The 65,394-nt window shown below is 41.3% G+C and overlaps 1 protein-coding gene across 2 annotated transcripts; it reads right to left on the bottom strand.

Annotated features, from left to right (window-relative positions):
- Positions 1–4,675: 4,675 nt before the first annotated feature.
- On the bottom strand, positions 4,676–42,443 carry pax2a (paired box 2a). 2 transcript variants are annotated; one of them, XM_089012245.1, is made up of 11 exons: positions 41,844–42,443; positions 40,674–40,839; positions 39,974–40,171; positions 35,264–35,349; positions 33,836–33,955; positions 33,320–33,364; positions 20,721–20,896; positions 18,539–18,659; positions 9,641–9,742; positions 7,860–7,946; positions 4,676–7,725 (listed from the first exon to the last, which is right to left on the bottom strand). In XM_089012245.1, exons 1-11 carry the CDS (start codon positions 41,884–41,886, stop codon positions 7,604–7,606), a joined length of 1,266 nt encoding a protein of 421 aa, XP_088868371.1. In that variant the 5' UTR covers positions 41,887–42,443; the 3' UTR covers positions 4,676–7,603. The 2 variants fall into 2 exon arrangements, with proteins under 2 accessions (XP_088868371.1, XP_088868372.1); XM_089012246.1 differs by having other exon boundaries at positions 4,676–7,744; positions 41,844–42,441.
- Between the last annotated feature and the right edge of the window lie 22,951 nt (positions 42,444–65,394).

The following is a 65,394-nucleotide window of genomic DNA, read 5'->3' as shown; positions in this document are numbered from 1 at the left end:
ATGCTTCAATACGAAAACGCACATCTGGAAGCAGCACAACCAGGGAAAAGCAATGAAAGGAAGCTGAAAGACAATTTGGAATTATTTAAGAAGAATTCATTAACAAAATATAATTAACACTTGTCTGTGATTTATGATGTAATGTAGGGAAAGAGATGCCCTTTTCACGGTAAGATCAGAACATTGTCCTCAAATGGTGAGTATAGTTTTGCTTTTTTGAATGTTGCTGTGCCTATGACCTGGTCATAGTATGACCATTTAGTGTTTGGGAGCCTTTTCCTGAGCATCTTATTTCTATTAAGTTCATAGAGTTGCTTGTTCAGTAGCCACAAGGAGACATAAGCCAGTGTCTTCTTGTGCCGGTCCCAAGCCCGGAAAAATACAGTGGGTTGTGTCAGGAAGGGCGTCTGAACTAAAAGCTTGGCCAAAACAAACATGCGAATCAAACCACTGAAGATGAAGGACATTGATTCGGTGTGGCGGCCCCTTGAAGGGGAAAGCCGAAATGAAAAGAAGACTTGTCTTTGATTTAGATATTTTTTGGCCAGCAGAGAAGGCCTTTCAAGCCCTGACGGCCCATCACTGCAAAATACACAATAATGTAACCCAAAATGTAATCGTAGAATATTTATACAGATGCTCCCCTACTTACAAACATTCGAGTTACGAACACTGGTACATACAAATATTTTTGTCGTAACATATGTCATATTCTCTCCAGGTGGACATGTACATACCTTAGTAGAGCAAACATTTTATTAAATGTTTTGCAGTAAAAAACAATTCAGGTTACTTATACAAGCCTTAAACATACCTATATAAGCCTTAAACATACATTCCATACAAAATATAGCACTGAAGCAACTTACGAACGAATTCCCCTTATGAACGATCGTTCCGAACGTATCTCGTTCGTAAATTAGGCAGCGTTTGTATTACCGCCATTTTTAACAATGACCGGAGGTTTGAAATCTTTTGAATCTATGTATATATTACGGAAATGTACTATGAACGTATACGTATCATGACCTCTCCACCATTTTAACTTTTTCTGTTCCCAAATAAAATGTAATCCATCCATATTCATCCAATAGAACCTCTCAAAACTTTGGAAATCTTGTCTTTATAAAAGCTGATTATTTTTGTCTTCTTCGACGCAGTCCTTTTATTAGCTCTCATTAAAAAGTAGTCGCTTGACGAAAACAAGCAAATCTGCTTTTCTTTCATCAAGCGACACACACTGACTCATACACTTGATTGTACTGCAACACTCCTCTGTCGCCTCTTCCCCGACCAACCCATTTGGGGATTAACAGAGCTAACGAAGGCATCTTTTGCAACAATACCGCCGCCACTAATTAAAGGCGCTTCTAATGAGGGCTCATTGATTGACACAGCGGAGTTAGCCTCTCCCCCTCGCCGGCGTCAACTATGACAGCCACATGATGGGGCCAACGACAGGCTCCCATGCAGACGGGTGATGGGACGTCATCCCTTGCCTGCTGCGGCTACTGCTGCTAGTCTGTAAAACAATTTGACAATCTCAGTGGTTGCTTGGGATATTTACTCACATATTGCTGATTCCACAGAAATGCTTATTCACCAGTCGTGATGTTTGGTTTAATTATTGGAATTTGCATTCCTGCGTTTTATAGTCATTGAGGCTGCCGGGAAGCACAAGAAAACAATGACTTGCAATGAATGGAAAATGCTGTTAAACAATGCTTTCGGTCCCGCAAACACATCAGCGAAAGTTCTTGTAAATATTGTTGAATTGAAAAATCAATCCCTAAAAACAATTTGTAAAATGAAATCGAAAGAAGGAAACAGTTTATATAGCATGACAACATGCAAAAATTGTTGACATGGCGTGTGTCTCTTCTGTGGGAACCTTGGCCTCCAGGGGACACTATGACTCAGACATTCATCATAAATGAAGAAAGTTTTGCACATATATAAGTCGAGAAGTCATATTAAGAATCAGAATAAGAGTCAGAATCATCCCTATTGCCAAGTATGTAGAACACACAAGGGATTTTTCTCTGTCTACATAGTAAGTTACAAATCGCACAATACATTGAAAAAAATAATCGTAAAAAAAATGTGAATGACCTTTATTGTGCATTACACAATACCAACCAGCACTAAATTCATTTTTCATTAAAATGAATTGCCCCTCCCCCCCATATATATTCAGTGATACCTCAGCTCACAATATTAATTGGTTCCCAGAAAGCGTGTGTAAAGTGAAAAGTTCGTCTGCCGAACATATATTTTCCCATAAGAATCCATTAAAATGAGAATAATCAGTTCCCAGGTCCCTATAAAACATAATTTCCTACTAAATAAGCATTAAAACTACACAAAATAGACCTCATTTTATGCATAATAAATGTGCTATTGTTTTGTAATGTAAGAAATAAACTGCACTTTATAATAAAGTTGTTTTATTTACATTTGTGATGGTCGTTGATGTAGTTGCCTCTACTAGATGATATCCGAGTGAAGTTGCCGTGCTTTCTTGTCGAGAATACCCTCACTCTCACACTGTCGTCTGCTAGCTCCTTTTCGTTCATCCAAATCAACAGAAGTTTTTCAACCTTTTCTATTGCCTGAGACCGGTTCTTAGACAACACAGAAACACCCTTAGCCACACATGCACCCTTAATAGCTTCCTTGTTCTTAAGGATGGTAGCAATGGTCAACTTAGCGTACTGTTACTGGGACGCTAAGTTATACAAACGCACACCTCGTTCGTGTTTTTCGATGATCTCCTTCTGCTCCACCGTAATTTTCTTTTGTGTCTTCTTCGGCTTAACACTAGCCTGTGGTGGGGTCTTTTTCAGTCCCATAATAGCAAAAGTACTACACTCGATAACAAACCACGTCCACACTCAAAGAAATGGGGTGACAAAAACTAGTCCGCCAGCCACCGTGACGCCGTGTGGTTTGGTTCATCCGCCTAAAACCAGTTTGTCAGCCAAGAGTATATGCTCGCGAATTTAATGTTTGTGAGGTGAAAGGTTCGTGAACAAAGCATTTTCGTACTGTCCATCTAAGATCCTTTTCGGTCGGTCTCGTTCCGGCGTCTGTATGACCAGTGAGGACAGAAATGCATCACGGCAGAGAGAGGCCTCCCTGTCGGCTCTCCGGGAGCCAAGTTGACAATGAGGGTGAAGCATTTGAGTAAATCTTATGCGAGTCCCGCCGGCCCCTCTGGCAGGGCCTCAGTGATGGTGTTTGAGAAGCCCCAAGGATGACAGGTGCTTTCCGTAATGCCTAACTGATGAGAGCCAATCAGTGCGCCCCGATTTCTGCCGGCTGCGCCGTTGTTGTCATCTGGCCCGCCAAAGTAAAGATGAGCTTGACTGACAGATGCATCCGTGGTTCACAGTTTATTGGTTTCTACGAGAGAGCCAGATCTGCCAATTTAGACAGGGGAGTGACAAAAAGTTCCCATCTAAATGGAATAATTTTACCACTGGGAATTCTCAGCTGGGAGGAGAGGGAGCGCGAGTGCGCGTTTGTGGGCGTAGCGGTCTTTTAACAAGGCCTGAATGACAAACACGGTACGAGGCTGACAGAAACGGTAACTTTTGATGCTTCACGGGGGGTCCATGAAATAAACAATAGGCCGAGGAAGTGGAGGAATTGAAATAAAAATTGAGTGGGGCTTGACTCCCCCAACATAATAAAATGTGAGTGTTTATCCTCACTGTCCATTGCAAAAAAATGCCAGTTGATTTGGATGTACTTAAAGACAAGATCTTATTTGTTTTTGTATTATTTTTTTAATATGCCACCTTGAGTGGAGAGAGAGGTTCTGATGTCACACACTAGGCCTCACCCCTTAAATGCACACATCAACACAGAAATACTCCTCTATTTGTGTGTTACGCTTTATAAAGCCCCGGTTCTATTTCTGTTGAATCTCCTTTGATGTCGTTCCTACAAATGATTCTGCAATTGATGATTATTTGAATATTTCTAGTTCAAAAAATCAAATACGATGCTGTAAAATTATCATTATTTTTTACAATATTGCTTCTGAAGAAAGTGACGATTATTTATTCATTAATTTAATTGATTATTTATTAATCCATTTTTATTCTTAATTTTGTTGATTATGTCTTTATTTGGATTATTATTATTGACTTTTTCTAATATTTCCTTTGAAGAAAGTAACAATTATTTATATATTTATTTTACCACTGGGGTTTTTATCATGGCAATTATTTGTTGTAGTTTTCTGATGACTTTGTAGGTTTAGTCCATACATTCATCCATACCAGTATCACTTCTACTACTGACTCTGTCTGAATAGGCAAGCTACTTTTTTCCCAATGCTAAAAAACGAGCTAAAAAGTTTTTGTTAGAGAGCGTGAAAATAAACCAAATTTGAGAATTACGCGGCCTTGAAAAAAAAGAAAAGAAACCAATAACAGTTATGACATTTTCATTTTCATTAAAAGAATGCGAAACAACAGGTCGACCAGTCAGTAAATATTCTGCCCCTCTTCAAACAAGCTCCGATGAACCACTGTTTTCTAACACCACATGAGTGCCATTTCATCTAATCTGCACCGATACAGCTGCAGCATAGGCCAATTGGTCCTCTTGAGGCTTATCGCAAGGAGACGCAGGAGTCAGCGAATGACATATAAAAGAATTTATTTCTCATGTGCACAAAAGGAATTGGAACAGAAGTGAAACAGAGCAATGATTGAGGCCACAGGGCTTTCCATATAGATTTTCTCCTCAGAAATCATTTTTTTTAAATGTCCATGACACATCTCGTGTATCATCTTTACAACAGAGCCAGTCCTTCAGAGGTACTCCACTTAGCAGCGCTAAGATTCCTTTTTTTCAGACATGTCCGGCTGTACGTAGACAGAAATATGCCGATGCGCTTCCCTGTCGGAGCACTCGGTTTCTCTGACATATTCGTGGTACCAGAGGATGTACAGTCAATGGATTGACTATAGTAGGAGGGAATGAGATGAGTTGGGTCTATACATTGAGAGCTGACTGTAAATTGGATTAACCCAGTAATCACAACATCTATAAATGGCCAATGGGACAGCAGTAGGGTAGATATTTTTTGAAAGTTTTATTTTAATTTTATTTTTTCTCCACTGACTAATCCCAGATGAAAGAAACGGACTTGGATGTCACTCTCCGTTTCGGCGTTAGTCCGAAGCCCGACAACAGAAGGTGAAACGGAAAGCCATTAAACTTGTTGCATAGTGACATCGTCATGGCGTTATCAGGAACAGCAAATGACAAAAGACAGCCTACGTTTTTGCGATGTTAGCCTGCTACAAACGGCACGTAGCCCGGGGTTTTACACAGCAGTTGCGCCTTCCGCTACAGCACAACGTGACAATTAGGACATACATATAAAATGCATCAGTCTGCTTATCTACAGGGGGGAAGCCGGTTCAGTCGTGTGATACCGCGATGCGTGACTGTATATACAAAGAGGAATTGTCTTCACAATATTCACAAGTCATTCTACAAAGCAGCGGGGACAGAAGAGTCGCCGGATTTCGCCTCGTGTGTCGCGTCGTTAGCGGCATTACGTTTTTTTTGAAGATAATACTGCTTCGTTTGTGCACACATACACTGTAAATAAAATATTAAATATCAAACCAAGTCTTTGGCAAATGTAATGAAAAGTACATTCACAAAATAGATAAAAAAAGGAAAAGGAAAAAAAGGAACAGGTATTTTCTTTCAGATTACAGCGAGAGTACAACGTGAGGCAAAATGATAGGGGTATGAATATTTTGAATGTAATCCAGTAATCCATCCTTGCTTTGAACAAATAAGGTTATAAGGCATATGTTGAAGCTAATTTAAAGTTTGTATGCTCAACTGGAGGCATCTAGTTTACTGGCTAAATAGCCGAATACATTTTTTTTGTAATTTTATGTAGCTAAGTAGCAATGGATTAAAACATCCGCTAACTGACTCCTACTGATGTCTATGCAAACCTTGTTTAGGGGGGAACAAATTGGCGTTTTCATGTTTATTATGTTTGTTAAAGTCATAAGTGCCTTGCATGCTGGGTCCGAGAGGACAGTAATTTCATCTGGGCTGTATGTCATGCATATTAGCATATTTGACAATAAAGCTGAGTTTGACTTTGACTTTGAATAAATTGGTTCCTTCTGAATCAGCGAATTCTAAAAAATAACCAATGACATTAGAGTGCAAAAAAGGAACAAGTAATGTTCATGGGCATTACGAGAATACATATTTTACAAAATAAAACTGATCTCAAAATCTAGGAGTTTTTGTTTGTTTGTTGACATTACGATTTGTGACAGGGAAAAAAAAAATTAACATTTAAAATTCCGAGTTGATATGTCTATTTTTTTATGAAAAACATTTTACATTTGCTTGCTTGCCACATCTGAAGAAGATGAATGTCAATCGCGGGCCTCTTGTCACAATTCTGTTTGCCATCAAACTATGAAACCATCGCCCTTATTTGTCTGCTGTTGAAGTCTCTGTAAAATAAAGATACAGTAAATGTCTTCAAAATTTGACATATCACAAAGACGTGTTGTACTCTACCCTGCTAAATTTGAATGTTTTTTTCTACATTGCCAAGTATAAAAAAACAATAAATAAATAAAATCATAATCAAATGTATCGCAACATGATTTTTCGCATTGTGGTTGGTCATAGGTGTTAGCGACCACTTAGCTTGGGAGCTCGCTAAGGTACGAGCCATAGTCTCATCTGCAGCTTAGTCCTCTTCATTTTGAAATTTAAATAAGAACACCCAGCAGTTCGGTAAATTGTCGCAAATATATTAGCTAGTTGGCAGCTAGCTGCTTAATTACTATCATGGGTTAGCTATTTTATAGCGAACTAAGCTAGCTTCTTAATATGTTCGTGAGCTAGCTGAGTTAGTGACCTAACTACAGAAGCTAACCCATGAGAGTAGTTAAGTAACTCTCAATTGTGACGGGTGAACAGGTAAATACTAATACAATACAAAAACAAAGGTGTTTGTTTTTGTTTTTATAAACAAGTGTGTTTGTATTAGTGTGCATATGTTCTTCTCTAGTGTCAGACGCAGTATTCAATAGAGCGCATCAGTCTGGGAAAGAAAAAAACAACTAAAAACAGATGTAGTGACATTAACCGCTGCATCACCAAATCCAGTCTTGCATGTCTTTTTTTTCAGTTTTCAGATATTCTCTCTGAATGTGTGCCAAACTGCTGAATTCACTTTGCAGGTTCTTTGAGAGCAGAAAAATATAGTAATAAGTAGTAAAAGAAAAATAGTAATAGAGAGGCAAAAAATCGAAACCCACGTCATGTTTGTATCCACGTGGAATCCTCACAGGTCTTCAATTGATATATTTCACATATATATTTATATAATCTCTTTAAAGTCAAGATGTAGATGTTCACGGCTGTGGGACAGTGACGGCGTGATAGTTGTGGTGACTCTTATGGCCCGAAGTGTGTGACGCTGACGCATTGGCATCCACCTTGACGATCCTCCCTTTCGCCCGTGTGACCTGGTGACTTTTCCTTTCGGATCCCCCTTTCTTACAAATTCCCTTTTGACCTCAGTGTTTTCTCAGACGGGGACGATATGGAGGCCAAAGCTGTGGCCCTGCAGTTTGAGCTGGTCTCCATGGTAACTAGTGGCGGTCGTAGGCAGCGGCAGCAGCGGAAGGTGCGGAGCCACGGGATGCGGCACTATAATAATAAGGGGAACCTGAAAGTTAACAGAAGAACGAGTCATTGGAAAACATCATCGTATGCAGATGTAATGAATTGCTCTAAATATTTTTCACAGTTTGGTAAGCACTCCACGTGCAAGAGTCACTTACTTAGTAATGCGGGATTGCTGAACCGCCATGCTTCGTTGTAAGTCGTGTATTGTGGATGAGAGTAAGGGTTGCCAGAAAAGTCCCCTCCTATAGAACGGCGCATCAGCAGAAACAAAGCATCACTCAAATGACAACAAACGTCGCTGACCTTGCAGAGTTTCCTTCAATTCATTTCGGCAGTCATTATTCTTGACAGATTTTAAAACTAGTTATTCATTCATTTGTTGTGCGCGCTATATGTAATAGCTGGAGGAGATGAAACATTCTAATGGCTTCCCCAAATTCATAACGTGCCTCAAGACGAAATCGTAAGTACAATGTGTTCCGAGGCAAAAAATGAGTTTGACACCCTTGATGTATTGGATCAGAAATTAGTTGCAGGAATGGAAAGTTGGATTCACGTGTTCTTTATCAGTTAAGGAGTGTACAGTAACATCTTCCTAAATCGATGTCATGGCTCTGTCATAAAGTGAAGAGATTTTTTTTACTTAAACTGTGATCCAATCTAGAAGTCTTTCACACAACCTGATACCACGGTAAGGCGTCCGCTTTAGTAACCATTGTCTCCGAAAGGGTTAAGACTCTCATTCCATCGGCTCCTCAGAGTTGAAATCATTTCCATTGGGGAAGCACATTTTATTTCGCAAATATGCAATACAGTACTGTTGTTGGCAAGGTCATAGCTGTGCCGTTTGCCTTTCTGACGCACATGAATTTCTTTGCAACTTGAAAGGAAGGCTAATTCCCTCGTCGGCCAATTGTCGGACAGCAGCAGAGTGCAGCGTATCAACTGCAACTGACACCTCAGTGAAGAGCTACGAGCAATTGTGCCAGTATGTGTCAGATACTTTGGTGTCATTTTCAGCGGAAAAACAATCAAATATGTATGAAAACCGACAAGTGCAATTGGCACTCCAATGATAGACTACAAAACAAAAATCGAATCCTGTCTGACAAGGCAAAAGCAATAAAATGTGGATCAAAGCTTCCTGGCACGCCAATGAAGTGATATGAAAAAATGTGACACTTGCTGTCAGATAATTTGCAATGGCAACTGTGCCAAACTGAATTAAACCGCACTGTTTGGCGGAAAATTTGGTTTTTAATCACATGGATCTGCTGCTCTGCCGAAACCTCAATTGTCATTGTCTGTTTTGGTCCCTTTTAGCTCTTGACCCCATAGACCATCACGAGTAAATCAAGCGAGCCGCCTTTTGAGGCGTCCCGTGCCGCATATCTGTTATGTGCCGCATCCCGTCCATGTTTGTCGTGTAACAGGAGCTCATCCCTGAGAGAGATAGTGATTTAAATATTTACAGGCCCTCCACGCCTCTGTGTTTTGACCCTTAACTGTTTGCTATGAACCTGAACTGCAGGTTAAGTAGAGGGGAAAGAGATACGCTCTGCAGCCCCGGGTGTCCGGGGAGGCGAAGAGAGGAGCGAACGCGCTGTTTATCGACAAGGGCTGGCGAGATCGTGCCGTGTGGACACGGCGAGGGTAATGAGCGCTGGGAGCTGGAGTGTAACTGAGAGGAACTGTCCTATCTCATGGCCACTGATTGTGGTGATCGCCTATTGAGTTCGTCTAATGTCCTCGTCCGCGGACGCAAACCGCAATCTAACACGGCTATAACGAGCTCGCTTCTACCCCGGGCTCTGGTTTCACATTAGTGAACGTGTTAGAATCGGTTCATGCATGCCCCTTTTTTCGGGGGGTCGAAGGGGGTCAAGGAAACAAGGATGCACATTCAGTCCCTGACAATGAACGATGTGTCACCCACCTGGAACCATTCCGGCGAGTGTCGAAGTGGGGTAGCTGCCTTGTCCCGTTGGGGGGACGTGAGGCGGGTAGCCCGGTAAGGTGGTGCTTGCCATGTCTCGACCTGTGAAGACATACAGAAGCCATGATTTATCAATTGAAGAGAGAAATGAACAAAGTCGATTTCTGGTTCATGTCATTGTATTCTCCCACTGCATGCTAGGAATAGAATATCCATCCATCTATCCATTTTCAGATCCACTTTACTCTCACAAGGGTCACAAGTTTTTTTTTTTTTTTTTTTTTTTTTTCGGGCAGTAGGTGGGCAGTCCCACTCAGTTGGTTGCATTCAAACCCTACAGATAAAGGCCAGAGCTGGACTGTCTGGACTGCGCCACAATAGAATATATATTTCTGTATTCTCGAATTCCAGCCACTTTAAAAATGGTCAAACTGCACCATGGCCAGTCTTGCACATATTTTGAAAAAAAAAATAGTGGGTTAAAAGAGTACAGGGGCAACACCCCAGCATAGCTGTGTTTGCGGAGGATAAGGACATGGCTCGCGAGTATTATATATGCGTGTCTGACGGCTTATGAATGCTTTGATGACCCTTCCGCCCTCTAAAAAAAGCCCCCACCCCCCAAATTCTTAAAAATAAAACATGGATGAGCATTCTCCACAACGGACCGTTGCTCTTTTCCAACACTGAGTCCCATAATTATAAAGCCCCAGGATTCGCCATATAGTGAGACCGGGCTGGAATTGTCCACGTCAGCGTCACTGTATCCCAGGGCCTCATGCACGTGACTTTGGAGAGTGAGCGAACTTTTCCAGAACGATGACGTTTCTCATCAAGGACGTTAATAAGCCACCGTTGTAAGCAGCTTTAAAACTGACAGCAGGCCACCGAGAGCACTCTCTGATCTCTCCTCCACATTCAGCCCTCTAATTAAATGTGACAGCACCAGGTCTGGCTTGATGAAGGGGGCACACAGGACACGGAGCCACAGGTCCAAAACAGGGCCTAGCATCAGCCCCGATGCCTCTGCGACGGCTTCCCCCTCCCCGACCTGCTCCCCAATTTGGCCTCCTGTCGCCCCCCTCAGACGTTGGGCCTGTCACGAGGCAAGAAGGTCCAGGAGGCCCATTGTTAAGTCCAGAGACAAGCGAGAGGTCATAGCAGGAGAAAAGCAGGGTGAAACTGGGGGAGAGGGTAGTTAGTGTTAATGAGCGGGAAGCTTCTGGATAAACAAAAGTAAAAAAAAAAAACTGCTGCTCCTTGGCAGAGACAGATAAATCTAAAATTAATGGCTTAGTCATTATAATAGAATGCAAATTGGATTGGGTTATATAGGGCCTTAAAGGTGTACTTGCTATGAATTGCTAGCTGGCATTGTAGCTGCAACTAAGGCCATAGGCAGTGGAGCAGCGAGTGGAGGCATCGACATGGAGTTTCGATTGCGAGGACAAGATGTCCTAGTGACGAGTTCCCAACAGGGGCATGAGTGGAAGGGGCAAAGGACGCCTGATGGGGGTCGCTTTGTGAGCACGCGGAAGGTGGATGTGTTGGGTGAGATAAAAGACAAAAGAGGAGTGGGTACCATTTCCCGATGTCACGTGGACATCTCCATAGCTTTGTGAAACCAGTAATGCCTCTTAAGTCCATGTCAAGCATGAAGAAATGACTCGTGAAGCGTTCTTGACAGCTCTGTCAAATCGGAATGAGGAAAAAAAACCACACGGCTTCAAAATCGGGAAAAACAAGCCATTGTCTACACTGAATGCACCAAAATTATGTCCCACTCAACTATTGGCTATCAATCGAATTCATGACATGGAAAACCAGATGCCACATTGTCTATCATCATCAAACAGTTTTTATACCAAACATCAGTTAAAATAAGTAAATAAAGACTGACCGTCTTTTAGATACATTGCGCCCTGCGTTTGTCTGGTGAGCAGTTCAGGGTGTCCCCCGCCAACTGCCTAATGACAACCGGGATAGGCTCCAGCCCGCTCGTGACCAAGCACTTTAGAAAATGGATGGATGAATGGATTAATGGTCGATGGATTGATGGATCAATGGATCAATGGATCAATGGATGAATAATACAATTACAATTCATATAAAGCTTAGCTACAACTCAAATGTACTTGCTCAGTGATCCTTTTAAGTTCCACTGAAATAAGACTGAGTACATTTATGCCTTCACATAACATCAAGTATTGAGGCGCAAAAATATATGGGTGTCACGTCCAAATTTTATTTGTACCCTGAAGCAGATTATGCAACAAGTAAACTCTTCAGGCCAAAATTGAGGATTTTTTTTCTCGTTTTGTACATATGCTGATTTAAGTGTGACATATGGTATGTTAGCCTTTATGGTATCTTCCATTCCAGCACTAATTCCTCCAGTTAAGCAGAAATGTACACCCGGGCGAAACACCGCGACAACACACTGCACATGATCAATCCAACTAAAAGACAAAATGCATTTCCCAGAGTTATTTTTGACTTATTTATTTCTGGGGTGGTCAAACAGCATCATCTCACGGCTCGATTCTCCCAACAAATAAGGCAAACGTTGGCTCACAGGCAGCTCCGAACAGGCCACGCTTTGATCTCATTTAGCTGATGAGCCTCTGCGTCTTTCATTCCCGCCGACGATCCCTCTCCAACCTATGCAATCAATGTACGCTCTGTGTCGACTCTTTACGCGTCTGCCGCAGAGCCTATTCTGTTGGTTGGGGCCTGCAAGGGAGGGATGGCTCTTTCCCCGACACCATGATAGGCTCATTAGCTGCTTCCGCACATCATTGTTGTTTTACAACAAGACTGTGTGTTGCGATTCCTCATTAAGATAAGGGCTGCTCTATGTAATGGGGGAAGTGAGGGCTGGAGGGGCGGGGGGGGGGGGGGGGGTATCGCCTCGTCAGCACTAGCAACCAAATGCCAGAGAATCGGGCAATTTTACTCACTGCTTTACTATAGAACGCCACAGTGGGCTTTCCAAATCTCAGTCATCCATTTTGTGCAGCTGGAACAGTGCTGTGAATTCTGCATGCAAACAACTTTCAAGCTATGAAAAAAATCTGTGATTTCGTGTCCATAAGAAGGACGTGTTTAAATCGAGTGGACTTTGTGTGGAATCTAGTCGAGGAAATAAGTGATATGTTAGCTCAAATGAAGTAGCCAATCCAAGAGATTTCATTGAGCTAATTGAAAGAGCGTTTTAAGACATGATTTCGGTGTAAATAAGAAACAACCTTTTTTGTGTGTGAGTCCCCACGTGGTTCAATCATTTCGCCGTGGTTATGTGACAAAAGCGGATGCGGTATATGCTAGCAAGCGTATAATTGGCTCTCTCACATTTGCTGCCTAAGAAAGCGCAGTCTGCTTTGAGGATTATTGCAATAATGCACTCTCCCGCCTGCGTCTAATTATGTCGCCTCTTTAGCGCTTTCAAATTGGTCACATTTCAAAGATCTGTGCGCTTAACAGATCGTGTTAGCCATTACGGTTCTCTCATCTGAACTGATGGGAACATTCACCTTGAGCTTGATTATCATCACCTCGATTCTTGACGCCGCAGCCTCCCTGAAATATTGAAATTGCGCCTCCATTACAGAACAGACATCTTGCTTGAATCCAAACTTTGATTAAGGTTGCCAAGCTCGGCTTCTCCGCTATCTCAAACATTGCTACGTACAACTGCGGGTCTGTGTTTTTTCAACAACCCAGTAAGCCGTTGTCAAACAACTTAGCAATAACGGCGCTCCGTTCGAGATCAGTGAACTCTGAAACTAATCAGACACGGTGTTGCTTATTGTCCCAGAGACGAGGCCGAGCCCCCGGGTAAAGGAAGCCTGTCAAATCGTATGGTCTGATGATGGAGATGGAAGATAAACTTCGGGGTCCTTTGGGACCCGTCTCCCCAACAAACGCATCGCTGTGAGATCCACAGATCTCCTATTGAGTTCTCTCACATCTGTCTCGACCGCCCAACACATAGCCCTGTCTGCGGACCACTTCAACCGTAGAAATGGACTGTTAAGAACCTCCAACAGCCCTTTGAGTGATGCGTTCGCACATTGCCCAGAAGAGTCTTCTCTCAAGTGAGCATTTCATCCTTAAACGGACTCCAAGGAACTTTTGGAGAACAAACCAACTATCTGGCTTTTCCACCTTTTGACACCGGAGGACATAGTTATGTTCGCATTTGTTGATACTCCAGAATGGTTTGCCTCGCAGTAGGACAAATAAATAAATAAATAAATAAATAAATAAATAAATAAATAAATCTGCTAAATGGAAGGATTAGGTGAAAACTAGGTGGGCAGTTCCTACTTCGGGTGCAAGATTATGTTTGCTAACTGTTGAATCAAGGTCTGATGGCTTTTACCATCAGACCGATTTGGTCAACGATCAATGTATCCTCATCAGAATCATCCGAAAAATTAAGCCAAAACTCGTTCATGTCAAGAGCATGTCGGGTCCAACAACTTCTATGATGAATCCAGTTCTTGTTAGAACATAGTTGTTGTCTGCGCATCGTTGAGCATCACAATTTCAAGGGTGGGGATGGAGATTGACTTCACTCCACCGCCCTCGCTCGTAGCCAACAGAATCGTGGTCTCATAGCCACCGGTTGGAATCTTAAGAGTAGCGAGTGATCGGCCTGGCTGGAGTTAGCGATGCTAGGTTAACTGTGTTGCTGGTTTCAACCTCAGTGTGATCGCTGTCAGGCAAACTTCCAAACTCAAAAATAAAAGTAAATTCCGCAAACACTTTTGCACCACAGCCATAAAACGTCACAAACCAAGAAAACACTACTGTATGTTTTCGTAGTTTCGGTCCATTTTACAACATTATTTGAATGGATTGCTCGGCATAAACACAGCGCAGCATAAAATGCAAACATAGACTTCGCACTTCCCAAACAATCACAGCTTCCAATTCAAGTATTCAGGTAAACAGGTAGGGCACTATTGCGACAGCAACCTTGGAAGACAAATCTCAACTATTCATAAATCCTTCATCTTTAATAGATTATGCAAATTCCAGGACATAAAAATCAACACGATCAATAACAGTGTAGATTTTAATTAGGAGCCGAAAACATTTCAAGAATGAATATAATCTCATGACTGCCACTTCAGTACGGGAGAATAATTTATTGATAATTGGATGCCAGCCTAAGTGAGCGAGGAAATTTAGTATTCCCTACCCCAGCCCCCACAGCCCTCCCAGCCTTGGCATACATTCCTATGTGCTAATATCACACACTAACTACGTGCAGCCAGTCAATCTTTGCACGAAAACAATGAAGTCATAAAAGCGATTTTCAAATGAATGTCGCCGTCTAATGTTTTCAACGACCGTATCAAGGTTTGTTCACTTGGAAACCGAGTTATATCATCAAGCATTTGCATCGGATATCCCCTCCCCCTACACGCGCCCCCCAGGTGGCTTGGAGGCCACCTGCTCTGCGTGTGCTCCCTAGAGCGAGACCGCTTTCATAAGGGGAGGGGTCCGGCAGAAAAGATGAAGGAGGCCGGATAGTGGGGAGGGGGGTCAGAGTAGAGCGCACCTTTCTTCTTTTGAGGCCCAACTTTTCTCGGAAAACCAACCTCCCACATACTTGGGAGGAAAAAAATTGGTCTTTCTTTTTCTCGGTTAAGGTCAAGATAGTGTGGTGGGTGTTGGGGTTCTACAGGGATCATTTGAGAAGGGCCGATGGAGTATTCAATCACGCTGTTCTAATCGTTACTTGTTTTACAGACACACATTCACTGCAAAATTATGGGCCGTTGAAAAATAAAGGAGTGGGCAAATTATTCCAAGAAAAACTAAGCTCTCGTGGGAAGGACTTCAACTCCCACAAGTGAAACAAGGCGCTTATAAATGAAATGTATTATTATTATTATTATTATTATTATTATTAATCAGACAGCAAAACCTCCAGGAAGCTACAATGTGTAATCCAGACTGCACTCCTGTGATACGGCGATGACAAGCTATTTACTGCGCAGCATCTGCCATGACCCACAGACTTGTCATAGATCAGGTTTTGCGGCCCGCTATGCATTTATGTAAGTATGTATATGTATGTATGTATGTATGTATGTATGTATGTATGTATGTATGTATGTATGTATGTATGTATGTATGTGTATGTATGTATGTATGTATTTATTTATTTAGCAGGCCACGCCATGTGCAGTGCTGACAGCCACACTTAAAGGACAACCGACACCAATTTTTTGTTTCCTAACTGACATCAGAAAAACATTTTATCACATCTAAAATACTCCAAACATGCAGGCTGCTATTTTTAGTCAAATGCAAAACACCAATAAAAATGAGTTAAAGTGTCCCAAAAACTACTTCAAAATGACCCTGGAAATTGTGAGTTTCAGAAGGTCCCGCCCGCTTGCTCGTGACGTCACGCCAAGACGTCTTTGCCTTGCTCTCGAATCAAAACAATAGCTTCAGATTCGGAAAAGATGCTTTCTTGTTACTCATCCAGTTATGAATATGATTCAAATAGTTCTGAAGAGGAAAGCATAAATGTTTGCAATCGATTAAAGAAGTACTTGTATATCAATTTGAGCCATCCGGACTCCAATGTAGTGTCCCAGAAAATGCACAACATGGCGCCCGAGCTCCATTGAAAATGGGCTGATTTGTCTGCTGGGAATTTGTGTCAACTACAATCAAATAGTCGTCTCAGTGCAACACACAACGATTCACCATTGCGTTATTTCTGTGTTTTCCTTCTAATTTCGCCATCAACACGATGTTTTCAGACCAAAAAAAGTACCCAAAATGCATTGTGTGTCGCTTTCTCGATCAGGGGCTTTCCAGACGTGACGTCATGTCAGGCATCGTCATCAACTCAAAAACACGACTTTTTGAGTGAGTCTTGAAACATAAAATATAGCTATATGCCGTGGAATATTTGTAAAACACGCTCAGTAGAAGTCATTTGAAGTGATTTTACAAATTATGGACACAACTTGTCCATAGGCGCCGGTTGTCCTTTATCTCATTCACTGTCAGACGTGCAAAAATGTGTCCACTCCAGGGCCACAGTTTTCGTCATTGCCACATGAATTCCGGGACCCATCGAGTATTGAGTTTTAGGACTACATAAACATTCAATGCAGAGTAAGAAACGTGAGACTCTCCTCTTTCATCCGAAAAAATATATAGTTAATTCCTAAATTATATAGGTCTGTCGTAATATGAGCTTGAAATGAGGGCAGCTGTCCAAAATACAATGCAATACATACGTTCAAAATACAATGCAATACATACATATTGGTCTATAGAGGGCTTTAACAACAGTTGAAGCTGGAACAAATTGCTAACATGGAAAAAAGGGAAATTCTGCCCCCATGTGGAAAAGAAAAACATTGCCAGAGGCCATGGCCAGTGCGTTATCAGTAACCATGCATGAAAAAAAAAAAACAAATATAAAACACATTTATACACACAAAACAACTTTGCCTTTAAGTCCAGTCGCTTCATGCTAGCTTGTAATGGAAAAACACTATCAACAAGCTAGCTCATAACATCAATTGACTGGTGATGAAACACTTTAAGGAATGGATGTTTTAACACAGTCAACGCATGAGGACAGATGATTTTATATTTACGTGCATTTATTCTTTAACCTCTGCAGAAATAATGAACATGACTGTGGATGAAAAAAATATTCTTAATTGATGTTGTTTTATTTAAACTGCGGTCTACAGGGTGTCACAATGAATTAATCCTGATGTACTAAAACATTTAAATATATATATAATATATTGAATTTGTTATGATGTTTTCATCATGTACAATCTACTCCTTTATTTATTTTTTTGCTTAGAAAGTGATTGTTACATCACAGTTGTTTTATATTCTGGTTCCAGGAAAAAAGTGCATCTCAAAGCATCAGAATCAGAATCAGTATCAGAAAGCCTTTAACAGTCCCACAATGTGGAAATTTGCAAATTTTATCACTGTAATTACTGTCACTAAAATGATTCAATAATTCATTATTGCAAAATTGATTTGTTTTCATTCTATTTCTTCTCTCCGATGGCCTCGGAAGGGAAAAAGTTTGGACCCCCGTGTCACAGATCTTTTGAAGGAATTCTCGTTTATGCGTTTCCCTGCGTTTAATCTTTATTAGGGTCTCACCCTCCTCCCCCTTTCAATGACACCGGGCAGCCAGCCACTGCCTTATACTGCAGCCGCTGTCAATCAACAAGCTATCATCGCCCTTTGATGACAAGAGGGGTGTCGCAGTGAGAACAGCAGCTGTCTCTGATGTGAAGTGCTCTCCCGCAATCTGTTAGCGGCCCGATCCAGCTCTAACACCAGCAGCATGTTAAACCTTCCCTCACCCCCATTTGAGCAGCTCAGATCATATCGTTGTTGAATGTATTCCGAAAAGAAGAAAAAAAACTCATCTCGTCGTAACAATTTACCATCCCCGGGAAGCGCCGTAAGGAAGACGCAGTCGCTCGGGAGGTTGCTACGCGTCGGAGTGAAAGGTTGGGAATAGTCAATAGTGGCAAGAGTCGCGTTTATCTCCAAAGCGTTAAACTTTAATCTCAGATGTGCGAAGATATAGCTAATTATCGCTGTTATCATGCTGCGTTATTGGAAGCCATAAACACTATTTTTAGTCATCAGATGTTACTACCTTGATAGTGCACACTAAAGGCCCCCTTTAATGGGAAATGGAATGAGTTGGAACGTCAGTGGGAAAACAACAAAAAGCGCTTTCGGAAAATTGTATGGGCTGACAATCAAAGGGGAATCAAAAAACGGGGCTGGGGGTGTTTAGGAGGGGCTGCTTGCTATAAACGGGTGTATCGGATTCATGTTGTTGGTTTACTGTGCACGGTCACATTGTACCTGTCACAACCGAGTAGCTCTGGGAGACGCTGGAAGCGAGGTCAGAGCTGCCGCTGCTGGAGAGGCTGGGCTTCACGTCTTCCAAGCCGGTGTTCAGGGACGGGAGTGAATACTCATTGGCCTTCGTGAGAACACATAAAATCCAATTAACGGGATCAACTTAGATTTGAAACTAAAGGCGTCACTCCCCCAACGAATCGGTGCCAAAGACACAAGAACTGTCAAACAGATATATTTGGTCAGCATATTTATATTGTTAATTCCAAAGCCCTTGAACGCCGGGGCCAGGTATGTGGGGGTGCATTTCTTCTGTGGCCTCACTTCCCGAGATACATAAAATATAGCTTACATTCCTGACAAATACCACAAATGCCGGACAAAAAAAAATAAAAATCAACCATCGTGTCACGTACAAATGAAGGAGAACAGAGTAATGCTAATGGCTAAACTCATCCCAAATGTGGAGAAAAACACAAATCAGATGTTTTTAAACGCAGCCACGAGTCTGGCTGGAACTTGGTAACAATCGGGAGTAATCAACTATGAACAGCAAATTAGCAATGAGCAGCGGTTAATAAGAGTTTGCAGGGGGTAAATAAAACGACAGCTACGAAGCAAGTACACAGGTCCAAAACGTGGAAATAAATCATTACACGACCACATCCGTGATGGAAATAATTGTTTACTGTTTTTTTGCCTCGTCCAAAAGCGAACCTTCTCTGACCTCCCATTTCTACTGATCCCTGAGTGTGATTCCTTCAAAATGGAGACCATGCATGAATTTGGCCTTGTCGGAAGGAGAAGGAAAAGTAAGGAAGGAAGGCAGTGCAAGCAGATCAGGATGAGAGCGGGATTGGGTGAAGAGTGAAAAGATGGGGTGTCAGCTGGCGCTTTGTGCTCCACTGCAGTCATCCCTGTGACCAGTCAAGGGAGGAGACATTCACACCTTTGTTGCAGGAGAGACATGTGGTTGTGTAGTTTTTAAAGGAAAAACAAAAACAAAAAAAATCTCCTATTGTGCAAACACCTAAAAGTGAGTTCACAACATATTTTTTTAAAAAACATCATGGATTCTCATGCCACACAGGTTTGCCTTTGCTATATATATATATATATATAGAAAAAAATCTCATTGATCTTCTTTGATGACACTTCCTGGCCGGCCTCATCTTCAAGGGGAGAAGTGTGTATGCACAGCGCTTGTATCAGAGGGGCATCTGTTTGTCTCAATGGGACGAGGGTCCCCCCCGCCACCACCCGGCACCCAAGGGGCGAGCCGCTGACCCCGGCCTTGTCCGCCTCTATCCCAGATAAACTCTAATTGTCTGCTTACAACTGTTCCCTGGCACTAGGCTGGATGTTCCTCTCTATTCCGCCGGGCCTCCTCAGCACAAGAGCCATTTTGTCATGCAGATGAGGTGTGGGCGGGACCGGGCCGGACCGGGTGGGTGGAGGGCGAGTGGCGAAGCACAGTGGGGGCCTGAATGACCCGACCACATGGCTGCCAGAAGTGTGGGAGGGATGAGGCCTATTGAGCCACGGCCTCTTCAAAATGGCTTTTTAATGCTCTGACGCAGACACCAGACAAGCCCCTTAATCGAAAGTGTACACCACCTTTTCAGCAGTTTTCCAAAAGAAGAGGGTGTTGCCAACAGGGAGGGGGGGCACACAAACGGTGCAAAGCAAGCTGATTAATATTGCCTTAAATTAAAACTGATTTTTTCCAAACCCATTCCCGATGCCATTTTTAGCCCCCCCCCTTCTGTCCCCTGCCCCCTCCTCCGCCATCCTCCTGCCTTTTTAATACCTTCTCTTGTGCTCTTTGTGATTGCAAGTCATTTCCAATTGGTTTTGGTATTGATCTTGCTGTAGAAATCACTTTGGTAATTAGCTGCATTAGGGACTGTATGGCGGTTCTGCGAGGCTGTCCCTCTGATTTATCGCCGCTGTAATTCCCAGCGATCGCGCAAGAGATGAAAATGAACTCAATTAAGGGCAACGCTCAGGCAGGCCTGCGTACCGTCGAGTTTGCACCGCAAAATTAATAGTCTCTTGTTGTTTAACTCCGGGATTAATGTAAATAAAGATTAGCCACTAGAATAGAATGTAGATCCGCTGCAAACGGAAAACCTTATTCAACTTGCCGTGTGGAAAGCTTAGGAAATACGTGCTAAAACCTCACCTGCTCGGGTTTGATGTGTTCGGAAGTGGGGAAGACATCCGGATAGGAGGGGCGTTCGAAAACGCGGTCCAGAGCCTCCAATTGCTGCTGGGTGAAGGCGTCCGCTCGCAGGTGCTTCCTTAAACTCTCCACGCTGCCCTGAGAATCGTTGCCCGGACCCGAACCATCAGAGCCGCCTAAAAATATAAGCGCAGGGATAAAGTTTGGTGTAAAAGTTCTCCAGCATGTCTTGGTATCGGCATGTCAGAATGCTCGAAACCACAAAAGGTTTCAGAGTGTTGACATAGGTTTATAATCAACAGCTGACATATATATTGAATAATAATAATAATAATAATAATAATAATAATAATAATAATAATAATAATTAATAAGAATACATTTCATTTATAAGCGCCTTTCAAAACTCTCAAGGTCATTTTACAGTCACAGGATAAGTCTTTTCTGTGGGTGAGCACCGGCAGTCACACGCACCAGCATTCACTCAACCCGGAATAACTCAAATAGATTGAAAGCTAGCTAATATACAGACAGCTAGATAGCCAGCTAGCTAGATAGATAGCTAATAGACAGAAAATAGGTAGCTATCTAGATAGCCAGCTAGATAGCTAGAACACTAGCATACGCATGATGTAATGAGAACCATCCAACTACAGATAACATCTGACTTATAATATAATATGTGTATAATATATATATATATATATAGTAAATATATATTATATATATATTATATATATATATAAATATACAGTAAATTATGTTGTTTATCGTTATATATGTTTTTGTATGCATTAATATGTTATATCGTTATATCGATATTCAAGGGAGTCCGAAAAAATATCGATATAACCGGGATTATCGATATATCCGATATCGATATATCGAGACTTTACTGTATATATATATATATATATATATATATATATATTTTTTTAATGTATGTATTTTTATCCGATGACAGCTACACCAGTCTAAACTCAGACCCCTTTTGCTTCATTTCTTCTGTGCATTTTCCTCCAAGTCTTGTAGTGTAGTCTGTAAAGTTTCTGGAGGTTACGAGAAGTCAGTCCCCATTTATTGTGGAGGTGTTTGAAAAGGTTAGGTCTGAGTCCTGACCAAGCCATTGCCCAAAAATCCAACTGACCAACATGTCCGGGACCAAGCTAGGCTACTGAGACTTTGGCCTCCACGGTGTATATTCCCACATACACTGAGCCTGTGACGGTCAGTGGCAAGTAGCTGAACCTCCAGCCGGAAGATTTTTTTTCCTCCCGAGAGGATTTCAGCCTACCATATCCCAGGAGGCTTTGTAAGATAAGCACAAGGCAAACGTGGTTTTGAGCAAAACAGTTTGAGAGAGTGATGGCACGAAAGCAGTGGCAGTAAATTGCCATGGGGAGCAACCTGCACGTCTGCCTTTTTTTTTTAATCTATCTCGACTCTGCCTCGCACACTAGGGCAGCTCTTGCGTCCTCCACCTCTCCTCGGTGGCCGCCATCAGCACGGTCATCATGTGATAGGTCTATGGTAATTGATGGATTACCTTCAGCGCAAATATATACTTGCAAAGGAGAGTGCCTGCTTCGCTAGGGCAAGTGGGTGGAGTAGGATTGTGAGGGCCCGTCAGGGTCATCATTCAGGATTACCTCTCACACATTCACACATTCACACACACACTCGCACACACACACACACACATACTCACCCCCCCCCCCCCCCCCCCACACACACACACGAACACCTGAAAAACTCTCAGACAAAAACATCAGATCCTTTTCCCCATCATCTGAGATATCCTCAAAGAATATCCTGAAATGTGTTTGTATAATATTAAATTATGCATTTTAGTAGTGAACGTGACAATCAGTTCAGTAGTACTGGTGGGTTTAAAAAATCAAAACAAAAGAAAAAGCAAGAGGGCTTTCAAATGTGTATGAACATTTTTGTGGTATTTGAGTGTTTCAGGCTGGTGTGTGTGTGTGTGTGTGTGTGTGTGTGTGTGTGTGTGTGTGTGTGTGTGTGTGTGTGTGTGTGTGTGTGTGTGTGTGTGTGTGTGTGTGTGTGTGTGTGTGTGTGTGTGTGTGTGTGTGTGTGTGTGTGTGTGTGTGTGTGTGTGTGTGTGTGTGTGTGTGTGTGTGTGTGTGTGTGCGTGTGTGCGTGTGTGTGTGTGTGTGTGTGTGTGTGTGTGTGTGTGTGTGTGTGTGTGTGTGTGTGTGTGTGTGTGTGTGTGTGTGTGTGTGTGTGTGAGTTTCAACAGTGTTATGTATGATGTATGTAAGTATGTATGTATGTATGTATTAATTAGTGTGTGAGTATTTCGGTCATGTGTGTGAGCATTTGAAATGTACTGTACATCCGACAGCACTTAAGTTTTGGGTGTGAACCTTCAGTTGTCCTTTTAATCATTATATTGTGTGAGAGTGCTTCAATGATCATACGTGAGAAAAATAGTTGGTTGAGATTTTTTTAGTTGGGAGTATGTGAGTTTCAGTAGTGTCCATGAGTTTTTTTAGTAATGCAGTACAATACAATAAAATGCAATCTTCTTTTTTCCTTTCGGCGTTTCCCTTCAAGGGGTCGCCACAGCAAATCAGTCTCCTCCATCTTTAGAGGTTTGATCCGCATGTTTGTTTTGGCCAAGCTTTATATAGGATGCCCTTCCTGACACAACCCTCTGTATTTATCCGGGCTTGGGACCGGCACAAGAAGACTTATGTCCCTTTGTGGCTACAGAACAAGCAACTCGCTCAGTAAAAGGCTCCCAAACACAAAATGGTCATCGGCACAGCAAAAACTATGCTCACCATTTGATGACAATGCTTTGATCTTATCATGAAATGGGCATCTCTTTCCCAATTCAATGCACCATCTTCTGTTTTATGTTTAGTTCGACAGTAAACTTCAACTGGGAGTGACATTAAATAACTTAAAGCCTCTTTTTTACGATTACTGATGGTTGTCAAAGGAGTATGCACTGCCACCATTGTGCTTGTACCTCAAATTGTCGCAAGTCAAAACAACAAACGACGGCTCACATCAATCAATTCGGGTCACTCAATTACGTTACTTTTTCCTCATAGGATTAGTCGTAAAAATGCAAGTTACAAAAGAAACAGACGCAATCTTGATAAAACCCAGTGCGTATGTTATTTTAATGTATTTACATTTCCTCCTCCCAGTATTTGCGAAATATTATGTAAATGCCACCTCTTGCATATTCCTTAAGGCAAATTTATTAACTGATAAGGGGTATTTTTCACATTTGAAAGACAAAGAAGAAGTTAATAAATTGGGTTGTAGTGTTCTTACTGTGCAATGAGGTTTGCACACACTAGATTTAACCCTTTACTGCCTGAATTATGTTCTACTTAGAAAAAAAAATCTGTTCAGTTTTTATGGTCACTGATGGATATAATAACATACTACATATTGATTTATGTAGCGCTTTAACAACAGCCAAAGCTGTAACAAAGCGCCGAACATGGACAACTATCATATACAGGAAATAAAGCAGTCACAAAGATAGTAGAAAAAACTAAGGAGTAAAACTAAGATCAAGCCTGAATCATGCTCAGTCAAATACCAAAGAGTGCACGAGAGTTTTGAGGCGGTTTTTAAAGATGGGCAACGAGGGGGCTTGCCGAATGTTCAGTGGCAGGTAATGTGTTTCAGTAGTATGTTTTTTTTTAATGAGAGGATGTCAGTGTTGTGTTTGTGAGCCTTTCAGTTGTTTGTAAGAGTAATAATCCTGAATTATGTCTTTACTGGTCACTTACAAGAAAATGTGCCTGCCGATTCAGTCGACAGTCTCTCCTTCCACCCGCAGTAAATGGAGAGGCATTATTTAACGCGACCATTTCCCAGTTTTAGCCTTCCCTTGTTGTCTCTCTGCGGCTGCCTTGCCATATTGCCTGTCTTCCCGAAAACCAAAATGGAGTGAGGTCCGAAAGACGATGGGGGCGCCGAGGGCAAACACATGCATTTCCTTCCACAGTCACCCTCTATATAAACAAATGAGCCCTCTCCTTTTCCCAATCTCTGACCCCATCCACAATGGTCCATGGCACACTCATCACATCCGGACAACCAAAAAAAAATCTGTCGGTAAAGCATCCAGCCTGCCTTCCCGCTGCCTTTCCTCCCTCTCTCTCTCTCTACAGCGGATGAGGATTTAGCTCCCGTACAAATCTGTCATTCTAAATTTGCAGCAGATTATGTTCTCTCCTGGGCGAGCCGGCGCTGATATATGATATGCAACTCCACTATTGATTGCCTGCTCTGCCAGCGGAGGAGGGAAGCGAAATGAACTTGGAATGAACAGCGTGCCTCAACTCATTGTGCGTATAATACTCTACTTAATCCCACATTTTTCTGTGCTATGGAATTCAATTGATCAATCATGTTCCACTGATGGTACCATTTCAGGGGCGTTATTGCCATTCTGCTCGGTTGCTTGACCTTTTTTCAATGGCTGAGGCCAGGGGATGAACCTGGCTCGCACCAAGAAATAGATCCATACGGGTGAGGGTGGGGGGTGGTATAGAGAGCGGCAATTGTGTGTGTGTGTGTGTGTGTGTGTGTGTGTGTGTGTGTGTGTGTGTGTGTGTGTGTGTGTGTGTGTGTGTGTGTGTGTGTGTGTGTGTGTGTGTGTGTGTGTGTGTGTGTGCGTCAACAGAATAGAGGGTGTGATGGCTGTGTTTTATGGGTGAAAATACCATGTATTGACTTGCGTTTTGTGGTGCACATGGGAGAGCAAATTTTTATTGTACTTTTTTCTTGCCCCCACCAAATAGTTGTTTTTGTCGCAGTATTATACACATACACACATACACAAAAGACAATTTTACCTAACCTACAAGGAAATTTGGTTTTGCTCATGGAATTCTGATAACCATTCTGAAATGATGCATCAAAATCATTTAAAAAAGCTGTAGGTAGCTATAGCTATATAGCTCCAGTTTCCAATGCTTGAACTCCTCACCGCTGAAAAAAAATGCTTCATCCTCTAGTATCTCATGTTGACACGTCACCACAAATATAAATCCGATACAAGGCTTCTGTGGCTGGAACATATTTCACTTAGTGCTAGCCGCTAGCTAGCTCGTAAGCTAATATTCTTTGGATGGTTCTCTCTTGAGAATTTCTTCAAGAGTCCAAAATAGTTCTGTGAATTGTGATCTACAGAAAAGATGTAGTACTGAATTTTCGGTATGAAGGCATAGCTCGCTAGCTAACTGTGCAGCATACTGGCACAAAAGAAGTTGGTAAAATAACGACTTCACAAATTCCATTGCTCTATTTTTTTTTTAATTCTGGTGCACGGGTAACCTACGTCTCACACAAAATGTCAGTATACTGTATTTAGCCCCACCTAAATAATGAGTTACAGAAAAAGTGAAAAACAGTTCAATGCTCTTAGCTTGATTCTTTTTGAGCCTAGAACAATCTAAATCTGTGCAGAGGCAGGTTAAACTGCGTGCTGGTAATTTTGTCTTTGAATGCCGTTGACATGCTCGTCTGCTGATTCCAAAATATTGAATAATTTAGAAAACAATTAAAAATATTTTGAGCTAAATGTTAGCATTTTCCTCCCATAATGTCATTAATATTTTCTGTATTTGTGTCCAAAATGGAGTTGTAAATTGGCTTGAATTCAGCAGGTCTGGAGAAAAATGTACAGCCAAACAGAATCAAAAGTGCTCATGCACGCTTGCCCTTCCTCACAGACACTTTGCTAACCAAAGCAAACCCTTTTTTGGTCCAATTTCTGTCAAAAAGTCTGTCTCGATTTTCAAGAGAAATGTGTACCTTTCATATCAATGTGTCACTTCATCTGTATCTTTCATCTCTTTCGCCAATTATGCATGGGAAATCATTGCAAAATTTATAGGATGACAAAACAAATGTCAGACTCAACCTTTCAGCGGAATTAACAGTAAATCATGCATTTTCAGAATTCCCCATTAGGAGCTGGTGTTTGACATATATCATATAAGATCGCTGCAATAAATCAAATTCATCCCTTTAACAGTCAGCGTGTCAAGTGGAGTGTGAAGCCCAACTGTCAGTGTGCGTGTGTGTGTGTGTGTGTGTGTGTGTGTGTGTGTGTGTGTGTGTGTGTGTGTGTGTGTGTGTGTGTGTGTGTGTGTGTGTGTGTGCGTGTGTGTGTGTGTGTGTGTGTGTGTGTGTGTGTGTTTCATTGACTGGTCTGTTTCATTTTCCCTGTGGTTTTTGCAATCCCTCTGGGTGTCTCAGCAGGTATCTCCGCTATCACTCCCACAGCACCAAGCTGACTATGTTTCTCTGTCTTAACACCGTCGCGTGAGGAGATAAGCCCAGATAAAAACAACCCATGTCAAAACACCCACTTTCACACGCCATCCCTAAAGCAACGTGCGTTAATAACCCGCTTTGATCAACCCAGCGGAGCAGATCTATTCTTTCAGTGTTTTAAACTACCACGGACAAACACAAGCTCGTCATTGCAGATGCTAAAAAGGGCCAAAACGCGGTGAAAAGATATGAGTTTTTTTTATGTTAAAAAATATATGGAATTTTTTTTGTCATTTACATGTTTTTCAAATCCACAAACGTATGCGTTATTTTCATACAAGTCTCAAATCTTCACGCATGTGGAAAGGCCACACTTCCTCCGATCGCTAGGAGGCGAAGTTGATGTCTCGACTGAACTAAAATGAGCCATCCCCCATTTTTTTGTTTTTCATTTAAACATTGGAAAACGAGTCCATCCCCAATTTCCTCTTATGTAGAGAAATAATATCTGCTAATTAGTTTCCGAATTGAAGATGTTCTTCCGCGACGAGCTCTTATCGAAATTCTTTTGGCAGTGATACCAATTCCGAGGAAAAAAGATATTTTCTTTACAAATTTGTTTTAACAAATAAAAGACAGGAAGTTTAATAAAAGTCTTCCCCAAATATGATTGGATTGGATTGGATTTGCCTTTATTAGTCTCGCAGTGCAGGAATTTACATTTCACAGCATGATGCTGCAAAGCATGATCTCACAAATTTCTAAATCGACAATTCTACACAGTTCTGCAAGGACTTTGCTTTAAAATGGAGAAATGTATATTTTTGGTCATTCATTTCTATCTTCACAAATGCCAGGAATCGTGACCAAACAACCAACTGGAGACACTTGCATCGTGATACTCTTCTGTAAAATTGATGAAGAGCAAAATGTCTCCAAAATAACCACAACAGTCACTATTTTTGATTCCAAACTTTCTGAATGTACCTGGCCTTTTTATACACCACCAAGACACATGTTCAGTGTGGTACAACTATTTTTTTCTATAGTAGGACTTATGCTATACCAAAATACTACAATACAATACTACAGCAACATTTTCATTATTTTTCAAATGTGCAAATAGCAGCTGAAGACTATTTTCGAGCCTCAAAGTAAAAGAAAATCAACGGAAACAAAAACTGTTTCCCAACTCGTGTTAAATTAAAAACATAAAGGACAAGAAAAAAATCCAATTCTGAAACACAAAATGGGAGCTGGCTCTACGGCAAACCGACATACCCAAAACCGAATGCACTCCAAACTATCAAACGTTGCTGTTTTGCTTTGTCCCCCGCGGGGGATGTAAATGTCCTGCGGTGGCACAGTGGCGTTCTCATGTCCTTCTTTCATCTCCACATTTTCTCTGATAAGATAACCGAGGGGGCATCCAGGCGGGAGCTTGTTTGAAAGGCAAATGAATTCCTACACACCGCCTTGTTGTAAATCATCGGCCTTCCTACACTGGGCCCCTTTTCCTCATCCGTCGGCCGCTGATAGCTGGCATCAAGACAAAGAGTGGATCATTTGTTGATTTTTTTTCAGCCCTTTTTTTATTCCTAATGCATTTAAAGAAGAAATAGTAAGGGGAGCACAAACAAAGTGATATACCCAGAGGGTGAACACTGCTTCCCTGTAAGCTAGCTATATTTATGAAACCTCTGATGCGGAAATGAGATTGGTGGGTATGGTGGGGGAGGAGGGTGCAGAGCGAGAGAGAGAGAGAGAGAGAGAGAGAGAGAGAGAGAGAGAGAGAGAGAGAGAGAGAGAGAGAGAGAGAGAGAGAGAGAGAGAGAGAGAGAGAGAGAGAGAGAGAGAGAGAGAGAGAGTGCCTGAGCTGTTGAGATCGTGTTATGTTACATCGTGTTTATATTAATTCGATTTAGCACCATCAGACAGTTTACTGACAATGTGAAAATGCTGCTTGATGCTTACACTCACATCCTTTACCCCAACACACACCCACACATACTGTTTTTTCTATTTATTTTCAACTCTGTTGTTAATCGAAATGGAAGTGGGCTAATACACTCAATGCCACATGATGAGAACCTGAAACACCATTCATTAGATAATTGTTTTAAATCCCAAATTTTATTTAAAGACTTTCTAAAGGTGGGCTAAAGGATTGAGAAAAATAATCTTTACGCATCTTCCCCCCTTTAATACAACTTGCCAATTTTTCTTTTTTTAACAATTGTCCTCGTAGTTTTTATCAGAGGCTTCAATAAATGAATCTCTATTGCTTGAAATCATATCTATGTATATAAATGTATCACAACTAATGGTATGGAATGAACCCGCTGCCCATCCATTGGCTGGTATGATTCGCGGATGCCTGTCATCATGTGATCTACCTCGTGACTCTTGCCCATCATTACAACTTGAGCATGCAGTTAGCGAGCTAGCGAGCTATGCTGATACCCTGAGAATGTATCTACCCTACATGTCATAATTTACAATACAGTTTAGTGTAATTAACGGTATCGGACGAGCCCGCTGCCATCCTCTGGCTGATAGGAACTCCGGATGCCTGTTGGCTCATGAGCTAGATGGTGGTTAGTGCCATTTGTCTAGTCATCATTTCACAGAAAGCAGACTCCATTCTAGCCAGCAGAGGCTAGGAGCAGAAAGATTTTTTTCCCAGCTCATAATATCTTCTATCTTTTCCTTTTCTCTGCTCACCATGCATACCACGGCCCAAAATCCCAATTTCAGCAGTTCCATTCAACCTCTTTTCCCCTCAAGTCCACTTCTGGTTGATCTTTTCAATTTTCAACATTCAACAAATAATGAAACTTAGTCTGTCTGTGAAAATTTGGCTTCCAACACGCCACTTTGTTTTGTGTCAAACTCAAAAGAGATTTATTTTTACCTTACATGGTCCTTTATATAGGACAGACAGTTTTATATATAGTGCACCCTTATCCTGCTTTTATACGACTTCTCATTTGCTCAGCTCTCTGGAACCAGCCTGCCGTTTAGCATTTTAGGGCTTTTTTTTGTTTTTGTTGAAACATAATTATTCCCCTTGCCTTACTCTCCCTCCTCAAGCTGAGTAATGCGTCGCTCCGTTACTTCTCAGCGTCACTGCCCATAATTGACTTTTCCCTGACATGATTCCTTCTCCATCCAGCCTCTCCAAGTGCCTCACGGTGAATAAAATAAAAAAATTAAAAATAATGTGGAAAAAAAATCATATATATATATATATATATATATATATATATATATATATATATATATATATATATATATATATATATATATATATATATATATATATATATATATATATATATATATATATATATAGTATACAGTATTTGTACATACTGTATTATATGTGTTTGTATTGTAAAGGTTGCCGCCGTTTATTGCTGTGTCACAAGACATGTTGCCAAATGCAAACGGTGAACACGCACGAGACCCCGAAAACATAAGACGAGGTTGATAATAAGTGGGAGGAGGGGCTTTTGTGTCCTCCTCCAACGCTGTGGCCTCGTCTAGTCTCCATGTTACGCTCTGTGGACTACTCTCATATACCTGCGCTTTTTTTCCCCCCTTCTCTACCTTCCGCCACCCCCTTCCTCCCATCACGCCGCTGATGATGCTATTTATTTTTCTTTTGCCGTGGGTGCATTTATTTTCCAAAGCGCGCCGCTATCGACTCATTGTCACGGAGCGGCTTGGCTAGCCAACCAGCGGCGGCTCAGGTTAGAAGCCGCACGTTAACTGATTTCAACTCGGCCAGCAGGTCGCGTGTGTTAAAAGCTACATGCACCATACAATCATGCCACACGGCCAAATATCGCACATGGACAAATCAAAACACGGACCTCTGTAATCAGTTTGCCTTGGCTCCTGCATACAGTCTCTCGTTCTTTTATGTCACGACTTAACATCCCCGCCAGGCCGTATTTTCATTTTCTCATCAGCTTCCTGTGTAGCCGTGCTACAATCACAAGTTATGACCTTTGTTCTCGCTCTGATTTATCACCGTAGCTGCCGACTGGCCTGTCCTCCCGAGAGCTCCTCCGACTGGACTCCATTCACGATGTGCTGAGCCAAATCTGAGGTCACATCAACCTGTCCTGGCCCGACTACTGTAGTAGAAGGTAAATCTATGTAAAGTTGTCTCCCATTTTAATGAAGATTTTTTTAATGGAACCGTACCACCTCGGGATGTCTTTTTCTTGATTCATAAATTGGAAAAAGCTATATACTGTAGTTGAAATCCCACTGTACATCCAATGATCCATTGAGCCAATGCAAAAAAAGTGTTGCTAGATTTTTTTGTTTGTTTTGGTTTTTCTGGGAAAGTTGTAGAGCAGCACATCATAACAATACACAATTCGAAACAAGGCGGCATGGTTATTGATCAGTCATTCATTCCGCATTGATGATAGAAGATCCATTAGCTGACAGTGCTCAGTTATTTTGTAATTATGCGACAGCAGGCGATGGCCACGTGTGCTGACATTCACTTATTAATTTCTTCAGAAGCAACTACAGTAAATCGGTAATTTGAGTTGACTATCCAAGCCCTTTTTCCTAAAATGTTCCCACATGACACACACATGAATGCCGAATCACCATACAGTGGTTTTCACTTTTTACTCAAGAATCAAGAAACACTGAGTAAAAATGGAGTCATTTACACATGCTTCTCTGATAATCACGATGGATACATTTTTAGTGGACTTTTTTTATTAAACTATGCAGTCCTCTTATCTTTACTGAATTAAATAGTCCACAAGGCCGCACACTGACTTGTTAGCTTGTTTCCGCTCCAAAAAACCTCTATTTTGGTAACGAAGAGTTATTGTAACACGAAATGTGTACGAGACGTTGCAAGTCGCAACTACTGGCTCTGATTGTTTTTTTTTTTTTTTTCTTTTTTCTTCTTGGGCAGCTTGTCAGTTTATCAATTCATGGTTCAAATGTATCAGGTAACATGTATAAGATAAATCAGAAAAATACCAAGATGAATACTGAAAAATAAATAAATACATAATTAAATAAGTAAATACTTCAGGATAAACGTTCTTGGCTATACAGGTAAATACAACTGTACTGTAGAGAGACAGTGATTCTTTCATGTACCACCAGAGGGATTTTTAGTTCCAGTCGTAATGGCTTATGATGAATCTATTTTGGTACTTTCCACAAAATAACAATCCCTACGGAGCGATTCATTTCCACGACTCCCCGGAACTGTACCACGACAAGACACGTGTGACTACGGCACAGTCGTTGTCACCTAATCCTCTTGGCATCTACTCCCAAGGCGGGTTTAAATGACTGAGCGTGCGACTACAACGGGGGCTAATTTCCCCTACTTGGCTTTTAATGCATTTGGCAAGAAGCAACATTCCATTTCCTGTAATGAGATACACAAATAAATCTGGCTATGGATAGATTTGGAGAGAAGTGGTAGCGACGCTGGCGGCGGGGGCTAAAGGACACCTTCTTCCCAGCGTTGTCGTAATTGGTATCGCTGCTTGCAGACATGCAAAGCAATCTCTGCGCAGATAGGGTTGAGACTCCTTTCTTCCCCCCCCTCGTTCTTCTCCCCACCCCTTAAGGCTATTTCTTTTTTCTTTTCGATAGCTTGCACATCCACGATAGAGCGAGGGAAAAGGGAAAAGGGGTTGGGGGAGAAGGGGGTGTTAATTTGTGAATTAATAGCTTCCTTCTCCGCAGAATTGCAAATTCCTTTAAATGTCACCATGTTTGCTGGCTTAAGAGCATTTGCAGGAGGGGGGCACTTCTTTCATACAGATATATATGCTTGCACAAGTGCAAAAAATAATAACAAACAATACATCCCTCTTTGACACCCCCCATTACGCTCCTTGGAAACATGCTACTAAAGTTCATCTTCTGTGCACATTATGATCTTTTTCCTCCTTACAAATAATGACCGCTCATTTGTTAACCCTTCGTCGCCACGACAACCTGACTCCATAATCTTGTCGACCATCATGCATGCTTAAAGTTAAAAACCAGCGTGCAACACGCCCCCGCCCCTTCTGAGACAAAAAAAAAATGTCTTCCATGGCATTTTACAGTAACACAAATCATTCTTGGACACTTTTAGTCATTAACATAATGCATCACTGCTGAAAATGCACCCCTTGCTTAATTATTCCCTCTCAATCAAATTGACCGGCGTATTATTTTCATTCGTGTTAGCTCAGTTACTTCAATCTTTGAAGGGCAAGGACATCAAGTACGACTTGACCCTCTGAGAAAAAAGCATAAAGGAAACGTTAACTTACAATGTCCTATTTTCCTTCCGTCCAAGTGGTTGCCAGTCCAAAGAACTAAAGAGACAGAAATATAAATAAGGGAATTGGCCTTTTTTTTTTAATCAAACATTGTCACACAAAAACACACGTCACTCTGTTGGAACGTTTGTTTAAGTCTCCGGTGGGGACATGTTAATTCACAGGCATTTAAAAAAAAAAATTGTTTGCTCGTCCAATAATCTATTAGCCCTCGGGCAGTGTGTCCACAATGAGAAAATCCGGCTCGGACCAGTTTGCCTTCTGCCGAATGTTTGAATGTACCTGCACATGATTTCTTTGCCAAACCAATAAGTCGTACTTTCTTGTTTTTTTTTGTTTGTTTGTTAAAATGCTACATACGTTGTCGTCTAAAAATAGCATGATTAATTGTGGCTGTTTAATTTGCCCTTGTAGCGTGTCAGCTGAGCGCACTCGAAAATAGAGTCGCGTGGTAAAATACGGGCGAAAGAGAACATTTGAAAGAGAGCGAGTTCTCTGTTTCCTCACCTTCGTCTCGTTTCCTCTTCTCGCCGTTGGAGCGGGGGATTCCCAGGATGCCGTTGATGGAGTAGGATCCTACGGGGTCGTTGGAGGCGCTGGTCACAGGCGGGGAGGCCGTGCTGGGTACTGATGGGGAAAACTTCGGTCAGACTCACTCCTTTTTCACGATTTAATGGCCCGCCGAATTCATCCTACTGTCATAATAGCAACAACTCAACACAATTTGTTACCTTGTTTCATTTCAATCATTGGCTCAATAAAAATACTAAGAGGATGATTTCTCAGTCATCTACAGTCATTTTATTTTCACAGAGGATAGATAATATAGGCCTGTAAGAATTGTCAGATGGTGTCTTTGCGTCTTGTTTCCCCGTTTGTGGAGGAATATTCCTTTGCAAGGGTTCTAACATGCTAACGTGATGTGCTATGTTAGCTTGTTCATGGTGTTTTGCATTGGATGTTAGCATGAAGCTAAGTAAGTAAGTTTCTTTAGCTATAAATGTTTGGTTGTTTTTTTATAAACAATGCTGAATTTCTCTTTGTGTTAGGTTTAGTTAAACAGAAAAATTAAATGGATGGGGAGGCAAAAACCAAACAGCCTCATGAATCCTCCTTTTTGAAGAATAGTTCACTATTTACCAAACTGCTACTTGCTTGGAAGTTCACTGCTGATTGTAGCAAACATACCTGTCAAAGCAAAACACTGGCCAGATGGCGGCTTGTATCTCATATATTTGGATTGGATGAGCCTTCATTAGTCTCGCAGTGGACAAATGTACATTTATGTACTACTCTATGACTATTTTTTGAACTGTGTTGTTGCTCTATGAAAATTCCTAATCATTGTAAAAAATGATTTTTAGAAGATATTTTATCTAGCTATATGGTCCATGACATAAATATATAAGTAGTCATGTAGAGATGTATACACACTGTAGGGTAGTGATTTGTTTCCGGTGTATAAGGCGCACTGTAGTATAAGGTGCACCCCTAATGAATGGTGTATTTTCTAACTTTTTCCATATATAAGGCACACCTGACTATAAGGCTAGGGTTACGCACCACTTCTTCGACAAGCGGTAATGGAGTCGGTGGCTGCTGACAGTCAACTGTTGTGTCTCAATATTACTTCACACATGCGCTCCTGTGTATAGGGTGCAGGGCCATCTTTTGAAGTAAATGAAAGCTTTTGGGTGTGCCTTATACACTGGAAAATACGGTGTATATATACAGATTATACTGTAATGGACTCTTTACCGTAGTCCACCAAAATATTATCTAAAAAAAAACAACAATGTAGTTTATCAAATAAATAAATGAATATATATGTAAATAAATGGTAGCGCGAAAAAGAAAGTGAATGATTCCAAACAAAGCCTGAGTGTAAATATTAACCACGCATTTTTGGTCATTCTCGCAAATCCGAACTCTCACCTATGGTGTGTCCCGGCGTGGACAACGGCGTGACGGATCCATCGGGGGACGGGTGAAACTGCTGCTGGACTTTGGTGCGGATAATCCTGGGAAAGGGAAACACACATACACACACGCACACAGGATCAATCAATGTTGCCTCCTGAGCGTGGAGATTTCACAGCAGGCCGAGCCACTCCAGGACACTTTAAACACAGCTCATCATGTCCACTTAGGCCCCGTGCATGTGAAAGCGCGCCGCGGTCCGAGGGTCTTGCTCATATCCTCCCCATTCAGGTCCCAAATAGGCAATCCCTGGGTTTTAGGGTCAATCTCCACAGGTTTGTGTGTGTGGATGCGAAGCTGAATGGGGCCCTTTTGAGAATGTGCTTTTCAATATCGCGGGAATTCTGAGCTTTGAAATATGATAAAGTCCATCTATGCTCTTACACACACACACACACACACACACACACACACACACACACACACACACACACACACACACCAGGGGACAATGCGATGTGGCGGGAAAGTCTTCATTGCACTTTGGTCTGAATGATCTTGCAAACAAAGCATGAAATCACATCAATTCACCTCAATGATCAGCTTCACTGACTCTACCTGGCCAAGTCTAATGAACCCCAACCCCCCTTCCACCCTGGCTGCTACTTTTTCCCCTCTCTCCCACCCACATCCATTTCTGTCATATCTACTTGCCGGACCAGGTTTGGCGCAAACCGCTGCTGAGAAAACACTCGAGACCCAGCGACTGTTTCAAATTCACCACTGCCATAGCTCATGTTCTTTTGCCCGCATTTGACTGGATACTTTCTCCAGGGTTCACTTAAGGGGAAAACAAATCCTTAAATGGCATTGAATCTCAAAACAAAGCCTCACTCAATTGACTTCATAAAGATGGTGAAGATTAGTGGGACTTTAAGGTTGGAAAATACATATAGGCTTACATTTGAACATAATTTATTCTATTTATATTTGCTTTAGCACCAGAATGATGCACATTAGAGTACCACTTTTTTGTGCCTGACCGCAGTTCAGTGCCAGTTTGAGAAGTTTACCGTGTCCTTTCTCAAAACAGAATCCGTTCTAGAAACCCAGCTCAGCGCAGGCTTCAAGATGGCGCAATGAGACTGGCTGCCTTTCCAGCAGCTCCTGTGTTTTGTTTTTCTACTTATTTCTTTACTTTCCTCTTCATTTCATAACTTTGCTGCTGTGAAATATACATTTCTCCAATGCACGACGAATAAAGGTTCATCCAATGCAATCCAATCCAGGTAAAAAAATAATTGCGGAGAGCTCCGGCGCAACTCGGTCTCAACTAAAACTCGACTCAGCACTCAATTCAGGTTATTCAGCATCATAATATCCGGCTTGCAGCTTTAGGAAAACCTGAAAGGAGCTTTCCTTTGATACTAAGTTCCAGCGCAGCCCTCTGGATAATCTTTGCATTTATGTTTTGAACCAACACTGAAGCATTTCTTTCACCGCATCAGATGAGTTAAACGGGAATAATATCGACCTGGTTCTTGCAATACTCCATTTGTCTATATGCCACCCTTGATGGAAAAAAAACTGTACCTCTCATACTTTCTTGCTTTATCTCTCAATTAATTTCTCGCTTCCCTCCGCCGTCTATTTTGATCTTTCTAAAGCTGTGCCGACCATTTGTCGAGCTTTCGTATGAACATAATACAAAGATGGCTGTAATGCTTTCAGGCAAACGCACACAAACACTGGCTGGGATTTGCACAAGCTGTTTTGTCGACGCCGATCGCATTACATTCGCACCGTGACCGTGATAATCTTTTGATTGACATGCGAGCACCAGATCATTGAATAACAGTCGGCGTCAGGAATCCCGCGCCGAAACTCGACAGGTGTGACGAAAGAGAATTACAAAGCGGTGCGGCGTGTGTGCGTGTGTGCTCCAGGCCTGGGCAGCGAGGGGTTAACGTCCTCAGGGATGGGGGGGTGTACAGCGGTTCGTGTGTCTCATGTACTTCCCCCCTCCCACCTCACCCAGTCTTCTACAAAAGGCCCCGCAGCCTCCTCCAGAAAACACACATCAATATTTTATTTGAATTTCTAACATCTCACCACAACGGTTATCTGACCGCATGGCTCGGGGGAGCCTCATAAATTCAAGGACTTTGTTTTGCAGTCCGTGTTGTCGCTATTGAATAAGCAATTCTGGAAGGGGCAAATTAACGACTTTTGTGTTTTGGCCTGGTGTGGAAAGAAAGGAAAGTCTCCAGAAGGAATATGAAAATAGGGATCAATAGTCGCGATTGGAGGACCACGTGGCTTTGTGGGCAAACACAAGGCAACCCTTGCCTCGTTGTCATTTTTAATAATTCACGGCGAGAAAGCGGGTTTAAAAGCCGAGACATCCTCTTTAGTCAGGGGAGCAGAGGTCAGACCCCTTTAACCGCAGGGACCATCGACTCGTTGCTGCCTCGCTAAGCAACAACCTCACAGGTGCATGCTGCAACCCCCCCAACCCACATCACTATTTTTTAACACCCAAGTTGGAAAAGCATACCTTTCGAGTCAATGTCAATAATTAACACCTGATCGACAAGCAAGTTTTAAAAAGTCCATTTTTGCCACGACAGGTCTCTCTCTCTCTCTCTCTCTCTCTCTCTCTCTCTCTCTCTCTCTCTCTCTCTCTCTCTCTCTCTCTCTCTCTCTCTCTCTCTCTCTGTCTCTCTCTTTCACTTTCTCTCTCTCTCTCTCTCTCTCTCTCTTTTCTCTCTCTCTCACACACACACACACACACACCATAGAAGATAGCCTGACTGAACATTTAATCTTGCTTGCCATGCATTTAAAAATAAAAAATAAATAAAAATAAATAGCATAGATGATAGCCTGACCGAGTTTTAATCGCAAGGTTGCATTGCACATTAACCACACAAATGCTCACATGCACAAAATACACTAACCAACACATACACACATATTGTCACTATATATATATATATATATATATATATATATATATATATATATATATATATATATATATATATATATATATATATATATATATATATATATATATATATATATATATATATGTGTGTGTGTGTGTGTGTGGTGTGTGTGTGTGTGTGTGCGCGTGCGCTTGTGTGGACCTCTTAGCTTCTACCTTTAGTTGGACGTGTTATGAGACTCTTCTCAGCTCATTAAAATGCAATGCCGATGACCAGCTCTCTGGAACAGTAGCTCCTAACCAAAGTTCAACACTCTCCAAGGGCACCCGCACCACCACCCCGCTTGCCGCCCCCCCCCCCTTCTCTACCACCGCCACCATTATCATCACATTCTCTCAAAAGACACTTTTAGCCCATTTAAGGGAGAAATGAGAAACGATTTCAAGCAACATAAAATAAATAGATGAAGTAATCATTATCTGTGAATGCATAGCACCCTGCCCCCATACACACACACACACACACACACGTTAGAAAGCGATCAAAGAGTAATGACGCAATTGGGGCAATTTTTTAAAGTGGTAAAGTCGGTGAATTTCATATTTAAAAAAATATTTTAGATCTTCTGAGAAAACAGCAAAGAAATAGAATGTCTCGTTTATGGCTGGGATATAAACAACTTCCCAATCATTATTATCAAATACATTTGGATAATATAAATTAGTTAAACTACACTGATGTACAGTACAGTACTATTACAACTACTACTAATAATAATAAACGTTGACCCAAACAAAGAAGCTCCATACAATCAACACATTTACTAAGGTGTTATTAATGAAATCAATTTGGATGGGATTGGATTTGCCTTTATTAGTCTCGCAGTGGAGAAATTTACATTTCACAATTAATTAATGTAATTAATTTAATAATTAACATAATATAACCCACATGGCAGTCATACAGAGCATTAAACGCTCGGTGAAATAAACGTATTTCGAATTTTACTTCTCAAAAAATGTTATGTAAAATGGAATAATACCCATTTAAGACGTGATTCGATTTCAATTCGGCCTACATTGATAATACATACATATATGTATGTTCAATTGTTGTATATATATATATATATATATATATATATATATATATATATATATATATATATATATATATATATATATATATATATATATATATATATATATATATATATATATATATATATATAGTAACGGTAACAATTATTACTATCACCGACAGTGACAAATATGGTGTTGTCATCACACGACATGTCTATTTACGATCTTCACCGAAACAACAGTTTGTCTACATCCGGGTATATCCAAATGATAATCACAATTATTATGATGGCGATAACGAGTCGGTATCGTCCAATGGAGACACGGCGTGTAAGCGACTTGTCCCCCGCAAGCGCTTTGCCTCTTCAAGCATTTGGCGCGGGCATTTCCCACCGTCTGCACACCTCCTTACATCCAATCGATCGCTGTTTTTTTAACCGAGAAATTTTTCTTTCTCTCTCCCTCTCCTCCTCCCCTCTCTCCTATTTGCCCTCCCCTCTGCTTCGTTGCACGTCGGAAGGCCACAAGAGTTCCAGGTTGTGGGTGGCGTGGGCTGGGGGAGGATTGAATTGCACCTGCAACAGACCACCCGTGCCGACCGACTACACAAAACGGCCTTCTAAAACTCGTAACTCGGGACGCCTTGCGGAAAATCACCATTCGGGATGCTAGTGATGAGATGAGGGTCGCACCTGTTGATGGACGACACGCTGGGCACGGTGTCGTTGTCGCAAACGCCCTCGGCCAGTAGTCGGTCTCGGATCTCCCAGGCGAACATGGTCGGGTTCTGGCGCTTGTAGTCTGCAATCTTATCCACCACTTTTGGAGTCGCCACCTTGGGTTTGGAGCCCCCGATCACCCCCGGTTTAATACTGCCCGTCTCGTAGTACCTGGACACAGTTGCACGTTTAATATCGTCAACCATTTATTCACAATCGCAGTTTCATGTATTTTTTGCAGTTTGTGGGTTAATTTTTATCATGGCGCTGAGTGAATGGGAGTGGATTAAAAAAGGGCGCATGCATGACATGCCACCATGACGTATTTTTGTTATTCTTCCTAAAAAGGCAACGTTTCTGACAAACATTCAGTGTGCGTGCATTGAAATACCTCTGAAATGCCTTCTGATAGCTGGGAAAAAATATATTTCAAAATATTACCTCTGGTGCTCACATGTGTTTGGAATTACACATCGAAGTGTTCCCATTTTGAAAAATAGCAGTGTGCAAGCAAAAAAATAATAAAAATAGTAAATAATAATAAAAGCGGCCTCACACTATGCTGACGTTGGAATGGAGCTGCAAGATTGATGATTTTTGACACGTCGTGCGTTCGTGCGTGCGTGCGTACGTGGGTTCTTTTGTTCTTTTTTTCATTTTATATGTTTTTTACCTGCCGAGGATTTTGCTGACGCAGCCGTGACTGACCCGTAACTGTCTCGAGATGTCACACGGCCGGACCCCTTGGTGGGCCAGCTCCACGATCCTTTGCCGCACCACGTCCGGGAGGGGTCGGCCGTTCACGAACACCCCACCGAGCTGGTTCACGCCGCCGTGCCCTGCGTGGGATACAACAGCGGCACCGGGGAGGGGAGCATAACATTACATACCTGAAGAAGGACTCACCTGCCTTCTTTCGGGCTTTGGGGGGATGCCAATGCGCAAAAATGTAATTCTTAAAAAATATTATTATCGTATTTATATGTCTTTTTGCATTGTTCATATTTTCCAAAATCAGCTGATGCGGTGTAACACATGTGGCGGTGTCTTATGTTTCGACCTGTTTAATTTTCCTTGCGCGATGAAGGTAAATAATTAAAATGACCTTTGATCACTCATATTACAAACACCGATAAATAATTGACGTGCAGGCCGGGTGCTCTCCTTAAAATATATCTATTTTTAATGCTTCAATTTGTGTTATTATTTCATTTTATCGCCCTAATGAGAAATTGTTAGGCATCATTTACACACACTGATCTTCATAATGGAATGTGGCACGTAATAAAAAAGAAGCTTTGTATTCAAATTGAGCACTTATATTTTTTAAACAAAAGAACCCTTTGAAAAGGTGGAATTATATGTTGGTGCTATTTCGAAGATGTGATTGATCCAAAGTTGAATAGTTTTAAATAGGATTCGAATTATATCCAAATGATATTTTAAGTGTAATATTATGAGTTCAAATGATATACAGTGACATCATCGCCGTTGAATTTTTGCTCAACATATAACTTGATTTTTCGAACGAATTCTGACCTATTTTTATTGCTCTTTGAGGAAATAAATTGGACTGTTTTTTCCTTCTACGTTTGAAAAAAAAGGTCGACTCTCAACTTTTGTCAATTCGTGCACAAAGTACGAAATAGTCCATTCGGGCGAAAGTCAGCATTGTAAAATTAAATCAATCAAATGGAATGTCTCACAAACTCGCACAAAAAAGAGCCAAAATAATTGTATCCTATGACGTGTTTTTGCAGCCAAATTGGAAGCACCTATTCATTTCAAAACTGATTTTTTGGGGGAGTGTTCTTTAATTTGCGATATTTTCAAAAAGACTCACGGTGCATGGCGGAGAAGGGGTCTGCCTTGCAGTGAATATCCATTGGATAGCAGAGCAAAGAAAGGTAATCGACTGAGGTCGCCGTCTCGCCTCGATGGTGCAGCAACCGTCAAAGAGGAGAAATGTTTCAAAAAAAGAAAAAAAAAAAAAAACAAGCCAAGCCAAACAGTCCGCGTGGCCGATAGAGTCCGCGCGGGCTGCCGTAAGAGCAAAGCAACTTCTCAGCTCAGCTTCAAAGATAGACAAAAAAATCCGTGTAAGAACGAAAAAAAAAGAAATAAAATCAAAATACAAACAAAAAGAATACTCGGGTGGGTAGTTGTCGTTGTAGGTGGTGGTCGTGGGCTGTCAGGTGCAGAGCATGACCCACGCGAACGGTTACGGCATCGGAAAAGCGGGCTTTCCTTCCGCGGCGGGTCCCAACCGTGAAGCCGACAAATACTCCTCCGGCGGCGGCGTGCAGGAGCGGCGGCGTGAGGTCCCCCCGGTGGTTCGGTCGGAGGAAGAAACACGGCCCCCCTCAAAAAATACAAGGGGGTGGGCGCGTGGGGAGGGAGGGGGTGGTCGTTGAGGGGTGTTACGGTTGAAAGGGGGGTGCAGGGGGGCGGAGATGACAACAAGCGGGTCCCCCTCTCCTCCGGAATGGACCGTGCCTGCTTGCCTGCCTGCCCGCCTGAGCTTTGGGTTGAGAATGAAGCCCCGCTCGCTTGTTTCTGTTTCTAAAAGTCCCACAGACACCCCCACCCCACACCTCCACACCCACTGCCCTTCTTCACCCTCCTCCTCCTCCTTCTTCTTCTTCTTCTTCTTCTTCTTCTTCTTTTTTATCACTTCATCCAACAGATCCCCTCCGCATAGAGATGGATGACTTGTCAGACAAAGGCAATAGATTCCAACACTTTGTGATTCGCCCACGCAAAAGAGAGAAAGAAGCGCAGTGGAGGAGAAAGAGAGCGATACAGAGAGATACAGAGAGAGAGGAAGAGAGAGGAAAAAAGATGCAGCTCAAACGAGAGCATCCGACAGTCAGGAAAAAGAGGTAAACCGAATAGGAAATGATGGGACTTTTTTGTTTTAAATTTTAATTAAAAAGCGATTTTTTTGTTGTTGTTTCAAGTGCTGCTTTTTTAAGAGGCCCAGTAAAAAGTACACTTGTGCGAACCATGCAAAAGTGCATAGAAAAATAAATAAATAAAACACATTTTATTTTTGCGGTTCAGTTATTTTTTAACATGCTTTTTACAGTGCAAGTTTGGACCTCTACGTTTTTTTCTATCTGGGGCTTGACGAAGTCTCATTCTCTCTTGTAACTTATACTTAAAATAACATTTAAAATACATGTAAACGAGCGAACTACTGCCATGTAGTAATAATTGTAAAAATGGACTTTAAATTTCTTCTTGGGTACCTTTTTGCTCAGAAGGCTGCTTATCATGCCACTTGTATGTGTGGAGAAATTAATTTCATAATCCAAACAGTGTGATTCGTTTTTCATGACTTTCATTCACGATATGCACGAACGTTGTTCAAAAGCTGAAAAAAATAATAAGACCATCTCATCTCATCTCATTTTCCGTACCGCTTATTCCTCATTAGGGTCGCGGGATAATAAGACCATCGATTATATATTTTCAGCTCTGCTGCCTATTAAAATATAAAAATAGCACGTAGTGTGCATCTGATATAATGAAAAAAAGACTTTCTTCACCGACCCGTGTATAATTCTTCACTTTGTTTCCAGTTCACTGTAAACTGCAGGTGCATTATGGGAATCTTTTGTCTGTCAGGTGTCATGTAAAGACTCACTAATTGGGGGCGGGGGGCGGGGGGTTTAACGGGACTGCCAATGACCCTTGTTCTACTTCAATGACTTGTATTTTAAAAACTATTAATAACACGCATAACTGCAAATGATGTAAACATGTAAGCGTCCTTCAAGTGCCCAACCCCCAAAAAAAGACAATCAATGTGTCTTTATTACATGTCAAAATCAGTTTTAACGCTTTGTAAAGGCTTTTCTTATCCGAAGCTAGATAAAATCAAAATATATATTTAATACGACTATTAAAAAATACCCAATCTATAATATTTATTGTGAAAATGTTGCCCGCTTTGGAATGGACTTAAAAATATATATCACCATTTCAGTAATCGTCTGTGTCCATTTGAGTATATCGGTAACCTTTTTTCCATGTCTTGTACAAAATCCAACTAAATGGACGATATAGAAATGGGACAAACCATGACACTTGTCGTACTTTCGGATGAGTTCAGAGTCACAGTCATTAATGGGAGCAGATTAGCTGTCTAGGGAGTACTAAAAAATCATTGGAGTTTTTCAAGTATGTCTTTTTTTAATTTTTTGTTTTTTCTAATTTAATGTTTTTTTACCCACCAGACTTGAAAACGGGGTACAGTGTGGGTGGGGTATACAATATTACACTTGTTGTATTAAAAAATGCAAGCAGCACCGATATTTGTGCTCATTTGAAAACAAGATATAGCCGATGCCTTATAAAACAAATAATTAGAATATATATATATATTTTCCAAACATGTCATTTATTCTGCTTTAAGGATGGTTTAAAACAATATTCAACGAGAGGCCACTAATTAATATAAAAACACACAATGCCAAACATCTGAATATACTCTGGACATTGTGACGTATTGTAAAAAATAAAATAAAATAAAAATCTGTATTTCATCCAAAATTCCACTTTTTTCATGGCTACCTGAAGTGAGTGTCTCACGACTCGACCATCATGATCATTTTCTTCATCTTCTTCATCCACTCCATGACTATAAACGGAGGTGCTCTGTAGATGGCGCTCACACAGCAGATTTGCGGTGTCCGTGTATGCGGCTGTTCAGGCGATTTCCTTCCCACTCAGACGGGTCAAAGTTCGCGAGTAAATCTACTGTACCTGGAAGAAAATCCACTACTCCCCCTTTTTTCCTAATCTCTTCCGATAGGACTAAATCCGGTCGGAGAACAAAGGGTTAAAAGTGCGTGCGTGTGTGTGTGTGTGTGTGTGTGTGTGTGTGTGTGTGTGTGTGTGTGTGTGTGTGTGTGCGTCTGTGTATGTGTGTGTGTGCGTGTATGTGTGTGTGTGTTAGTGTACGTGTGTTTATGTGTGTGTGTGTGTGTGTGTGTGGGGGGGGTGTTAGTGAACCACGTGACGATATTTTAAAAGCACGTGGTCAGATATTTACTCATCATGTTTGAGTTGATGATGATAATCATAATAGGATAAATGACATACAAAAAAGACACACAGACAAGTAATATACAATAGGAGATACTCTTTATTTTTTTATCAAACTGCCACACACAACGCCTGTTGTTCGGAATTATTTATTTTAGCTGTGCATATAATAATAATAATAATAATAATAATAATAATAATAATAATAATAATAATAATATATTTTATTTCTAAGCGCCTTTCAAAACTCTCAAGGACACTTTACAGTCACAGGATAAGAACTTTTTTTCTGCAGGTGAGCAAGGCAGCCAGCCAATCGAGCTAGCTTCACTCAACCCGGAAGTAACACAAACTCACGCCACTAATGTGAGCGTGTATATAGACAAACAATACAATACAATACAATACAATACAATACAATACAATACAATACAATACAATACATCCTAATTGATATAGCACTTACATAACAGCTGCAGCTGTAACAAAGTGCTTCACATAATCGTCAACACAAAGCAAAATAATAAACAAAACAGGAACATAAAAAACATGGATGGTTGATAATGTAGACATTTGTATGTATCAATACGGAACCAGTTTGTTTGTATTTACTTTGAAAGTAAGCATGGAGGCACTTCACACAAATCATTTATTGTTTTTCTGACAGATCGGTTGCTGTGGTTTTTAATCTTGTGTCTGGTTTTATCATTTCACAAACAAACAATGCAAATTATGTATTTGTATTATGAAATACAGGTCACCTTTGTTTGTGTAACACATTTCACAACCCCCACCCAAAAAAATAATGCCAGTACAAAAATGTAAACTATTCTATCATATCACAAATTGGTGATACTGACACACCAACAGTGGACGTCACAAAACAATAGGATAGTGTAATTTGAGTTAAAATCCAAAAGAATAAACATCAGTGGCACTTTTTGGGGTATTGTTAGAATTTTATTGTCTTAATAATCATGTTAATAGTTGCAGCAGTCGTTTTATTAAAACTACATAACTATTGTATTATAAATGTTTTCGTGATGTATTCGTCCATTTACTGGATATATTTCACACCATTTGATTGATTATATTTTTTGATTATATTTACCTGTATATACTTGATTATATTTAGGTGCATATCGGGCATCATCGAGATGAACTTATCATTTTTTTAAATAATAGTTGTAACATCATAAAAATAATCATAATATTCTTTTTTCGGTTCTTCTTTTTTGGGGAGGTTTGGGGTGGAGTGTTGGGGGTGTTAGGAGCTTCTGGTACAATATGTAGCACCATGGGCTGTAATTTCACACGTCAGTGCACTTTTGCCCGAAAGCAGCTGCCCCCCCATCACACACACACACACACACACACACACACACACACACACACACACACACACACACACACACACACACACACACACACACACATGACACCCCCAATGTGCCCCCGGTTCCTGACTTTTTCTGCCAGGCCGCCGTCACTCCCACCCACCCAGCATTCATCCATCCGTCCCCCAACCATACCCAAAACAAACGCGGCGATCATTAACAAATCTCATTCGTTTTCCGTCTAAATTTAGATGATAATGGCACCCCTCCCATCTTCATAACCGCCCCCCCACCCGAAATCGATTTGTGATGCCGAATAAGGAGAAGAGCAAACAAATCTTCCGTTTTTACAAACCTGTGACCCGTGACGCATATTTCAACTCAATCGATCTTCCTGCCCCCCTCCCTCACTTATGAAAAAAATATATCTCTGCCGGGACCACGGTACACGTCCGCGCGCAAATTTGACGAAGCCAAAACATTAAGGCTAACCTGCGCGTGTCGTGTATTTGTTCCCTGATAATTATGATCAATAACTCTCTCTATAGTTATGGATTGATCCATCGATTGATTATAGGGGGTGTGGGCATTCTCCAATATTTTGGTTAGATATTAGTAAATTTTTAGTCACAAATTCAAATCTTGACAAATCTTATTTATTAATTCGTGCATTTATTTGTTTATGTGTCTCTTTGTTTATTTATTAAAAAATAGCGTCATCATGTCCTGGCTGAAGTTCCACCCCGCCAAAACAACGGGACAAGCAACAACGACATCTACACACAAACACGTCACGTGATGTTTGCCTTTCACTTGGGGTCCACATGCTCGACAGCAGTGTGGATTGATTTTTGTACTCTCTTTTAATTTCGTCATAATTAATGACATCATTACGCATTGATTTTTCCCATCCTTATTCCCTTACAACAAGGATCGTTAACTATGTTTTTCCAATCCAACAATATCAGTAAAATATTAATTAAATCTACAATATTGTTTTTAATTAATTACATTGAATTTATTGATTGTCTGTATTGGCGGAAGAATTATGGTAAATATAGTTCATCTCGCAAGTGGATCATCTTATTATAATGGCCAAACTCAACATTCCCAAACAAAATAAACGCTATGAATATATACTTTATATATTTTGATACAAAATGCAAAAGGGGCACATGGAGATACATCCACGGCGGATGTGTCGAAAGACGCGAGGCGGCGTTTCCTACCTGATCGAGCGGCTCAGCGTGGCATGGTTCTCCCTTGTCTAATGGTGCGTCGCCCCCGATGCAGCCCACTACGTTTGCCCGGCCTACTGAGTGCCCTCCCCGGCATGGGCGTCATGCTTTTGCTCGCTGACTCGCCGGTTGTCTGGATGCTTGGAGATTTTTTTGAGCGTTCATCCACAACTAAACTGCTTACACACATTCACACGTGCGCGCGCACACACACAGACACCCACACGCACACACACATACAGAAAAAAGTGTGCTACAATGATATGCATTTTTATTTTGCTAACTTTGGGCAAAAGCGCTCAGTTCTTATTTAGTTTGCGTGATTCGTTGATAACACCATGCATCATATGATGCAAAACTAAGCACTTGAGATCTTAACAGTGGTCCGTATGAATATTTGATGTTGTGTGGCAATGACCGACATATACAACATGGCAAGTGTAATCTAAAACTTACAATTACATGGTAAATGATGTTCCTTATGAGACGATCACAATCGTTAATTTCTTAGCTAATGTATATAATGCTATAAAAAGTGGGGTGCTCTTTTCAATCCTGTGCCTCAGAGATGCTGAGAGCAAACTTTTGCAAGGGTGTGTGTCTGTCTGTGTCTCTGTGTCTCTGTGTGTGTGTGTGTGTGTGTGTGTGTGTGTGTGTGTGTGTGTGTGCGTGTGCACAGTGTGAATGGGGGTGGGTGTAGTGGAGGGGCACAAAATAGTTCCAGGCAGAAGATAAACCTCAGTAACTGGAACATTAACAGATGAGTAACCAGTAAAAATGCAATATTACAATGTCCACAAGAACGGCAGAGCGTGCGAAGGCCATATAATACAACATTAAAAGATTATAGCTTCTCTATCGGCTATTTAACAAACATTTTGTGTTAAAAGATTCTTTATAATGCTTGAAGTTCAGCAGTAGTAATAAGACCGCCACTGGACCAAAGACTTGGAATGGATATGGTGGCAAACTTTACCCCTAAAATACTCATACACTTGGTAGTCCTGTGCTTTAAAAAGTCGACTGTGCGTCCTTTTTTTTAACATCAAATCTTTATGGCACGTGAACATTATTATTCATTGGACCAATTCAAGTGAATCCTTTGGACGGAATGTTTCATTTTGGGGGTGAGAAATAGCTGCAGTGCAAAAATACTGCATGGGAGAGAAAAAAGTTAAAAAAGGAGATCATTATGAGTATTATCAGGCCTTTTCTGCTCCAATGGATTTATTTTAGTTTTTTTCCCAAAAGGAGCCGAAAATTTTGTCTTTTTAATTGCAACTCTCTTCCTGAATTAAATTGTCGTTGATGATGGTAAAGCCATTTGCTAGAGATGGATGACATACAGTAAAGTCTCGTTATATCGATATCGTTTATATTGATAATATTGCTTTTTAGGATACTATTTTCATTTCCCGTGCACATTTGCAGTCTTTTTATGTATAATTAGTTCCGTTGAGTACGATTCGTTGTTTTTACAATAATCCGGTTACTACAGTGCTTTTTTCATCTCCCCCCGGCTATTTTGCTATGTTTATATCGATACAAAAGATATTTACTGTGAATCGATATTTGCTTAGGGGTTTCTATACAGTACCACCATTATTAAAATCTATATCGGTCGCTGCGCTGTATCGGTCGCGCCATTGGTCGACTTGGTCACGTGACTTAGTGACGTGAGTTTGTTATGTGACCAGCTCACGGCCGTGTCGCAGACGCCATTTTCATTTTCAGACTCCAGCTTGTGTGTAGCAGACGACATTTTCTACCGTCTTCAACAATGGCATACACATTTGCAATCGATTAAAGAATTATATGTGCCATTTTGAGGCAACATTGGGGGAACATCTCTCACCTCCTAAAAAAAAGAGGCACAAAACGGCGAGCTCGGATGGCCACCTGCGTTTCTTCAATTCAGTATGGCGCTTGGATGTCATCTAATGGCGGCTTTTGGGCGCTACACGCTTCTCACTTCATCTACGTAAGTAATGTACTGTATATGTTGAAGTTTTGGTTTTTCATGCATGTACTGTATTTAATTGTGTAGCATTCAGATATCTTTATCGCGTGCAACAATTACTGTTTTTCATATGATTGTACATGCTGGCGTTCGTGGCTTCGTGTGAATAGAACGTGAGGATTTAGCATTGGTTTTATTTTTGAAAGGAAATAGTCATTAAAAAAGTGTAAAGACGTTTTTATTTTATGCACAACTTTATTTTTCACTTCACTACTGTACAAAAATCATGTTAGATACGCAATCCATGAACCCAATGAGAAAATGACATGCCATAACAAAGATCCCCCATTTACGTGTTGCCCCCCCTTAATATAATTATATGATATATCGACAGTACGGTTATATCGACATTTTTCCTGACTCCTGAGAATATCGATATAACGAGACTTTACTGTATTTGGATAGATTTTTGAAGCGCGTGAATTAAGACTCACACAATACTAAGGGAGGCTCACACCTCAAATCATTTCTTTCGATGAATGAATGGAAATGTCATAAATCGGTTCCAAAAAAAGAAATTCTTACTTTCAATCAGCTTTATTCATTTTTATTTATCGAGATATTTTTAAATTTTTGATATATTGTCTTGATCAGTTTTGTGTTACTGTATTATTATTTGATAAAACATTGAAAGGTTAGCGTGATGAATGCTCAGATGTGTTTTAATTATTGTTGTGATTTGATTCATGATTTATTGACTTCAGTGACGTGCAGTGTGGTTCATGGCTGGTGAGGCACTGACGTCATCACAGTCAGATTTACAAACATGAATTCCACAGAGTAGCTTATTCACCATTTGATTGGCAACAGTTAAGGTGTTTTGTTTAAAACGTCATGTCAGCATTCTTTATATACTGTGTACAAACTGTAGCATAGAAAGAAAAAATAATTGAAAAAAACTTTATTATTGTGTTACCTTTACTTATAAATGAAGTACAAGTCTCTCTGTCTCAATGGAAATCACTGCCAGTGAAGAAAGTCGTCCTTGATCTGTCCTGTTCTGACTGTATGTTTTTAGTCTTTTCAGTGCTGAGAATGACCGCTCCACTGATGCTGTAGTAGCTGGAACAGTGAGCACGAGCTGGAGCAACTTTGTCGCTTCAGGAATAGTTTCCACAAGATCCTTCTTGGCCAAAAAGCTGAGAAGCTGTCCAGGAGATTTACATTCATCCCTCACCGTTTGTGAGCTATACAGTCCGGTGTTGGTCTGCCTTTAATTATCATCTCCTGCTTCGATTGAAAGTCCAGTTTGGAAAATTATTTAATTATTTATTATTTATTTATTTATTTTAAAATATATTTAGATATATAATCCTCCACTCTGAAAATAAGGCCAAGACACACGAAAAAAATGACTGGATGGCTGCACTTAAGTTGCTAACTGTTTACTGTAGCTTGCTGTCACTAATTCTATTATTCTGCAGCCGAGGAGTCGCAAGAAGAATCTGTAATCACCAGCGCCCCCTGTCATGAGGCAGGAGAACTGTGTGTCTCACCTATGCACACAGTTTTGACAAAAATGAAATAAAATAAACACTGTGGTAGTGTTTATAATGTACAGTGACTGTACATTGTATACACCAGCATTTTTACCAATATGTAAAAATCCACACAAAACAGTCAAATAACTGTTTTGTGTTTCTGAGATCTTATAAACATATTTGAAAAGAGAGACGACATATTGTCTATCCCATTGAGGTTTTTTAGAACTGTTTTGAAGAAAGGAAAAAGAAAGGATAAAATTGACGCGATATATATATGAGGGTTAATCGCTAAGACCACGTTGATGTATTTGTTTACAATGAAGCTGCTATTCATTGTGATGGAGATACAGTTATTGTTTGTATTTGTTGCAAAACAGAGGAAAAAAAATCACTTATTAAATCTCAATAGCAGTAATGGCGCTGTGTGTTGGGGGTGTGTGGGGGGTTGGCAGTGCAATTATATTATATTTCAACATCATTCAGGCCTTTCCCCTCCGGAATTTATTTTTTCTTTGTCAACTTGGGCACTCAGAGGGGCCAAAGGGAGCATCCTAAAATGGCCATAAAGCTATGCCGGGCTGCCGTGAATGCAGCCTAAGCTCTTCCCTGAGCCAAGTCCCACTTTTCCCTTTTTTCCATTTTCACTTTTCACAGTTTGTGACCACTCTGTAAGAGGGAAGTTATTTTTTGCTCAGCTAGAGAGGAGAGGGATATTTGTGGTGGTCTCCTCCATTAAACCTCTTCACTGGCGTCGACTCCTGTCCAAGCCTGAGGGCTCAAGAAGTGTGTTTGTGTGTGTGTGTGCGTGTGAGTGTTGTGTGTGTGTGTGTGTGTGTAAAGGAGGTCAGACTAATGTTGACCAACCTGCAAACGATCACTTCCTGTCTCCTCTTACCTGCATTTTACCCCCTCCTCCTCTTACTCCCACTGTGGCTCACACTCACTTGTAGCCTGAACAATAATACAAAAGTTCAATAAATAATTCAATAAAAAATAAAACAAAAATTCAATAAGCCCCCCACCAAATCCCCCTCATTCAGAAGCCATTGTGTGCACCAGCCCGTGCCCATCATCAACACAGCGGACATTTCTGTCTGGACGTTTCTGTCTGAATGTTGCAAATTAACATGATTTCCTATCTGGATTCTTACATGGGACTTTAACTCATTCACTGCCATTCCCAAATTTCATCGGGAATTGAAAATGTGGCGTAAAGCACCATTCCCGAATTATTTCGAGTTTTGATTTTTCTTTCCGGGGTGCCGAGAAAGAACTGGTCAGACCTCTGGTGATGCTGTTTCCCTTCCACAAGGGGGCAGCATTTCCCCTTTTTCCATGTTAGCGCTTTGTTCCACCTTCAGCTGTTGTTAAAGCGCTATATAAAGGAATATATCGTATGTATTGTATTATATGTTGTACAGACTCCCCCATTTCAAGCTCAAATAACTCCAGACCCATATAACTTAGATCTTCACTCTTTTTTTCCGATGAAAAAATAGAGTCGAAGGTTTCTTACGCTGAATTGAATGTTTATGTAGCCCTAAAAGTCGATGTTCTGTGGGTCTTGCAATGTGAGTGAAAATGACAAAAACCCTGGCACTGGAGTCGACACATTTTTGCATATCGTCTGGCAGTGAATGAGTAAATGGAATTTTTCAAAAGCAATCGAAATAACCTTTACCATTTTTTATGAAATGTTGTGAAAAAAGAACATCTCAAGCAGTTAGGATGTCAGATAAGATACATTTGTTGAGCAAATTGCTGCCGTCATCCTGAATCATGTCCACACAAAAACAGGAAAAACCTGGAATTGTCCATTGGATGAAAAAAAGGGGGGATTACTTGCATCTATCATGATACCCCAAGGGTGTCAAATTCAGATTTTACCATGGGCCATATTGTAGTGATGGTTTTCTCTCAGGTGCCAAATTTGGCGAAGCCATTTGAATGTTTCATCCCCTCCACATATTACATATACAGCACGCAACAAATTAATGAATCACTAGTTTTCAAATCTGAAGTAAAAAATAATGACTATTATTGGGGTTTACATGGGAAAAATTAACATTTGGTTCGGACTTTAGCAAGCATCATAAACTTTACAATGCTTGATTTGCTTTTGCGGCCCGAATAAAATGATGTGGCGGGCCTTGACTTTGACACTTGTGCGATAGATGAAACGTTTAGATGTTTTTACAAGTATGCCAATTAAAACACACACAGTCGGTGGTGCCTTGAGAGACAACTTTAAGTTGTTTTATGACCACACTCAAACACACTTCAAAAATCATGCCCCCACCCTATACCCCCCGCACCCATTGTAAAGGAAAAAAAATGAAACAACTAAATAAACAATGTTTTCAAACTGTTTGTGTTTACAAGTTGTTTTGACATCTCCAGAGTGAACTGGTATACAATTGTTAGCACTGGCGTTAAGCTCGCAAAACAAAACTATGAGCTTCAAACTGAAGAAAACTTCGATATTTTCCCTGGAAATCCTAAGCCCCTGATTATTCTTGAATGTTGACAATTGTCAATTCCCGCACGGCTGCCGGGAAAGCGGGCATATGCTAGCCGCCTGGTTGCCTGGATTGCTTTCTTGCAAATGTGGGCAGCCAGCATCATCATCATCTTCATCATCATCATCACCACCATTTTCTCCTCTTTGCCAGCTTTTCATATTCAAAGCCATCGAGGGTTTAATTACCAAATGATGACAGTGTCAGATGGTAGCGCCGTGGCACAAAATGGGCATGAGAGCATGCAAACACCTTTTTCTATTTTTTCTCCGTTTGCTAACGTTATGCAAGTCACAGTGTGTGGAAATGTCGGGAATTAGGACACCACGGGCTGCGAGCGGGAGGTGAACGCACAGTAAAACATCTGTAATTTGTAATTCGCCACCTCCGCAATGGCTGCTCATGGATTAAAGATTCCCATCTATTGTCTTGACAGATGGGAGTGAGAGGGTAAGAGAGGTTGCGGGGGGGTATGCTCATGCATGCACATATCATTTCCATCCATGTATGAGCAGCACACTTGGGCCAATCACGTAGTGGGTGGTTGTGGGTGCTCTGTGCCCATCTCTGTGTGGGCAATGTCGCTGTGTGCCTCTACTCCAGCTGTGGAGACATTAGAGATGTTTTATCGTGTCACATTTGCAAGAGTATTAATAATCAGAATTGGGCTCAATCAGAATGATATACAATACAATACATATTGATTTATATGGCACTTTAACAACAGCTAGAGCTGTAAAAAAGTGTAACATGGACAGCTATCATATATAGGAAATATAGCAGTCACATAGATAGTAGAAAGCACCAGGGACTAAAACTACAATCAAGTCGGAATGATGCTGAGTCGAATGCCAAAGAGTACAAGTGAATTTTGACACGGGTTTTATCAGCGAGGGGGGTTGCCAAATGTTCAGTTGCAGGTCATTTTAGAGAGTGGGACCAGCAATGAAAAAGGCTCAATCCCCTCTGAGCCTCCGTTTTTGGCACATCTAATAATGCTGGTCAGCAGACTCGAGGTGTCGGGAAGGTGCGTAGAGGTAATGAGCTCGGAGAGGTAAGGAGGAGCGAGCCCATTTAAAGATTTGAAGATAAATAATATCTTGACAAGATCTCTAAAATGTATATGGAGCCAGTGAAGGGATGCCAGAGTAGGAGTTATGTGCTCCCTCTTACGAGTACCAGTCAAGAAGCAAGCAGCAGCATTCTGGACCAGCTGGAGACGCTTCATGGAGGATTGGCTGACTCCAAAGGAAAGCGCATTACAGTAATTGAGCTGAGATGTGACAAAGAAATGAATTACTGCTTTAAAGTGCTCATGAGAAATGAGAGGTTTTATTTTTGCCAGAATGAAATTCGGGCGATGAGCATACATTAAAAAAAAGTTCAAATTAAGTTTTGATATAGGTGTTTTTTTTTGAGAAATCTTTTTTACATACAGTAAAGTCTCGTTATATCGATATTGAAGGGAGTCTGAAAAAATATCGATATAACCGGGACTATCGATATATCCGATATCGATATAACGAGACTTGTATTTCAATTCCTAATATTTTTTTTGGACGAATAACATAATTAGTCTTATACCGCCCTTTGCTACAAGTTCGGTAGCTCGTTTTTTTTCGGGTTTGGAATGATATGCAGGACAGAGAGTACCACAATAATCAAAAACATTTGCGAGAGTTGATTTTGTTATAGCATGTACAAAATTTGTTCTACAGTACCGTATTTTCTGGTGTATAAGGCGCACCCAAAAGCCTTCATTTTCTTCGAAAGATAACCCTGCGCCTTATTCTGAAGTATACTGAGCTACAGCAGGTCTCGCAACTACTGTCAGCAGCCACCGACTCCATTTACCCCTGTAGAAGGAGTCGTGCGTAACCCCAGCCTCTACTGTAGCGCATTATAATGTGGTGTGACTTATATTTGGAAATTTTTTAGATATTAATATATTCTATATGAAAAACTTTTTTCATTTAGCGCCGTCTTGAAGTAAAAAAGAACAAAAAATTAATTAAAATTAAGACAGGTGTTTATGTGTTTCCTATCAAATGCAAGAAAATTTTATTAGCCTTCATTTGGTACCACTTTCAATGCTATTGCATCAACCTCTGGAATGGTACAATGAAAATAAAGACGTAATATCCCAAATTTTGCAGCGTTTTTGAAAAACTTCAACAATAAAATTAAATGGCTCTTGAGGCAGGCATAGCCAAGGTCCAAGATCACAATAACTTGTATATTTAGCTAATTTAGACTTTGGAGAATGGGAATAATATCAGTTTCCATATGTTTGAAGAAAAAGGTCAATTTTGAAGAGGGCTAGTGTGCCTCATACAGTATATGGAAAAAGGTTTGAAAATACACCATTCATTGGCTGTGTGCCTTATACTTTGGTGTGCCGTGTGCACTGGAAAATGTGGTATTTTTGTTGTTTTGATGCAAAATATACGATTTTTAAAATCACATTTCTCACCTGCATCGAGTCCGAGATCCTTCCTGCCCCCACCCATGCCCCCCACCCAGTTGAGCTGATGAAAGCTGGTGCTCTCCCTCCCTTTAAATTGCCCATCCTTGGCATAGAGGAAGAGACGTTGCCTCAAATTTCTTCTTTCCTCTGTGTGGTCTACATTGAGAAGAGTGTGTGTGTGTGTGTGTGTGTGTGTGTGTGTGTGTGTGTGTGTGTGTGTGTGTGTGTGTGTGTGTGTGTGTGTGTGTGTGTGTGTGTGTGTGTGTGTGTGTGTGTGGAGGGATCAGTGGAGTGAAACAGACCACCTGAGAGTTGTTTTTGGGCATTAGTGTGTGTTTTTTCTCTCTTTTTCAATGTGTGTGTGCGTGTGCGTGACATATGACACTGGGCATCGGAAAGAGAGGCGCCTCACTCCCTCTCCCTCTCCAAGCCGCATGAAAGGGAAGGTTGAGAAGGCCGATGAATTAAAGCCTCTCTTCAATAAAACATCTTTCAGTCTTTCACGTAACACACGCTTGAGATGGCCCAGTAATTGACTTTTGGACTTTTACGATTTACATGAACCCCTCCAAAAGCAGCTTACCTGTGCAGCGATGCCCTTTGAGTCCATATTTATTCCCCCGCTAACATGGATTTCCATAAACTCGCGCAACATTTGTATTTTTTATCCCCCCCTGTACCGCCCTCTCTCCCCTCCGCCTCCTTCTTCATCTCTGATAAATGCAAAACTAACCACTGGAGATAATTTGAGGGATTTATTTGGAGTGCTCAAATTTATTTATCTCGAATAAGAAATCTGGGAAAAATAAATCGGAATCCATTTGGCAGTAATTGAGTCTGCACCGCCGGCATATTTGACTCAATAATGCCATGTTTCCCAAATTTGCATAGAGGGATTTCTCACATTTTTCTTCTTAATCTATTCGAACTGATTCTGGATTGACGGTAAACTCAATTTAATGCTTTCCACATTATTTTGTTTCTCATCGTTTATTTTTTTGGGGAATCATGAAAATAACCTTTTTTTGGATAATCTGTAATAAAATTTAAAGACGGTAAATTAGTAGTGGCACAAAAAACACGGACACTGAAGTGGGTGTAAACCCCTCAATCAGATCATGTTAGAGCGCAGAAGAGGATTTTTAGTTCAATAGTTCATTCATCCATCCCTTTTCCGTACCGCTTATTCCTCATTAGGGTCGCGGGGGGTGCCGGAGCCTATCCCAGCTGGCTTCGGGCACGAGGCAGGGGACACCCTGAATTGGTTGCCAGCCAAGCGCAGGGCACACAAAGACACACTCACACCAAGGGACAGTTTGGAGTGTTCAAACTGCCTGCCATGCCACTTCCCTGTGTGGAGTTGCATGCTTTCCCGAGGCCTGTGTGGGATTTCTCCGGGTCCTCCGGCTTCTTACCACATTCCAAAAATACGCATGGCAGGTTGATTTACCACTCCAAATTGTCCCGAGATGTGAGTGTGAACACGGACTATTGTTCTTCTCTGCGATTGGCTGACAATTAATTCAGGTAGGAATAGGTTCCAGCAACCCCTGTGACCCTGATGAGGAATAAGCGGTACAGATAATGGATGGATGATTGGATGGATGGATGGATGGAGTGATGGATGGAGTGATGGATGGATGGATAGATGGATGGATGGTGTAAAAACATAATAAAAATAAAAATGAATAAAGTGAAAGTATAAAAATGAATAATAGAGTTTTTTTAAATAGACAAAAATATAGCTGAATGTAAAAACATAATACAAACTGTATAAAGTGATAGTATAAAAATGATTACTAGTGATTTTGTGAAAGGATAAAATATTACAATGATTTGTTGCTTTAGGGGGTGTGACTTAAGTGAGTGACATGAGCATCTTGAAATCAATTTGTTTAGCTGTTTACTTTGCAGTTAGTTTACTGTGAGCTTCTGCACCCCATGGATTCATTTTAGATTGAGCTCAATTGTGATTATTAATTAATATTTTACAGTGGTATTATGACTCAGCATATTTTAAAATAGTCCACGATGAAAAAAAGTTTGAGATCCCTCCGCCGTAGTGCAAACACCTCGCCTTTTCATGGCGACACGCCACAACCGACTCTGTAAAAATCTTTTCATGCAAGACGATTACATGCTGCTCCTCGGAGGGACGGGACACCTTGCCTCATCGCACTTTGCACACAATAAACTCTTTAACAAGATGGGCAAAGTAACACTGAAGGAAGATCTATGGGAGGGGGCAGAGGAGCTTGGCAGATTTAATTAATTACCGCATATTAAAATGTTTGTTTACAGAAGTGAGCAGCTACAAGAGGTCCGTTGTTAATTAATTTAAGGCGTACTTCCCACCAGCCTCGGCGATGTGTCACAAGCCGTACCAACTAACTCCCCCTTGGCAGCCACGCGGCGTCTCATTGGTTATCCATCAATTGCTGCAAGGTGTGTGCGCCAAACCAAGATGTGCTGCGCCACAAATTAGAGCCAATGTTAACATGATTGCATATTAAAATTTCTCATTAGCACAAAGGAGGGGGTAAAAAAGGTGCAGGAAATGGCGCAATGTGCGGCGCGTGCCGACATGCCGTTGACTGTAACATTTCGGGCAGATGCCCGAGCGCGGAGATGTAGACAGATTGGTGGCGGTGGAAGTGCGGTACCCGTCTCGGGAGGTTGCCTCGCGTGGACGATGATGCATCGAACTCCACTTCAAGGTCAGCTGGACCCAATCCGGAACATCACCTGCAATCAATAGTGTGGGTAAACTAGGCCCAACTGAACACATGTAAGGGCAAAGATGTCGCGATGGGGGAACAAAAATGCCTACACAGACCACTGGCTCACTAAAACCAAAGCCAGGCTGCTCACCTGACACATGGGTGCTTTAATAAGGGACTAGGGGGGGACAGTCAAGATTTGAGTGATTCCTGTCTCACGAGAAGCAGCACGTTGGCAAAATAGTGAACAATTATGCAAAAAACACTTAGAACTGAAGCTTCTTGTCAATCTAAACATAAAACAAAACAAATGAGAAAACATTCTGTGTTTTAAACTGCTTTGACATTTAGTCAGCTATCTTCGTCACGCCAAAGCTAAACATCATCCATGTTGCGCCCAGCATCGCATGCAGACTGATTGCAGTACTAATGGACATTGTCTTTATCCTCTGTGAGGAATGACTAATATTGAAGGACAACCGACACGTTTCCTAACTGACATCAGAAAAACGTTTTATAGCATCTAAAATCCTCAAAACACGCAGGCGGATATATTTACTCAAATGCAAAACACCACGAAAAATGACTCAAAGTGTGCTAAAACTGCAACAAATTGAGCTGCAAATTGGGGATTTTCAGAAAGTCCCGTCCCCAGTTCGTGACGTCATGCCAAGACGTCTTGCCTTGCTCGAGAATCAAAACAATGGCTTCAGATTCGGAGAAGATGCTTTCTTGTTACTCATCCATTTATGAATATGATTCAAATTGTTCTGAAGAGGAGAGCATAAATGTTTGCAATCGACTATAGGAGTCCTCCCATATCAATTCGAGCCGTCAATGACAGCATTGTAACACCCAGAAAATGCAGAAGATAGCGCCCAAGCTTCGTTGGAAATGGGCTGATTTGCCTGCTGGGAATTTGTGTCAGCGAATATCAAATAGTTGTCTTGGTGCAACACACAACGATTCACCATCGCGTTACTTATGTGTTTTCCTTCTAATTCCGCCATCAACACAAAGTTTTCAGACCAAACAAACTACCGCAAAATGCATTGTGTGTCACTTTCTCGGTCAGGGGCGTTCTAAACGTGACGTCACGTACGGACTCGTCATCAACTCGAAAACAAGACTTCCTGAATATTCAGCGCGAGTCTTAAAACGTAAAATCCAGCTATATGCGGTGGAATATTTATAAAATATGCTCAGTAGAAGTCATTTGAAGTGATTTTACAAATTATGGACACAACTTGTCTGGAGGCGTCGGTTGTCCTTTCATGCCGTGCTGATGAGCTGGGAGAAAATCAAAAGAGGTATGTCTGTCTTTGTCCTCCCCATCTAAAATTTTCGTTGGCATGTTACATGTCCGTTCACGGAACAAATTAATTTTGTTTCTCTGTGACGTTTCAATTTGCGACCAACGGGTGGCACTGTGGGGCCCCGCCAGGAGCTGCACGGGTGTTGGTCGTTTTAATCAGTGACAGTTAAAAGGAGTGCCGGCACGACTATTCAGTGTCGAGTCATTGTTTGTTCAACCCTGTTAGGTTTGTTTCATCTTGTCATGTTTTACTCTAGGTTTTGCTTACTACTTTGGACCTTTCTGTTCTAATGACTTCGATGTTTGAGATTTTGTTCTTGCTGACTTAACTTAAAACAATTTGTCAAATACACCCTACTCCTCCCACCTACCTGTTTTTTGGGGTCCACCACCACCAACAACTTGCAAATGGTGACATTCTCAAGGTTGGGTTTCATGAGTAAATGCAGATTGTTATTCTTTTGGTGCGAGAATAGATTGTTAGGTGTATATACTTTGGCTATTTACTGACCCCCCTTCCCCAACTGACACTCATTTATACTCTATTGAATGATTGACTCAATGTGGGCCTCATATGTCACGGTGCAGTGTGTGTGTGTGTGTGTGTGTGTGTGTGTGTGTGTGTGTGTGTGTGTGTGTGTGTGTGTGTGTGTGTGTGTGTGTGTGTGTACTTCTACTACTAAGTAGGATTTGAAGAATAGGAACCGTCACATGGGGGTTGCTGTGTGCACAAACAAAAGAATTCGCGTAGTATGAAAAGTGAGATTGATATCTCCTAGTGAACTTGAACTGAATATAGAGAAGGCCTCCTGACTCCCAGGGGAGCAAAAGGGCGCCTCCTCTTTTTCCACTCCTGCCACAAAAAAATGAGGGGCGTAAAAATGCATGGGTGTTGTCTATTTTTGTGGGTTCATCAGTATTCACTTATTCATCGTCTGCTCAGGCAGATTAAATGTGGACAAGCTCCATGCAATGAATGAGACTCAAATCCACCTTGTGGCATGAAGAAGGATGTCCAGTGTTCAATCTGGAATTATAATCAAATGGAAGAATGAGAACCCCCCCGCCCCCCTTCCACACCCATCAACTCACACATACACCACTCCAAACAGAGCAAAATAAGTGAAAATACAACTAAAAGTGTAATACATACAACTAAATAGAAAGCATAAGACAAAAAGAACTTCATTAACCAACATCATCAAATCAAGTTGCATAACGCTGGCCGAGACGGAATCGTCCCTAAAATAAGCCTGGGCATCCGATGTCGTCCATGACAAAGCCGCTGGTGATGGGATGCACTGACCTGCCCTTGCATGGGTCACAAACTCAACAAAAGTTTACAACGACAAGGCAATGAGCCTTGTGAACATGTCTGTTCAACCCGCCTGCATAGTGGGAAGGATGTTGACACGGGTAAGGATCAATGCAATATCTTAATGTGCATTTAATCATGTGCCTTTGACGAGACTCCCCCGTGGTTTCCATGCGTATAGCTTCTCATGTCCATTTTTAAATAAACAAACAAATAAATAAATAAATTATATATATATATATATATATGTGTGTGTGTGTGTGTGTTTTTTTATATAGAGTTTGATTTTGTTTGTGGTTGTTCTGACCCCCCTCGCCCCTCCCGCCGTCAAGAGTCACTCCATAATGATCTCTCGTGAAAGGTAAAATCAATTATACAACAACCACAAAAGAAGCGTTTTGTCATAAAATGGTAATGAAACCGGGTCCCGACTTCCCTCTTGGCACATCGACTGCCCCAGCTGAGGACCAGGGGCACGTCGTTGGTCGACACTTAACGACACACAGGCTGCAGGGTACCGGAGGCGGCATGATAGCGCCTTTGTCTTCATTGATGCTTTGGCGGGGGCGGAGTATCGGGGGGGGGGGGGGGGGGGGTTTGAAGTTCTTGCCTACGCTTTTATCAATCATGCAGGGGCTCCAGCTGTTCCGCGGTCTTCGGCCTGTCTTCAACAGCCGGCCTTACAAATTGTCTGAAAGGAAAAGCCGCGCAGAGAAACACACAAAAAAAAAACGAGCGCATATGTGAGTAGCATCCACATGTGTTCAAACACTCGCTATTGTTCACGTCTGGTGCCTGTGGTGACTAATGTCTTTCATGGACGCGGCCCTGCCGTCTGCTCGCCGCAATTACAGGACGGATTAACGGTTCTTTTCCTCAACACACCGCAGTGTTGCGTTGTGCCTAGGAGGAATCCCTGCGTTCGGGTGATGAGTATCACGTCCAATTACGGCTTAATGAATGAAGGAGACATGGAACGCTTCCGAATGGAGGCTGCTCTCAATTAGCTGACATATTTTGAGCGCATCAATTACCTGGTTGTGGGAAAGCCGTTTCTGGTTTAAAAAAAATACCTTTTCCAAGTTATACCATCACCTTAATTTTTCAATACTGTATTTCCGCTAATGAGTTCAACAACTCTGACTAGTCTATCTTTCTAACTATTTATCCATCGATCTGTTGATCTATCGATCAATCAATATGTTAATCTATCGCTCTGTCGGTCTGTCAGTGGGTCGGTCGGGTGGTCGGTTGGTATGTCGGTTGGTCTGTCTGTCTGTCCGTCCGCCCGCCCGCCTGTCTGTCTGTCTGTCTGTTTGTCCGTCCGTCTTTCTGTCCGCCCGTCCGTCAACTACCTACCTACCTATCTACCTACCTACCTGTCTAGCTAGCTACAGTACCTAATCTATCTATATCGGTAGCTACCTAGTTAGCGAATCAGATAGCTTTGATAGGTCACTAGATAGCAAGTGAGATGTTACAGATGAGGCAAAGCAGTGTATTAGGTGGCAAATGTATCCGGCTCGGAGCAAAAATACATCTTGTGCTTCATTATTTACACTTGTAGTAGGCAAATGCACAGCGTTGTTGTCCTCGGTACCCAGTTAGCTATTTAGCCATCTAGCTTGTTTGGTAGCTATCCACCGACCTATCTATATACATAGCTCGCAACGTATCTATCTATCTATCTATCTATCTATCTATCTATCTATCTATCTATCTATCTATCTATCTATCTATCTATCTATCTATCTATCTATCTATCTATCTATCTATCTATCTATCTATCTATCTATCTATCTATCTATCGAATTAGATAGCTTAGATAGCTCACTAGCTAGCAAGCAATATGTTACAGATGAGGCAAAACTGTGTATTATGTGGCAAATGTATACTGCTAGGGGAAAAAATACATCTTGTCCTTCATTATTTTCACTAGTAGTTGTCAAATGTTGTTGTCCTACGCCTATGTTAAAATTGCCCTGCATGCATACAAAATGTCATCCTGTTGTGCAAAAAATATTCAATGTAGGTCTGTTGAATTGTCTTCTATTGAGGACAAAGAGTGCACAAGTACATTAAGGTATGTTTCAAGGATGTGGAATTGTGGCTTTTGATAAGTGAAAAGTTTCTGGTGTGACATCCGCGTAGATGAATGGACGGAGAAATTAGGCGTTGTTCCAAGGTCAAACGCTGATAGGATTGTTACTCCGGCGGTGCTCGGGTGTCAACGGCGTCTGCACTCTCGCTTTTTCATCATATTGCGCGCATCAAGAAAACAGCCGGGAGAATGAAGTGAAGGGAGAGAAACGGGAGACGGAGAAAGAGCAGCAAGGGATACAAATTGATCGTTTGGTGGCCAGATCAGTCATAGTCACGCAGGGTGGATGGATGAACGTCTTTGACGGCCGCTGCGGGTTCGTGCAAGGTAGGGGAGGCGCAAAAAGGGGGCAGAGTCTGAAAAATAAAGAAATTGGGCTTCTCGAGAGGGGAATTAATGTGTGAGAGGCATGTAAGTGCTGAGATGCTGTTTGAAAAGTTTGAGAAGTCTCAAATGTGACAGCTGAATTCTCCTCTGAAATGTTTTGTTTGCATCCTCACGAATACTCTTTTTAGTCCAGACAGGAATGGAATTTCTTACTCGGGTTTTTGGTACTTTGAGCAAAATATTTCAATAACCAAGTTCCGGACATCCATTGAATTGAAAAAACGCCTTCAATCAGTACCAACCATACTGAAAAACCCATGAAGCATTTTTTGAGATGTTTTAAGAAATCAAGTTGCTGAGCACTTGTCCAAACACACTTTTGTGATTCATATTTTATCTTTTATATTGTTAATAAGAACGGAGTTGGTTAATCTGTCAATTTTTATATACCCCAGAGCAATGCCCTTTTGTCCTTGACGTCTAATTGCCCTTGGTTTTGTATTGCTAACCTGTTTTTTGGCTTTAGTTAGAACTATTCAGCATCTGGGAAACTATTTGTACATGGCACGAAATTCACTCTATATTCCTAAATTTAGAGATATTTTAAACCATTTACATCCCATTTTTACATTCCTTGACCGATTTCAATTTCAAATTCTTTCTCCTCATTACAGACATACTACAGACTCTTAATCCTGATCATCAATGATTCAAGTCATTCCAATATCAAGTCTAAAATTTTTCATTTGAGCAATTTCACCGCATTAAAAAAATATCAGGATCAAGATACTATTAGAGTCTGTATGTAGCCTTTGACCAACGTTGAAGCGAACTGCTCCAAGAAAAAAGTCACTCCATCTCTATCAATCTACCCGGCGCCTCATTCCCACTTGAGCTAATCGAGTTTTATGAAGTCTATTTTCAGGGTGGAAACACAAATCAAATCTCAAGGCAGCTAATGGGGCTCCTTTGAATTGTCGCATTTAATCGGTGATGACTTCCCTGCTTCTTTTTGAACGACGTCGCCAGCCAAGTCGCTCGCTCTCCGCTAATGACTCATATGACAACTCCCGGGGTTTCTCCTAACTATTCCGGCAAATGTCAGCAGTGGAGCCCTCATTCCTTTTGATGACCTATTAAATATTACGACGACCCCCTCCTGTGTTCACTGTCGTCTCACTCATATCAAGATGGTGTTTAATGCCCATGAGACAAACAACAGGCAGATTAAAGCCATTACACTCTGCTGCACTCCCACATTCACCCTCCACAAAGTGGAGTTGGGATGACTTGTTTAATAGCTTTGCGGCGTAAAAAGAAAAAAAAAGACGTTTTCGGCATGTAAAAGCGCCAACTCACGTCACTTTATCCGCACAGACACCTTACAATCGCATAATCAAGCGATAGATAGTCGATAAAAGAACGGGGACGCCTCCCGTCAGCCGATCCGGGAGACAAACACTGATTTTAGTCTCAATCCAAATGGCAGCCATTTTCCT

Source organism: Hippocampus bargibanti, linkage group LG13 (genome assembly GCF_051943395.1).
Source record: "Hippocampus bargibanti isolate YZ-2025 linkage group LG13, ASM5194339v1, whole genome shotgun sequence".
Lineage (NCBI taxonomy): Eukaryota > Metazoa > Chordata > Actinopteri > Syngnathiformes > Syngnathidae > Hippocampus > Hippocampus bargibanti.
The sequence above is the reverse complement of the archived record's forward strand: the minus strand, read 5'-3'. Positions and strand labels throughout refer to the sequence as shown.

What these genes read in the sequence shown, in the direction of transcription:
- pax2a (XM_089012245.1), bottom strand. Translation starts at nt 41,886, where the DNA reads ATGGATATTCACTGCAAGGCAGACCCCTTCTCCGCCATGCACC. An exon ending in GAAGAGGAAACGAGACGAAG is followed by an intron (nt 33,365 to 33,835) that starts GTGAGGAAACAG and finishes CTGTCTCTTTAG; the next exon opens with TTCTTTGGACTGGCAACCAC. An exon ending in GAGCTACTCGGTTGTGACAG is followed by an intron (nt 9,743 to 18,538) that starts GTACAATGTGAC and finishes ATGTCTTCACAG; the next exon opens with GTCGAGACATGGCAAGCACC.